The sequence below is a fragment of the Emys orbicularis genome, chromosome 10 (assembly GCF_028017835.1).
Source record: "Emys orbicularis isolate rEmyOrb1 chromosome 10, rEmyOrb1.hap1, whole genome shotgun sequence".
In the NCBI taxonomy this organism is placed as follows: Eukaryota; Metazoa; Chordata; order Testudines; family Emydidae; genus Emys; species Emys orbicularis.
Genome location: NC_088692.1, coordinates 47,085,789 through 47,157,877, shown reverse-complemented (window position 1 = coordinate 47,157,877; position 72,089 = coordinate 47,085,789). Strand labels below are relative to the sequence as shown.

Here is a 72,089-nt window from a genome sequence, read left to right as displayed (position 1 = left end):
CTGGAGGAGCGGAGAGAGGCCCTGGACTCTCTGGTCCATCTGGGTAAGAAACCCATTCACCTTTCCCAGAGAAGGAGATTTCCCAGAGCCTGCAGAATTTCAGAGCCCAGGCATAGAATTATATTCCCTTCCCCTTTATGATTCACCCACCCCATTCTGATTCACTCCTCTTCCTGCAGCTCGCTTGTTCCTGGTGGAGCTGCTTGTGTCCCTGTTCAGGAGGCTGAACAAGGACGAGGAAGAGGAGACCTGTGCCAGTCTCTTCATTCTGGACCGGATAGTCCGATCCAATAGTAAGTGACCCCACAGTGAGGCCTCATCTTTTGATGTGTTATGGCCTTTTGTGCAATTAGCAGTGCTTAGCACTGGGCCTCATTGGGGTCATTTATACCTGTCTGCAGTAGATAATCCAAGTTCTGCAGCCCCTCAGCCGATGCTGCGGCAATGAGAGAGGACAGTCACTGCTGGAACTGCAAGCGTGGGCAGATGCAGCTGGTTACCCATGGGGGTAACCTGCCAGGAGGGTCATGTAGGGACATTGAGGTTGCTCTAAGGTTCCTGAGATCTCAGGTCCCTGCACACCCCGGTTTAACATCAGCCCTGCCGAGCCGTGTGTCTGTGTCTCTTACAGTTTCCGAAATGACACACCACACAGAGAAGCTGTTCATAGCCCTGGGGCCAATCCTGCAGAGCACAAGCATACAGGTGAGTCTGGAACCATGGCCAACGCGGCCAAAGCTAGTGAATGTCTGCCTGCCAGTGCAGAGCCTGCTGGGACCCTGTGCATCGAAACACATGACCCATCAGTGCTCCATAGTGTAGGGCAGAAGGTGGGGGAGAGAATCCCTGCAGGGCTCCGGCTGCATTGTCATCTCTGGGCTGCCTAGCAGTATTTCACCAAACCCCCCGCTGAGAAAGGATCCCAGCCTGGACTGGGAGGGGACAAGGTCCCTCCACACTGTGTGCAAATCATTTCTGTTTCTGTCTGGGTCTGGCAGGTCAGAGAAGCCCTTGCTTATTTTATAAGGACAATGGGGGCGCATGGGCTCTTGGAGAAATCTGCCTCAAGATCCTTAATTGACTTCTTGGTGCGTCAGTGCACCCTGACCCTCGACAGCACGGTAAGAACCCGCAGAGACCTTAGTGATGGGAGTCCGTGAACGGGGCATAACATGGGGTCAAGGGATAGGGAATGGGGGCAGCTGCACATGGGGAGGGGCAGGCAATGGGCAGCAAATAGGACTTGGGAAGCAGATGGAACTGGGGACGGCACCCTCCGTCTACTGATGGAAGATGATGACAAATAGAAGACAGTGTTTTTTCCTCCCAGCCCATTCTCTCTGCTCCCTCTCCCAGCTGCCGTCCGGGCTCTGTCTCTCGTGCTGGGAGGGCAGGACCCCTGGCTTCCTCCTTCTCTCGCCTCACTGTGATCATCCACCCTCCAGGAAACTAAGCCATGATGGATCTGGTTTTCACTAGGCAGAGGGGTGGAGCCTAGAACTGGCTCCACACAGACCCTGGGCTGGTTATGGCACAGTCACAGCCAGGGTTGCGCCTTTTCTCTTCAAGCCCCATTTTCACCCCCTGCCATGCCCACTAGAGTTACCGTGCCACGGAGGTCTCCACCGAATCTAAATCTCCCTGGTGTCTCCCTTACTTCTCACCATCAGGAGGAAGCAGACGGGAGGCGCACCATGGAGCTCGAGGTCCACCAGCTCTGCTCCAGCATCCTGCAGTCCCTGGCTGACTCCCCCAGAATGGCCAATGTAAGTGACCCTGCCCCTCTCCATTGGACACAGGCCTCTCTGGGTCTGAGCTTTTCGATGAGACAGGCCCCAACCAGACTTATTTATCTGAGCCTCCCCGCTCCAGAACATCATGGGGTTGGGTAAAATGGACCCCAGATCTGAGCCAGACCTGGGTCTTTGGAACAGGGAACACTCACCGGCTGAGTGCCCCTACACGCCAGCGTTTGGTGTCACAGGGGCTCTTCCGCTCGAGTATCCCCTGCGGTCAGTCATGCTGGTTCTGCAGCTTCCATAGCTCAGTCCCTCTTCATTGGTCCTTCTGTTAACTTTTCCCTGGCTGTTACAGGGTGGGGTCTATACAGCCCATCACATTCTTGTTTTGCAAAAGCCAACCCTAGCCCAGGAGTTCCTGCCTCTCACCCACACTACCCTGGTGCCTACGGGAGAGTCCACTGAGCTGGGAGACACTACATCCAAATCTCATCTCTGCTGACCATTGCTTAGGTTTCCACACACTGCACAGACCTGATTACTGACCCAGGCGTCAGAACGCAAGCCTAAGCAGTCAAGTATTAGCCAGCCCCCTTCCCACACTGAACAAATTAACAGCGAGGTTGCGCACGGTCACTTCAGGCAGAGCTGAGACTAGAAGCCACATTTCTAATAAGGCAGACCCAAGTATTGTGCACTCAGCTACACTGTCTTTCAGATTGAGCATGCCCAATATACGTGCTTTAGTTACTACAGGTGGGGATAGACCCCCGGGGATTCCTGATCTCCACTGTTCTATACTGTCTAGCAAAGAATTGTGTAACCCTCTGGCACAGTGTGTGTTAAGTCCCCCTCTTGTCCACACAGCAGACAGCAATTGCGTCTGTGGTTCAAGTGGCGCAGGTCTGTGTGGGGATGTGAAGGTCAGAGCTCAAACCTCCCTGAGCGCCTGTCATGGTTTCACTTGATAGTATTGGGTTTCCTAGTCTCCTCTTTATTTATCAAGCTGGTGTATTGCGTTCCTGCCGTGAGAACACAGCCTTTCCCAGTGGGACTGGAGTTAGGAAATACTGTGCTGTCAATGATGATGCTACACTCAACAAAAGGCGGGGGGTCAGTCATGTGTCACTTGATTTGGTGCGGGAGGCAGACACTGATAGGTGTGAAGGGGGAGGGGGTGGGGATCGCTGCATGGTTCAGGCTGGGTAGAGAGGTCTGGCTGGCGGTGGTGAGGCCAGGGGTCCTGTCTAGTGTAGGAAAGAGAGAGCTGGTGCAGGAAGAGGCTATTTCCGTACTGAGATGGCTTTTCTCTGCTCTGCAGGTTTTATGGCCTGGGCTGCTCCTTCAACTGAGCCCAGCAGCCCATGGGCCAGCCCTGCCTCTCCTCCTGCAGACCTCGGTCGAGGTGGTAAAGAGGATGCAGGAGGAAGGCAGGCTGCCCTTGGCCAGGAGGTGTGGCAAGGCGAACAGAGGTGAGTCCCAGTATTTTATCCACCCGCTCTTAGTCCTTCTGTAGCGAGAGGCGTCTGCCCCCAGGTGAGGGTGGGGATCAGCTCTTGGCTCTGGTTCCGGCTCACTGCAAGGACACAGCCAGCCGTCAAGGGCACAGGTAGAGCTCAGAGATGAATGCAAAAGATCCCTCCAGAGCCTGATGGGATGCCCCCCCTTTCTGTTCACAGGGTGTCGGTCAAGCCCCAAGTCCACTCTACCCCAGGAGCTGCTGGCTCGGCTGCTGGTGAGTAACCCGCCGCCAGGAGGTTCCTTATGCTCAGTGGGAAGGGGCCACTCCTGGAGCTGGCATGCAGTGTGTGGTGGCTCTTCGCCCCGCAGCCCCCAGAGGAGCTGGCTCGTCACATTCCTCGCGTTCATTGCACATCGACCCAGCGCCTCTCGGCATTTAACAGAACCAGCGAGCTCTCTGAGCCAGCCACCTTCCTGGCTCCCCGATCCTGGGGCTGGACCAGGTCCCCCAGCACCAGTTAGTGCAGCCCTCGGACGGCTCCAATAGAAGGCAGCTGGAATGAGCCCTTAGGGACTGTTGTGCAGGCCCCCTTCTGCCCCCTGGCCTCCAGCATCCTCCCTTACCAAGGGGCAGCTGGGGATTCCCTTTATGGCCCAGCTGCCTCTTTCGGGCTGCTTCAAGCTCCCCTTGTGCTGCTCTAACCTAGGCCAAGGATCTGACCCAGCAGCTGCCTGACGGCCTCTGGATAATCCTGTCTCCCTTCATCTGAGCTAGAGCCAGCCCAGGAGTGAGAGGATGGAAGGAGCCAATAGCTGGTCCATGGAGTGTCCCTGATCAACTGAAATATCCATCTCAATCCTGTCCTGGTTGTCAGCTCCACCTCCCTGCTGTCTCCTTCCCTCCATCACTGAGCTCTCCCCCTGCACCTGTAGGGAGCTCCCTTCTCACACTGCCTCGCAAGGGAGGGGTACAGCCACCTCTGCCTCTTTGTCCGCCAGGTGCTCGGTGCGTCTTCGTTTATGACGGTGCAGGTCAGAAGGGCAGCCATGTTCCTCCTCTTCCAGCTCATGAGCATGTTCCAGGCCGGGTCGGGCTGGTTCTGGAATAGCTACATGACGGAAATGCTCCTCTATGTGGAAGGTGAGGAGGGAGTGTCTCCCCTTGCAGGAGCAAAGGGAGGGGACACCGTGATGCTGGGCTCAGAGAGGGAGAGGCCAGGGCCTCCCTCTGAATCCAGTATAATATGATGCTGTGACCTTGGAATCAGAGAGGATCACGTCAGGATCATATCCCTTGGTTCATCTAGCCCAGCCCCCCATGCCTAGACAGGAAGGATCCTTTCCAGGACCGTATCTAACCTTCATTTGACATCTCACACCCTGGGGAAGGATCTTGAAAAGCAGAACTCCTGGGTATTTCACATCAAGGGGTCTGGGTCTGAGGAGCATTGTTGTCCAGCAGCGATTTGCAAAGAGCCATGGGTCCCCTCGGGGCCCCTGAGTTGGCAGCTCCTCCCCACCCCCCGCCAAACAAGAGCCGGGTTGCAGACTGCTCCCCAGTAGAAGGGTCTAAACACAAAGAAAACTGACCTGCCCATCTCTTCCAGATCACAAGACCTGCTTCTGCCAGAGGGAGTGGGAGCAGCAGCTGCTGCAGATAAGGGTCAGAGAAATGGAGGGCTGGAAAGGAACTCAAGAGGTCATCTAGACCAGCACCCCCACGCTGAGGCAGGATTAAGAGGCCCCTCAGCAGCACTGCATTGTGGGACAGAGGAAGCGGCTGAGCCCAGCAGATAAAATTGGAGAAGCACCAGGGGCAGCTCACAAGGATTCACAAGCATTAGGAGAGACGTAGGGGGTGACAGTGCATGCTCCCTCTTCCCCTCCCCTCCCAGCTGTGGTGGGTTCCTGGCTGGAGCTATTGAGAGGACCAGTTTCTTGGCCCCTCTCGGTTCTAACTGGCTCTTCTTTCCCTGGCAGTTCCTGGAAGACCTTCTCTTCTTCATCTCGGACCACACCTGGCTGGCTGGACTTGGAGAGCCCATACTGGCCCCTTGGCTTGTTGCTCAGCATTCCCAACCTCCATCTTTCTGTCTCTCAGGGATTCGCCCGAGCGCTTGGGCTGTGTGCCAGGCAACAGCTATACGAGATTTTCACCATCCTGGAGCACTGGGAAGAGTTTGTCAGCAGGGTGCAGCTCCCCAGCCTTCTGCCAGTGGCTCTCTGGAGGTACGGTCCCAGCTAGCATCTCTGCTCTTTCATCCATCCCTTCACCAGCCTTTGCAGGTAAAGGGACCTGCCAGGGAGGACCCTGCTTCCCAGAAGCCTGTTCAGCGAAGAGCTGAATTTCCAAGCAGTGGCTCAGCCTCCGTGGAGGGAGCCCTTTCCTTACTCCTCCGTGGAGTTGCAATCACAGCACAATGGGGTGGATCCAGGGGGGAAGGTGGGTCCTGTTGTCTAAGCTAGGGTTACCATTCGTCCGGATTCCCCTGGACATGTCCGGCTTCCCCCGGACATGTCCGGCTTTTAGAGTTAAAAATAGCGTCGGGGGGAATTTGTAAATGTCCGGACTTCCCCCCCCTCATGCAGAGCACGCGCTGCTGACAGGGCAGCCGGCCGGATGGTGCCACTTACATGGGGCTCCGACAGCCAGAGAGAGCCCCTCCTCCACTTCCCCTTCCTCTCCCCTGCAGCTCAGAGCACTCCCTCCCTCCCTGCATTCACAGATCACCAGCCGGCCGTTCACACCGGCAGTCTGGAGCTCCTCCCCCTGCTCCTCCTCCCTGGCACGCTGGTCTGAGCGGCAGAGTAAGGGGGCCAGGGGGTCAGAGAAGGGGCAGGGAGGTTCTGGAGGGAGCAGTCAAGAGACGGGGGGGGGGGTCGGGCATTCAGGGGGGGCTTTCTGGGGGTTGGGGTGTGGATAAGGTTTTGGGCAGTCAGGGTACAGGTAGGGGGTAGGATCCTAGGGGGGGCAGTTAGGGTGGGGGGGTCTCAGGAGGGGGCAGTTAGGGGACAAGGAACAGGGAGGCTTAGGTAGGGGGTGGGGTTCTGGAGGGCAGTTAGGAGCAGGGGTCCCAGGAGGGGTAGTCAGGGGACAAGGAGCGGGGGGGGGGGGCTGTCAGGGGGCAGGGGTGGGAAGAGGGATCGGAGCAGTCAGGAGACAGGGAGCAGAGGGGTTTAGATGGGTCGGGAGTTCTGGGGGGGCTGTCAGGGGGTGGGGAGTGGTTGGATGGGGCGTGGGAGTCCCGGGGGTCTGTCTAGGGGTGGGGGTGTGGATAAGGGTTGGGGCAGTCAGGGGGCAGTTAGGGGGTAGGGTCCTAGGGGGCCAGTTAGGATGGGGGGAGGGTCTCAGGAGGGGGCAGTCAGGGAACAAGGAGCAGGGAGGCTTAGGTAGGGGGTGGAGTCCTGGGGGGCAGTTAGGGGCAGGGGTCCCAGAAGGGGGCAGTCAGGGGACAAGGAGCAGGGGGAGGGTTGGGGGTCCTGAGGGGGGCGGGAAGTGGGAGGGAGTGGAAGGGGCAGGGGCGGGGCTAGGGCAGGACTGGGGCGGGGCTCCTCCCGTCCTCTTTTTTGCTTGCTGAAATATGGTAACCCTAGTCTAAGCTCTCCAGGGTATCTCCTGGGGAGCTCAGACATGCTCCACGCAGCCCCATAAACAAGGCTCAGAGAGGACCCAAAAGACACTGCCATGCCATCAGCTCCAGCTGACACATTTCTCAGCAGAACAGGCCCTTGGTCTTCCCCTGAACTGGGCTATTTCACAGACATTCCAGGCAGACTCACCATGGCTGGCATGTCTGACATTAACCTGCGTCGCCCCTCCCCCCGCACCACCACCTTCCCAGTAACTCTCTGGGCCAGTGCAATCCACTGTAGTCCTAGTGACATCTCTGGAGCTAGGCTGAATTAAAGCAGCTGTTAGTGCGTCCCCTTCGGCTGCCGGGTCACCTCAACCACCCAATCCTGGGGAGCTGGGAAGGGCCTCGGAGTCCAGGCAATTCAGCTCAGCAGAGTAGCTTTTGGTTGCTAAGCTGGCTGGGTGAAAAATCCTCCCCTGGCCCCATTTGTAAGTTAGGAGCAGCTGGAGGCCATCCCTTCTCCTCACTCTTTCCTTTGCAATTCTCAGGAGCCAGCTTCCATCGAGCAGCTGAGAAGCCTCCTGCTCCTCACCTATGGGCACATGGTCCACTCAGGCCCCACGGATCTCATCCTAGAGACCATAGGCTTCAATATCCTGGCTCCCATGCGACAACACTATTTTCTGAGCCCACACGTAAGTCAGAGCCCTCCCCTGACCGCCCACACAGCACCTACCCGGGCTGTGCACAGCAGCACAGAGCTATGTCTTTGCATAAACTCAGCTCAGAGGGCTGGCCCTTTGCCCCAGGAGGGACAGGAGACATGGGAATAGCACCATTCTCTGTGACTCCCCCATCTCGATTAGCTTCTTCTCTGATTCCAGGCCCATGGAAGCTAATGGAAGGACTCCCATCTGGGCCTTGTTATAATGTAACTGAGCATCACTTGGTTCTATTGTCCCAGAGACGACTGTACCCTGTTTGGTACCTCTAGGCTTGTGCTGCACTCAGGGATCAGAAGATAAAGTTTTAGGGCCTGTTTCCCCACACACTGCAGTCGATGGTGTAGCTGGGCACAAAAGGCGCACGGAGGGATTCAGGCCCCTAGCCCGGTTGACAGGCTCTGGTGCTGAAGGGGGATTTTTGAGATAACTCTAGGTTGTTTTCTTGCCATCGGAGGTTTGAGGCCGACGTTCAGTCCTACCCTGGTTACGATGCCCATATGCGCGTCCCAGCGAAAAGGAGAGGGGATGCTACTTTGGTTTAACTGAATGTTCTCCTTGGAGAACGGATGCCTTGGTAGGGAGAGCCCAGCCAACTGCAGAGAGCAGCAGATTCCTGTCCCAGATCAGACAATTACGACCTGATTGTCAGGGGAGCTGAGCAGCCCCAGGGCCCACTGACAGCTCTGGGAACTGCAAGTGCTCAGCACCTCTGGGAATCAGCCCGTTCCTTGCATTCATCTCCAGAGATATTCCCCTAGGCCAGGGGTTCTCAAACTGGGGGTCGGGACCCCTCCGGGGGTCACGAGGTCATTACATGGGGTGTCGCGAGTTGCCAACCTCCACCCCAAACCCCGCTTGCCTCCAGCACTTATAATGGTGTTAAATACATTAGAGAGGGTGTTTAATTTATTAGGGGGGTCACACCCAGAGGCTTGCTGTGTGAAAGGGGTCATCAGTAAAAATAGTTGGAGACCCACAGCCCTAGGGAATGCAAAGATGTTCCACTCGGCAAAACAGGTCCTTTCCCTTAGGGCGTGAGGGCAATCCCGCCTAGGACAGCAGCTCCCTTGTAGAGACTCGCCCTGTAGCCTTGTGTCTCAGCTCTCTATTGCCTGTGGCTGTTTCCTCATTGTTCTCTCCCCCTCCTGCCTGTGAGCCCAGGACCCACTGGTGAGATCTGCTTTTCTGAGAAGCCTCGCGCGGGTGGGTGAAGCTGTCACGCAAGTGAGCAGGATTCCCTTGGTGAGCCAGGACACATACACCGTGCTGTCCCCCCTGCTGGTGAGTGAGCACGCTGGGGTCCTGGGGGGGTCCCGAGGGCAGATGCACATGCCACAGTCTCTGGCGTTTAAAGGCCATGTGCTGGGTTTGCGACCCGGTGCCCAGGGCTCTACATTGTGCACTGCAAACCCAGTGCTGATGCCGGATTCTTCTGGTGCGATTGCAGCCCAAGGAATGAAATGACACTATTTCCCATTAGCGGATTCATGCTGCTTACACCTGGGACCATTCCCCATCCCACTTCTGAGGGATCTGCCCGGCACCCAGCAAGCGCCCTGGGGATTAACTCCAAGGGTTTTCACTCCGGGACATGATCCTGAGGCGTTAACAGGCGCAGCCCTCCCTTGGTTTGCAGGAAAATATTTGACCTCAGCTGTTCAGGACTCTAATGCTCCCCGTCACAAAATCGCCTCTGCCCAGATCCCCCTTCCCTGCTCCGTGGCAGATGCTGAAGTTTCCAGATGTGCCGTCAGGAATGGCGAAATAGGGGCTCTGGTGAATGTCTCCTGCATTCTGGCCACATGGCCGCTCCCAGGCCATCTTCCCAGCTCCGTGCCCCAGTGCACTGCACGCTGGGGCTGAGGGTCGGTGGGGGCGTCAAACAGCGTTTGGAGATTCCACGTCTTGCTGAGGAACCGGGCTCCCCCAAATTCTTTTGCCTTTGACTCTCTGCTTTGTGCTGCAGGAGATGCTCAGAGTCAAGGACCGGGCCCGGCTGCAGAGCCCCGATCACCAGCATGCCCTGCTGGCCATCTCATACATAGGGTACGTCCATGGGGCCTGACTCAGCTGTGGAGCCCAGCAGCCGGGGAGGGGCAGATGGAGGGAGAGGAAGTGGGGGAGGGACGAGCTTCAATAAGAACCGGAGGATGTTTCTTCCTGGTGGCTCACTAACGGGCCATACCCTCCTCGGCCTCCGGGTCACTTTATCCAGCCCCCATCTCTGCGTATTGCCTGGTAAGAGGGAGCCCCTCCCGTCAGCATGAAGTGCTATGAATGGGTGCAGTCACAGATCAGGGCCCAGGATCAGCCCCGGAGAGCAGCTTCCCCAGCAGAGCCCCTGCTGGGCCCCGGGGGCATAGGCATCTCCAGACAGGACCATTCCCTAGGTGGTGGCTCTGCTGGAGATGCCCCCTGGAGCTCTGCTGCTTAGGGAGGGAGCTGTTCCTCGTGCCACCAAACTCAACCTGACTCATGCCAGGACCTGTCTCCATTCTAATGGCCCCGTCTGCTCCTTTCCTTCCAATCAGGAAATTTGAGCCTCGCCTGTCTAAGGAACAGGAGGCTGAGACCATCAGCACTTGTATCACCAGTGCCATGATTCAGCGCCCAGCCCTGGCGAAGCTGAGAGGGACTGAGGTGGCAAAAAGCTCCGCTATCCGGGCAGAGGTTAGTGAGGCATGGACAAAGCTGCAGCTTCCACCTGCCTCCTTGGCTGGGAAACTCAGCCACCCCCCTGCTGAGTAGCTGGACTCTGGCCCGATGCAGAGAGCTGCGTGTCCAGCCGAATCCAGCCCCTCGGTTTATTTTCCAAAGGGCTGGTGACAAGTGGCTACGCAGTTAACTCTGCAGTGGGGTTGGCAGGGAGAACCACTGTAGAGGTGTGTGTCTGTGAGACTGTACAGAATTACCCTGGATTCTTGGCACCACGCTACTGCATCTCTTTCTGGTATGATAGGGAGGGGGAGGGACCCATTCGCACTGGCCATCTGGGGATGGGCCGGCTGGTCAGGTTCTAGCCAAACCACAAGAGGGAAGGCTCCAGTTGATCCCGAGGGGGCTGAGCAGGCCTCCCAGCTGCCGTGAACTAGCCAGTCCCCACGGAGCATACACCCGACCCTGGGATCCAGCAACACAATCCCAGTCCTGCTCCAGGGGTGTCACTTTGGCCTCCTACATTTGGGCTGGAGCCCCTGTTCCCCTGAAGGAAACAGCCCCGAGACCCTACAGGATCAATGGGAAGAATCCTCAAAGCGCTGAGCCCAAGACCCTCAGACCTGTGCCAACGCCCCCCAGACAGGAGAGGAGCGCTGAGTTCCAGTGTCCGGAAGCGGAGGAGAAGGGGTTAAATGCTCCATGTCCTCTCCCTGCTGGGGCGGGAAGCAGGTTCTGGGGGTCGCCCCGGCATTGCTGCCGCTCACACGACTTTCTCCCTGCTCCCCAGCACTTGCAGCCGTGGATATGCCCACCCTTCACCCTGATGTAGAAGGTGTGTTGGGGCTGGGGTGGGATCAGGGGAGGTCCCAGATGGTCCCAGGAACCTACTGAAGGGTAGATGCCAGGTCAGCCCTGTAGGTACCAACCCACTTCTGCTCTGTGTCCCTCTGGTCAGGGCTGCGATGAAGGCGCCATGTTCACTCTGCAGCCCTGCTCGCTAGGTAACAGCCGGGGCTGTGAAGGCTGAGAAGTGGCAGGTACTGCACATCCTGCTGTACGACAGCCTGGAGAAGGGCCGGGCTAACCCTGGACAGACCCAGGACAGGAGCTGCCCCCAGCCAGCCCGGCTGCCCCCGGCGGTAAGTTCCCATCGCTGGCATTCAGCCCTCTTTCCTGGCTGCATTCTGCGCACGGCCACGGTCTTCTGACTGTATCTTTTCCCTTCCAGACCACATGCGGCCTGTGGGAGCTGATCGGGGCCTTGGGGCAAGCAGACACGCTGGAGGGACGCGAGGACGACCTGTTCGCCTCTTGCTTCCTCGCCATCGCCTGCCCCCTGGCACGGCACCTCTCGGGAGCCCAGCAGGACCTGCCCAGTGACACCAGTCCACGCAGGTAATGTGTGGGGCCGATGGATCCCAGCACCCACGCAGTGTCTGGGCTAGCCCCTAGGAGGGGGAAGCTTCCTGCTTGGACCCTCGTTGTCCAGGGACCCCCGATGCCTTCGGGGGACCGAGGGTTCAGATCAGCCAGGCTTCTCGTGCTTAGGAGCGGGCAGAACTGCCCACGGATGCTCAGGGAGCCAGAGAGCTCCTCAGAGTGGGCAGCTCAGCAGGGTGATGAGGGAGCTGAGCCGGGGGCGGGGGGAGGGGGAGCAGAGCTGGGGAGCAGGGCAGAGCTGGCTGCTGTCTCTATTTACTGTCTACTTTGAAGGCTTTGGGACAGGCCCAGCCTGTCACTGAGCCACTTCACCCCTTTTCTACAGTGGGCCCTGGGGGGCAGGGCTCAGGGCAGCAGGGTATTCAGGGGGGCACTGCATGTCTCCCCAGGGTCAGTTTCCTGGGCGGGGTTGGGGGGGCAATTTTCACATCTTTGGAGGAGAGCGAAGGTCACATCTGCAGACACTCCCCCCTGCCCCCACAGTTGCGGGGGGAGAACCAAAGGCAGAAGTGGGGCAGCTTCTAAGCTCACCCTGATCCCTTCAGTGCTGCAGCAAGGGAGTCCTGCCCCCCCCACCCCGCCCAGAGAGCAGGAATCCCCGCATCACCATCTCCTGCCTCCTTCTCTTCCCAGCATGGCCGTGCAGGCCCTGGCGCGGGTGCTGCGCCTCAGGGGCAGTCAGCCAGCTGTGGAGCTAATGGACCAGGAGCGAGGCTGGCAGCTGCTGGAGGAGGCCCAGCCCGAGGGGTTCACTCTCCTTAGCAGGTGAGGACAGAGGCTGGAGGAGTCACGTTCTCGCTAAGGAGCCCAGTGGGGCAGAGATGGGAGGGGGTGGCTGGGACCGGGCCGGATTCCGGCATGTGCAGGGTTGTCATGCACACGTCAACACGAGCTCTTGTTCTCTCCCAGGGCCATAGTGACCCACCCAAACCTGGCCCTGAAGAGCATCCCACAGCTTCTCCTTCCCAGCCTCCAGGCCAGCCAGGAGGGCGAACGCATGGCCTGCACCGCCCTGTTCGCAGAGGTGAGCCTGGAAGACCGGGGGGAGGGTTAGCCAAGCCCAGAAGCTGATGGAACAGGGGGCCAATAGCTGGTCAGCCAATGAGAGATGATGCTGGTGGTGTATTGCTTGTAAATTAATCCCTCTGCTGGGGCCTCTGTGGTGGGGTTTGCGAGCACCCTACTGGAAGCAGCCTGTCCCCCCTAACCACCCAGCACCCCATGTCTGCAGGAGAACAGCGGCCTGAGGTGGGCCTCCATGGAGCTCTTTGGCCACCTCAGCAAATTTGTTTCCAAGAAGTTATCCCTCTTTGGCGCTGAGGTGGAGAAGAGCATGGGGACGCTGCTCATCCACCTACAGGACGGGGACCCCCAGGTGGCCCAGGTGAGTGCAGCTGAGGGCTCATAGGGGCAGGGGTGGCTGGGGGCATTCTAACAACATGGGAAGGGTGGTGCAAACTCCCCCCTCCAAGCCCCAGATCTCCTCAGTGCTGCCCTGTGGCACCCAGGACCCCCCACTAATCCAGCCTTCCCCCACCCCACACAGAGCTCTGCCAGCCCTCAGAGTGTAGCTGTGGGGTAGATCTGTGGGGTTTCCTTCTCCTCCTCCATTCCCCACAGGCACCTCCAGCCTCCCTGCCCAGCCAGCCTCTCCGTGGCTGTGGTTCCATTTTACAGCCTGCCCTGTTTAGTGGCGAGGTCCAGGTCTATCTCTGGCCCCTAGCAAGTGACCTAACCCAAGCAGGGCCTCAGGGAAGGGCAGGTACTGGAGGCAGCAGTTGGGGCAGATGGCGCAGTGGCGTGTGGAGGGGTGGCAGCCACCTGGGCGTACGCTCTTGGGGGCAGAGATGGAATGCCCCCAGAGCTGCCAGGGCCCTGGGCTAGGACACAGTGGAGTAGGGTGGGCCTGTATCCCCCACCCCACCCCAGGGTTGCCGACTCCCTACACTGTGCAGGGATGCTCCTGCTCTGAAGAAGGAGCCTCCCTTACCAGCTCCCTTATAGACTGTTGCTTTGCTGGCTGCCTGAGCCCTGCCCAGGCAAAAGCCAGCCTTAAGACTGTTTCCTTGCTGGCACCCTAAGCATAGGCCGACTGGGTCTCCATTGCTGCTGCCCTGTGTGCTAGCTCCTGTCTGGGAATGACCAGCCTCCTGCAGCAATCCCACCACCACCCCCGCCCCAGTGGAGTAGCAGCCCCCAATAGTGCCTGGGATTGAGGGGAGGCCAAGTACATTGGTCACCGGGCAGTGCTGTTAACCGCCCAACAGGGATCCACAGGGAATGGCCCCTTCCCTGTTCCAGGAGTGTCCCTCCCCGGCCCCAGCACTCGGGCCTGGCTCCCCTCAACTCAGCCAGGCTGGAGATGGGGGATGTGGGGGCCTGTGGAACAACCGTCAGGCCAGAGGAGGTTCTGCAAAGAGGTGGCTCCTTGCTGCTCCGGCACAGCAGAGTCTCCCCAAGCCACGCAGAGCCTGCGAGTTGGCAGCCCGTTGCGCTCAGGGACTCACCCAGCTCCCTTCTCGCCCTCTCCGGCAGGCGTGCAGGGTGGCATTGCTGCACTGCGCACCCTTCCTCAGCTACCAGCCCCTGCGCACGCTCGTGCGGAGCCAGCTAGCAGAGGGGGCGGCCCCCGCCATCCCCGCCTTCCTCAGCGAAGCCTGCAGGACCCTGGTGAGTAAGCTCTGGGGCGTGGGCCCTGCAGGACAGGGGGGTGGGAGGACCTAGGCACACAGGGTTTCCCTGCTCCAGGGAGCCCCCTCACTGACTCAGCCCTATCCCCTGCCCTTGAGGATGGCTCCCCTACAAGTCAGCTCTGTCCCATGGGAGGAGTCAAGTGGGAGAGGGCTCTGACAGCCAGGGGTTCCTCACCTCCCTAGCAGGCAGCTCCCCTCAGCCTGGGGAGGATGTGTGGCTTGGGACTAACTGGGTTCTTGGCTTCCCAGCTCCAGGACTGCCCAGGGAGGCTGAGCAAGAAGGCTGCCCTGAGAGCAGCAGCTGCCCAGCAGCTGATAGGTAAGAAAAGAGCTGGAGCTCTACTTCCTATTATCCCTCCCTGCCCCATGAGTCCGGGGCCCAGTGCCACATGCACACTGCCAACGGGGGGGAGGGGCTGGCCTCCTCTGCCCACACACAAACACACCCAACTCCCCCCCCCCTTCCCATCTCCCTGGGACAAAGGGGGAACCAAGACTCCCTGCAGCCAGATGAGGGAGGGCTCTGCGGCCAGAGGGTCTCCTCTGTCCTGGCCCTGGGCAAGCCCGGCACCTGCAGCAGGAGCAGGCCCGAGGGAGAGATCCTGCCTCCCAAAGGTCTCACCCTGGTTCCCCGCCCCCCCCCGGACCCACGCAAGGCAGAGATTGACAGGAAGCCCCAGCCCTGCCCACCCCAGCTACCACCAGCCATGCAGGCAAAGAGCCAGGGCAGCAGCTCTTCCACACTGTGCTTCACGCCAACTCCCAGTGGGGCTTGTGTGCACAACACCTCTCCTGGCCTTTGTGGGGCACGAGGCCAAAGGCAAAATGATCCCAATAATCTTGGGGACTGACTCTCCACCCAGCTCCTTCCCCTCCTCTGCCCGGATGGATTGGGGGTGGGGGGCACCTTGAAAGACAGAAATACAAGCGGTGGCTGGTGCCCTGCATGCTGTTAAATAACCAGGCCCGCCTGCCTCCCCTAGGATACATGATGGGCAATTGAAGCCAGAGAAGAGCAGGAGGCTTGGACCACCCACCCTGCTGTGAGTCACGGCTGAGGGGTATTGCTGTGCTGGGAGGAGGGGCGGGGGGAAATCGGGGCAGGGTTCTAGGGGCAGGGGGCAGCAGCCACATCACACGGTGGCTGGGAGCCAGAACCCAGTTGGAGTGACCTGCAGAGCGTAGGAGCAGGGAGAAAACCCTCGGGGCTGGTTCTGGGGTATCTTCTCCCCGGCTATAGTTTGAAACTCCCTGCCCTGTGGGGTGTTCCCATCCTGGCCCAGGCAGGAGCCATGGCTGGTCAGCAGGATCTGGGAGTCAGAAGTGAGTCGTTCCTGGCAGGCAGGGGGCAGTGGCAAGCAGAGAGGGGGTGGACTCCACAAGAGGGAGGGAAACCACCTCCTATGGGAGACCGGGCTGCTGGAGGAAACTTTTCCCCCTAATCCCTCACCAGCTGCGGTGCCGCGGGCAGGGACTCTGAGCAGCCCCAGCCAAGGGCGAGGCCGGGGGTTGCTCCGAGCCTCATTTGGTGCTAACTCTGCAGAACCCAGCCTGGATTGCTGCCTGCCCCCTGCAAGTGGCAGCTCCAAGAGCCCCTGCATGCACGGAGCAGCTGACACCACCCCAACCCCCCACCCAGCCCCAGCTATGCTTATGGCCTTTGTGGCATTTAAACACCAAATTTTTCCAGATTAAAGACCTGAGATGTCACGTGCCATGCTTTGGTTCTCTTGCGTGCTGTGAATAGGGAGTTGGATGGAGGGAATCTAGGGTTTGTGAGGGGTGCAAAGCTGACGGCCCAGAACAGAACGGTAGAGCTGCTGGGTCATCTACACCGCGACCTGTTTTGTCAAGAAAAACTTTTGTTGAATGGAGTGGATATGAAAATTAAATTGACGCGCAGTAAAGACGCTTTCAGTTTAATGGGCAGTGCGGCTGAATGCTTTAAACTGCGCATTGTATCAGCGTCTCTTTTTGTGAAGAAAGTACAGGTGGCCCTGAGTATCCGTCTGGGACACACGGAGGCGCTGCTTATCGCTAATGCTAAATACCCTGTGGACCGTGTGGGAATGAAAGTGTTTAGCATCCCCGCAGGCAGCAGGGTCAGTAACCAGGAGAACCTGTTCTTGGGACAGTTACCCAAAATGCTTGTCCTAGGGTTTGTGGGTAATGATGCCTTTAGCAGAAGTTACGCTAAAGATCCCTTTCATTTTAAACATTACGATATTAATTTTGTGGCTTTGCATGTGGATGGTGAACAGATACCAACCAAGCCTCTGGAACCAGACTTCGAGGCAGGACGCTGCGTAAGAGAATACATGAATCTGGTACAGATGGCTGGTAAACACATGAAAGATCGTTCTCTGTTAATCGACCGTGAGGAGTTTGCACAGAGTTACACCTTGTTTGCCTTTGACCTGTCTCCCGACCAGGAATGCACCAATCACTATTCCCTGATTAAAACCGAGAACCTGAGAGCAGAAATACGTTTTGGGAAGGCTTAACGGCCACCGTCAATATGATCGTGTTTGGGGTTTTTGACAATGACATAGAGATCAATCAGAGGAGAAACGTTCTGTTTGACTACATGTGAACATGGACACCGTGCAGCTCTCACATGTCTTATCAACGGACCCTTACACGAAAAAGAATTTCTTAGATGTGTTCCCTTGCGATTGGCTCCCTGGAGGCAAGCTGTCTCAGAGACCCCTAGGTTTGGTGGTCAACACACATCCACACAACCAACCGGGTGAACACTGGCTCGCCTTGTATCTGGAGCGTTTTTTGACTCATATGGGCACCCCCAGAACAGTGTGTTGTTTCCTAAAAGCATTATGAAATTTTTAAACAAAAATGCCACAGACATTGTGTTTCACAATAGACAATTACAAGGCCCCGCTCCGTCGCCTGCGGCGATCACTGTGTGTTTTTCTTACATCATCGTAGCAAGGGTTTATCTTTAGACCGGATTTTAAAATTGTATTCTAACGACTTAGTGCAAAACGACCGGATGGTGATGAATTTTGTAAAAAATAAATTTAAATTCTTGGGCATGCCTAGCCTTGCTCAAAATATGTTTCAACAAGCCCAGATATGTGTATCTTGCAATGATTTTCATAGCCACGTTACCCAATAAAGCACCCCAGGTGAGGGGTTTAAAGACAACTGACATTTGGTGGGGTTTTTGTTTTTTTTGTTTGGTTGGTTGGTTTTTAAAAGATGACCAATTCAGAAAAAGTACACAGATTTTTTTTTTAAAGCATAGAAATGTTTTATTTAAAGCAAAACATTACCAGTTTAAAAAATTTTAGAACATGAAAAAACATTACACACTGAGCCATTTGGATCTTTAAGCCAATTTTCGTTTTTTAGAGGGCAAACAAGGGGTCACGGTTTCTCGATCCACCCCAGTGTCAGCGGTCGAGGCATTCAGGCGTTCCAAAAGATCTCTGTTGGCTGCGTTGCCCATGACAGAAGATGGTACGTTCAGTTCTGTCATGGCATTCATAAACACATCCCATCCTTTAGGTACATGTCTGCTAGGAACAGAGCACGTCTGGGTGACAGCCCTGACTAAGTCGAGCATTAACCATTAACCACTGTAACCCTTCTGCCCCTCTGAGTTGGCAGCAACAAGGGCCGGGTTCAGTATCTAGGGGTTCCGTTTCAATAACCCAATGCAAAACCGGCTCGAGCCCCCACCCAGTGACCTGGGACAATTACATACCGCCCCCCGGGCACCTCTAGGAGGCAATACTTCCCCTCTCGCAAGCACGGAGTCTGAGTGTAGCAAAAGCCTTTTAATAAAGGAGGGAAACAATGCGGCATTATGTTGGGGAAACACCACAAACAGGATTCATAACACAAACCATGAGCAAAAGACCCACCTCCAAATAAGTTTGGCAGTTTCCTTTTCCCCTCAGGGTCTTAAGTCCAATCACCCCAAAGTCCAACAACCCCAAAGTCTCTGTCCCTGGTCAGTGCCGCCCCAGAGTTCAAAAATTTATCTGCAGAGTTTTACCCCCCCAGCCTGGGCGGAAATGGGGGGGGCACACGGGGTGTTAAGGGGCACCTTACGTGGTCCGAGGCCGACTGCCCCACCTCTCCGTGGAGTTCTGCTGCAGCCTTTATCACGAATGGCTCCGCTGTACCAGCCGCGTCGCTCCGCTCTGCTCCACTCCTCTCCTCCAGCTGCCCCCGCAAACTGCTCCGCTCTGCTCCCCCTTCCATGGGCCGCTCCAACCGTCCCACAAACTGCTCGGCTCTGCCAGCCGCTCCACTCCACCAGCCGTCCCATGAACCGCTCCAGCTGCCCCGCAAATGGCTCAGCTCCACACCACTCCGCTCGCTGTTCCATGGGCCGCTCCAACCGTCCCACAAACTGCTCAGCTCTGCCAGCTGCTTAGCAATATATCTTCAGGCTCCCCCACTGGTTAACACAGCACTCAGTGATCTCAGCTCAGCAATTTTAGCTCTTTTAGTGATTTCAGCTTGTAGCAGGGGAGCCCCACTGCTGGGGCACCATTGGCCCAAAGTGAACTCAGTTCAGCAGCTTCTAGCTAGACTCCTAATAGAAGCAAACTTAGCTCTGCTATTCAACCGAGGGAGGGAGGAGAGAGAGAAGGGAGGGAGAGAGTGTAATTGGTGTTCCAGGCCCTCAAAAGAGGCCCATACCTGTCCCCAACCTCTCTCAAATCACTGGGTTTTGTAACCCATGCCCCTTGTCTAGCGAGTGCTACTTAGTTACTGGTGAGTCTCTCTGTCATACAACAGTTCCACTGGCCTTGATTCACAGAATCAGGGTAACAATACTTTATTCTTCCTGCCCCAATAACAGAGAAACTGGGGATCCCACACCAGCCAAAGTAACCACTTTCAGTTGTTGTTGTCCCAGGCTAGGCGGGTGGGTGTGCCTATGCAAACAAGATTAGCCCCTGAAGTTCTTTTCCACCCTCGCCATAACTCACCACCAGATGTCAGGGCAGAGCTTATCCTGACTCTGCTTACACCACCATAGAACCATTAACCACAGAGCCTTTGTACACAAAAGCCCCTTTATCATTCCATGAAGAGACATTTTTATCCTGGCCCAGCTTATTTAGCAATACTAATGCATTTTTCTTATAACGCTTATTCACATTATCCATCACCTCCTGAGCAACAGAATCTGAGGTCTTTGGTGTTTCTGGGGGTTTGGCAGTCACACTCTGTTCCTGTTCCGGTAGAAACAGACATTTTCCCTTTATCCGCATTGCTCTGCTTCATGTACATTAGGTACCTTTGAAGCACAGCGCTGTAAAGTTTAGCCTTTTCGTATTCAGCTAAGTCGGTTCTTTGAAGAACAGACTTCATTTCAGCATTCAGTAAGGGAGTTGCGGTCGTTCTGATATTTTCCTCTGCCGGAAGGGGAGCCCTTAATTGTTCCAATTGGCGGCTGGGCACCAGGTATATTTTTTTCTGCATACTCCATTATCGATTAGTCAAAAGCCCCATTATCAGAGGGATAGCAAAACTTAACAGAGGTCCGATAAATCCCCCAGACTGCTTCACCAGATATTTCTTTCTTTTAAGTGAAACCCTTTTATTACACAAAGTTTTTATAACTTTTTCAGCACGCGCACTTGATTTTGTGTCAGAAGAACTAGGGATGAGCTGTCTGCTGAGGATTTCTAAAATCAGACCTCAAAGCTGAGGTCTTTGGGGACGCTCAGCTTTGGGGACGCTCGTAGAGTTTTAAATTCTATCCTCAGTAGTCAAATCATCCATAAAAAGACGATGTTTAGTAGACCTGACTTACACCGGTACCAATCTGTGTTTTGCGGGTGGGCTCTTGGCCGTTATGTCCGACTGTAAACCTACGGACGCTGAATTGTTAGCGGGGACGAGAAAGTTGCATGAGAAACTGGGGTGGTCAGGTCAAAAAAAGTAGCAGCGTCTGCTCAGTGACGTAGCAAAGTTTGAACAGCATTATATGGATTTAAAGAACACGCTGCTATACCTGTGTTTCAAGATTGTAAAAGGAGACGGAACTGAACTCACTGAGGACGCCGCGGTGGGCCTGGTGAATTACCCCGTGACCTCTATTTTCAGTCAGTTGGATGTCACGCTGGGAGACCGCCTCGTAAGCCAAAGCAACAACTGTTACCCTTACAGGGCCTTTATAGAATCGGTGCTCAATTACAGCGACGACACCCTCGCCACGCAATTTTCCGCTGACCCGTTTTACAAAGACACAGCCGGACAACACGAAGAAATGGAGTTCGATGGAGGGAATCTAGGGCTTCATGAAGCAGCACTTTCAAGCTGCCTCTCCTTATATGCCCCTGGGCTCCATGGACTGGGTCAAGCAGCACTTTCAAACTGTTACCCTTATGTGTCCCAGATTCAGCACATCCCTATCCCCACTCTCACATCACAATTGTACTGGCAGTAATCTACTTGATGAGCAAACCCCACAGTATTTTGGGCGCTGCAGGGATCTTTAGCTTAGGTAAAAGAAGCATTGCTGTAGAATAGATGGGGGAAGCTAAGAACACAAAAGAGTAAAGTTCAGCAAGAGAGAGAAGCAACCAGCTTAACCATACAAGTTATTTATTGAATAATAGTGATCACTACACAAGGAGAGCTAAACCAACATAACATACACAATTAAAGGTTAATGCCTAAGGTAGAGAGGAAAACAGAGAGAGAGAGAGAGAGAGAAAGAGAAAGAAGGGGATCTCACCGCTCCCTGAAGCTTGAACTGGTCAGGGTTCCCAGGGGATGGTGGTAGTTCAGGGTCCTGAGGGCAGGAGACAGGCAGAGCCCCCAGCATGATCAGTCAGGAGATGGAGTCCCAATGGAACTGATGCAGAGCTTGGGTCTATGCATCAGAACCCTTACTGGAGGGTGAGTAGGGATTTTTGTAGAGAAAATACAATGGTTCAAGGGAGAACACTAGATTTGTTTCTAGGTAAACTGATGACTCAAGGGTTTTTTTTAGGCTAGACCAGGGGTAGGCAACCTATGGCATGCATGCCAAAGGCGGCACATGAGCTGATTTTCAGTGGCACTCACAGTGCCCGGGTCCTGGCCACCGGTCCGGGGGGCTCTGCATTTTCATTTAATTTTAAATGAAGCTTCTTAAATGTTTTTAAAACCTTCTTTACTTTACATACAACAATAGTTCAGTTCTATATCATAGACTTATAGAAAGAGACCTTCTAAAAACGTTAAAATGTATGACTGGCACGCGAAACCTTAAATTAGAGTGAATAAATGCAACAAGGAGTCTGGTGGCACCTTAAAGACTAACAGACTCGGCACACCACTTCTGAAAGGTTGACGACCCCTGGGCTAGACAATAGGAGCTGATCACTCTTGGCTATGGGTGATGTTCTCTTCCAGGGAGCTCACAATGCAACTAGGCTGCTTCAGTATTTTGGAGATCAATCAAGGATTCCTTACTAGAATTGGTCTGATAACTGCTGAGCTGGGTGTGAGCAGGCATAGGTTCATTAACATCTGGAGCAGAGATTCCCATGATGCAATGCTTCCCTGCTTTTTCTGGTCCCAGAGTTCAGTGTGGTTCTCTGTTCTCCATTTTGTATGCAAATTGAGATGTCTCCCTGTCCCATCTTTCATGCAGATGAAACTAGGTGAGTTCTCTCTGTTCTTCATTCTGTATGCTAATGGAGAGGTCTTAATCTCCTCACCCTTGTCAGGAGGGGTCTAGGTGTGTCTCCCATCCGCCCTTCACTGCTCTCTGCAAGTTTTTTCCTCTGATGGGTTTTGGTTTAAGCAGAGGCTGGTGGAGGGGGTGTGTGTGTCTTTTATGAGTCAGAGTGGATACTGCACCCTGGTTCCCCAAGAACACAGAGCTGACTGGTATCAAGTCCCCCCGTTGATGGGGTGCTTGCGCTGAGCGAGTATCCCCATCACATCCTTACGCCGTGGTACCGGGTCTGATCTTCCATCCATTGCAGCTGCCACATCAGTCGTTGTATCCAATAAACCAGCAGAACCAGACCAATTGCGAGTATAATTTGGAAACCAATGATCACCACAATGGGGTGAAGCATGAGATTCAAAAGACTTGTTGCACTGGGGCTCCACCCAAGAAAGTCTCCCACCAGGCGTGATGGCCTGTGTTTTTACTTTAATGGCAATGAGACCCATTCCCAGTGAAATGGGGGAAACCTCCTTGTAGAGCTCAGGATAGGCTTTTAAATGTTGTACAGTCCATATAGGCACCGTAAACTTAATATCACAACTAACAATGGTGGTTACATTACAGAAACAGCAATTAACGTAAGGCACCATGGGTTGGATCCAATGTCCATTAATCAATACAATATTACATCTTGTCCTTACACACACACATGCTTTACCAACATAGACAATACCAGACCCTCTTCCTGGATAACATCGAAGGAACAGTGAGACTTATCCCCAGGTTACCCATTCATCCCAACCCTTATGGCTAGTTCCAATCAAGGGAGCGCTTAGAGGTGCAATGTGAGAGATATTCATGCCCTCTAGGTGGATTTGAACCTCCTTCTGGGAAGTCTGAGGTTTAAGAACCAAATGTTCTTGTTGATCGAATTTCAACACATGGGGACCTGAAATTGGGGCTCTTAAACGTCGGAGGGGAGCAAGGTTTGTAATCAGAGGGTCGAAATTTAAAACTGTTTTTTTGTTGTTGGCCCAATTCCACTCTGTACAAACTGGGCTCATGAAATCCCCCGAAACGGCAATATGCCCATAGAATTTAAACCAAATTGCTGGCATGAGCTTGTCACAATGTGTGCCCTTTAATGGAACTACCCAGTGTGGGGAACCTTGCTGAATCAGGTCATGTCCAGCTAAAGTCCAGTTCAGCGGTTCCCAGTTTATGAGGAACCGTGTGATATTGTTGCCTGTTGGCGTGATCAGAGACAGCTGCAGTTCATCTCCGGGTAACGGAGGTGTCTAAGTTCCAATGACAATGATGACACATAGGGGCATGGTTGTTCCCCAAACAGCGGAGGAAACCAGGGCTACCCTGCAACTTCCGCCACCCAGGAGGCTGTCACTGGGTGTGTTTGATGGTGTACATCCCGTTGGAGACCACAATGGCTTACAGAAGAATGGGACGGAGTCTGGGGTGGTCTTAGTTTCATAACAAAACTTGAGTGACTCTCTGGTGGCACTCTGTGTGCAATTGGCAATGCTTTCCCAGGGGCAACCTGAAGAGTTGCCAACAGCGTAGAACTGGTAGTGACGCTGCAGCGCCAGGGGGTTGCTCCCATTCCCGTAGAATCCATGGATGTGGCACAGCAATTTTGCTTCCTGGGCTCCAGCTGGCAAGCACCTCCAGAGGCTCAGAGGGATCACAGGTTCAGCATAGAGCTTGGACAGCATCAGACTCCAGACACTTATGCACAGCAGGGTGCTGGTGCACCGGTGGGATGTCAAGGCTCGTGTACAGGACCTGTGAGGGGGCAGAGAAGAGAGAAAACCTTCCCACACTCCCCCCGTATATACTGGGAGAATCTGGGACCAATATTACAGGGTGAGCATGAAGCAGTGACCTATGTGAGGGTGGCCATAATAAGTCAAGGACTTTTCTGGCCTTTTCCTGTCTTAACATCGGGGTAGGCACTGACCAGCCCACTCGATGCGTATTTTCCAATGGCTCAAAGCCGTTCCTTCTTGCTGGCCAAGAAGGGTGGCCGACAGGATGGAGAAGACAGTCTTGAGGGTCAGGTGGTTTAATCCTTCCATTCTTTGAGCTTTGAAGAATGAAACCATTTCCGCCAGGGTTTTCCATTTTTCCCATTTAGGATTTCTACCTGACAAACACTGGGGCTGATCCGATTCACAAGAGAGCAGCGGCCATCCCAGGTGTGTGTAAAGAGCTGCTTAGCAGTGACAGAGGCAGTGTCGGTTTTAGAAGGGATGGCTTCCACCCTGGATCTTTCTAAAACAAAGTCAGTGGATTTATACACAGTTGAGAAACTTTGGCAGCTAGAAACAACCAAATTTCTCAGCACCTGCACTGTTGCTTGCTACAGGCAATGATTCATTCTGAGCTAACTCAATTAACTCACTTCCACACCCTTCAGTTGTAGCAAACTGCTTGCAAAAGCTAGCATGAGGTTTTATTCCTTCAGGAGCACTTCTAGGCAACAATTCATTTTCCCCAGAAATGTTGTCCTTTCCCTTTTTAGTTAGGGGTTGCTCTACAGAAACATCTTTCTGGGTTTCAGTTGAGTCCAGAACGACTTCTGAGACAACTGACATATTCTTAATCAGCATAAGCTGAGAAGCACATTCTGTCTGCTCCTCAGACAGAAGATTGGAGACAAACTGTCCCCCAACAGATAAACTGCCATTCTTAACAGTCACAACGTTTGGAATTTCCTCCCCTTTGTTCCCAGACAAACCTTTGGAGACTGGGGTAGCTCCCTCCATAGGCAAGTCATTACCCCCAACAGACACAGGCTTAGGAACACTTCCTTCCTGGGTTTTAGTTGAGTCCAGAACCACATCTGACACGACTGACAAATCCTCCATCAGCATAAACAGAGAGGTACTTTCTGCCTGCTCCACAGACAGAAGATTGGAGACATTTTCTCTCCCAGCAGTTAAACTGCTTTTCTGACAAGACAAACAGTTTGAACTTCCCTCCCCCTTGTCACAGACCACATGACTGTTCACAAACAAACACTGGGAGATTGGGATGGCTTTTCTAACAGGCAAATCGCCACTCCCAAGAGACAAACCATGGGAGACAGTTTCTCCCTCCTACCTGTTGAGCTGAACCTGTTTAGTGGGGGGGTCTCCCTTCGGAGATCCTATCCAGTAGCAATTGGGCTAACATCCCTGGGTTCCCCACTGTAGCCCTCAAAGTGGGTCTCCTCCATACGTCACACTGATGTCTTGCGATCAGCTGGGGAGGTCTGTGGGGAACCAGGCACCCCTACTGATCGTCAGTCTCCCAGAGCCTCCACTCAGAAGAGGGGACAGGGATCTGGCTTTGACAGAGAGTGGGTGTGGGGGATGCACTCCATACCGGGGCAGTGGGTTGTGGGGGAGCTCCCTGCATTAACTCCGTTTTCCACATGACCTGAGACAAAGCATTAAGGATGCTGAGGGGCTGGCGATCATATTTTCCCATATCCTCCCCTAAATTCACCAGCTCCTTCCAAATCATGTTCCTAAGGGTCTCCTTGGGTCGGCACTGCCCAGGGTTGTCGGAGATAGGGGAATTAAGATTGGGAGGGTGCCTGGCGGAGTGAGGCCCATTATTTGTAAATGTGATAGCCTGCATGGGCTCTGAGGTAGTCTTTTTGCTGACTTGTCTTTTTAAGACACCAGTTTCTTGCAGCAAGTCTCCTGCCTGTTTGATTTTTGCCACTAGTTCACTCCAGGTTAGGTGTTCTAAATCCACAGTCCCCATGGTCAATTTTGTCTGAGAATTTAGTCCTGCATAAATGCTCTGTACTAATTCATGTCCCTGATACTGGAAAGTGATAATCCCATTCTCTTCTGTCTGGGGTAATGAATCAGAGAGAGCTGCCAGCATTTTCTTTCGAATTAGGTAAGCTTCTGGGGCCTCTCCTGGTTTCTGATCTTCCATTATATACAGTTTCTTAAGGGAAGATGCAGGCAGTAATATTTTAAGAGCGCTTATCGTCCAGTGGCAGACCGCTCCCAAGAACCTATGCCTATGTCTAGAGCATGTGCATCACAAGGAGAGGCACATAACTGAGCCAATTGGGTTAAGTCCATGCCATCAGCAGAGGGGTACATTTGCCAAACATGGGCCAGCCATGCAACGGCTGTGTCACGGTTCAGTGGCCCCAGTCTCTCAGCAATAGCCTTGGCTTGACTAGGAGACCACCTTACTATGTCCAGGACCAGCTCTGTTGTGGGCAGATCGACTCCTGCAACTATGTGTTTAACCTCCCTTGTGGACACGGGCAACATTATGCATGTGTGGCCAATCGGGGTTAAATGGGTTTTTGGGGACATCATCAGGGGGGATCTTTATTTTCCCAGGGGGCTCCAAATCACAATCCTCCCTCAACCTCACAGCTGCTACCACCCCCTTTTGGGCACTAAGTTGGGCACGCACTTTACTAATCTTTGCCTCACGCTCCTGATGGTCTGCTGCTGCCTTTGCTGCCCCGTTCTCTTCTGCCAAGAAGCGAGTTGCAGCTCTTGCTTCATCTAACAGAACTTTTGTGTGTGTTAACTCTTTTCTATACTGTTCTGCATTCCTGCTTGCCTTGTCTCTCTCCTCTTGTATATCTCTGAGAACAGTCACCATTCTGAGCTTTTCTGCTATCAATTCACACCCGTCTGTCTCACATTTATTCAAACACTGTTGTAACTACTTTTTCTCAAGCTCTAGTTCCTGCCCTCTCTTTACCATTTCAACCATGTCCAGACATGCATAAACTAATGCCCATGCAGCAGCTGCATCCTTTGCACTACCACATGGCTTAAAGGTTGTGCAATATTGTTCAAAGCTCAGACTAGCTTCAGTCAGGGGATTGTCACCCTTAAAACACCCCCTTTCCCAGGGACATTTCCCCTTCTTCATTACCCATCTCTCTAACCTGTTGGTTTTCTCCTGTCTCAACCGAGCAATAAAAAGGTCTTTCCCAGACATCTCTGTTTCCTTATTTCACTAATGATCCCCACCAACTGCTCTTTCTAAAACCTTTATTTTTAAGGTACTACTCTTAACTCTTTATTTCACAGTTCTACAGGTATTCTGAGCACGATTCTTAGCAGAAGGTTACCAAATAATCTATGAGAGAAAAACCTTGCTAAAGGAGCTTGGTCTGAAAAAGGAAAAGAAAGCAAGCTTACTCAGGTTTGTGCCTCAGTTTCTCTGCTCCACAGCAACTATTCAACAATTACCATGTGATTAGGGTCACCTGCTGCTCGCATTCTCCATCCATTTGTTACCAGTGAAAATACAATGGTTCAAGGGAGAACACTAGATTTGTTTCTAGGTAAACTGATGACTCAAGGGTTTTCTTTAGGCTAGACAATAGGAGCTGATCACTCTTGGCTATGGGTGATGTTTTCTTTCAAAGAGCTCACAATGCAACTAGGCTGCTTCAGTATTTTGGAGATCAATCAAGGATTCCTTACTAGAATTGGTCTGATAACTGCTGAGCTGGGTGTGGGCAGGCATAGGTTCATTAACATCTGGAGCAGAGATTCCCATGATGCAATGCTTCCCTGCTTTTTCTTGTCTCAGAGTTCAGTGCGGTTCTCTGTTCTCCATTCTGTATGCAAATTGAGATGTCTCCCAGTCCCATCTTTCATGCAGATGAGGCTAGGGGAATTGTCTCTGTTCTTCATTCTGTATGCTAATGGAGATGTCTTAATCTCCTCACCCTTGTCAGGAAGGGTCTAGGTGTGTCTCCCATCTGCCCTTCACTGCTCTCTGCAAGTTTTTTCCTCTGATGGGTTTTGGTTTAAGCAGAGGCTGGTGGTGGTGTGTCTTTCATGAGTGAGGCTGGATACTGCACCCTGGTTCCCCAAGAACACAGAACTGACTGGTATCACTATGGGGGGGGGGGGGACATTTTACAAAACTGAACTTTACCATCTCTCTCACCCACACCTATGTATTTTACTTAAAATACAAAACCTCATAAAACAACCAAACCAATAAGCAAAATATATTTTACTGGGCTTCATCCATCCATCCGTCACTGATGCTGGTGAATTTTCCTTTTCAGCTGTCTCTTTCCTTTTTCTATTGAGCTTGTTTACCCTCTGGTCTAAGGATCTCTGATGTTTTGACCATACTGTGGAGCAAACAACATTATTATAAAACACATGAAACCGTCTTATAAACTTAAAAAAATAGAATATTCATTAGGGTGTTTTTCTATTTAAAAAGTCATAGCTTTAAAACAAAATAATCCATTTCAGGCTGTACAGCAAACGCAGGTTTTGAGTTTATTTCTACCACTTAAAAAACAACAACCCACCAACATTTTTAAAAAATACATCTCATTTTGCAGAATAAAAACCAAACTGCTTTAAAAATCCATTTTAAAACACATTTTGCACAGAAACCCTTGTTAGTTTGAAACACACATACCACCAGTTTAAAGCACCCACAGTTTGCAACCAAATACTTTTCAATAAACCCACATGCATTTAAAAGGCACATGGATGTTCTGTCCCTGTTCCCCCCCCCCCCCCCCCAATGTGTGTTGGGGCCAAAAATGTTAGTTAGTATTATCCCCAAATGCATCAAACCCCTATAAACAAACAACCCATTTTAAAAACACAGCACATTTGCACAGTAAAAAAATCCTGTTAGTTTAAAACAAACAGTTTGCAACCAAATACTTTTAAAAAACCCACACCTATTGTGATGGTACCTCCCATAAGGCTTTATGGAAATATGCTTAGAATGTGTTTTATGCTACATATGCCATGTAACATATCTCCATAAAGGTTATGATCTACTGAATGTATTAATCCTATTTGTATGCATGTATCATTTTTGTATTCAAAGTTATTAATGTTATGAATGTTGGCTGTGTACTGGCTTGATTTCTAGATAACCTTAGTAGAGCATTTGGTCAGTTCCTGGAGAAAGGAATGTTGAAATTAAGTACCTAATCAAGAAACACTTAAAGGACAATGGATCTTGGAATGCTCCAAGCCACATAAGAAGTCTACTTGAGGACGTTCAAGGTAGCATGTAAACAATGGATGCTACCTGTAAAAACTGCATGGACATGTGACTTGCCTAGGTAACTCCAAATCTCCTCTTGGAGCTGGACTTTGCATAGGAATGAGGAGGGGCTCTCCACCCACAAGAGAAAGTCTATTTAAACCCTTGGGAGACCCCTCCATTTTGTCTTCAGCTGGCTAAAGAGAGAGCCTCTCCACCCCCCAGGATACTTGAAAGAAACTGGAACAAAGGACAATGTGCAAGGGGCGTGAGTGATTGCTGGACCCAGGCTAAAAGGAGATTAGTCTGTAAAAGGGAGCATTCTGGAACTGGTGAGGATCTTATCAGTATTCAGTTCCTTTAGACATAGATTTGCGCATTTTATTTTATTTTGCTTGGGGACTTACTTTGTTCTGTCTGTTGCTACTTGGAACCACTTAAATCCTACTTTCTGTATTTAATAAAATCACTTTTTACTTATTAATTAACTCAGAGTATATATTAATACCTGGGGAAGCAAACAACTGTGCATCTCTCTCTATCAGTGTTATAGAGGGCAAACAATTTATGAGTTTACCCTGTATAAGCTTTATACAGGGTAAAACGGATTTATTTGGGTTTAGATCCCATTGGGAGTTGGGCGTTAAAGACAGGAACACTTCTCTTAGCTGCTTTCACATAAACCTGCAGCTTTGGGGCAAGTAATTCAGACCCTGGATCTTTGTTGGAGCAGACGGGAGCATCTGGCTCAGCAAGACAGGGTGCTGGAGTCCTGAGCTGGCAGGGAAAGCAGGGCTAGAAGTAGTCTGGGCACATCAGGTGGCAGCTCCCAGGGGGTTTCTGTGATCCAACCTGTCACACCTATGTCTTGCACAGACCCCTATCTCACACACATACACATACAAACACAAACACACACAAAAAAACCCAGCAGCTTTATAAACACACCAAACCAAGTTTGCAACCAAATACTTTTAATAAACCCACATGCATTTAAAAGGCACATGGTTGTTCTGTTTCCCCCCATGTTTGTTTGGGCCCTCAGGCTAAAGAACAAGCAAAAATGTTAGTTAGTATTACCCCCTAATCCCTGTACAACCTGTGTAATACCTGAAGTAGTTTTTTTTTTTTTTTAATTTAACAGTATTAAGCACAACTATAGTGAAAAATGGTTTTTACCTTGGCCTAGCTGTGAAATGCTGCTTAAAGTTACTGGTTCCATGCTAAACAGATCACACTGCAATAAAGACAGGCACCATTATTTACTAAGACAGCATGGCCAAAGAGTGGCATTATAGAATGTCTGCACAACTGGGCTTTTTTTTTTTTTCTTTCTTTCTTTCTTTTAGTTACAATAGATTTTTCTGTATGGCCTTCTTACAGTATTAAACATTTCCAAGTGGGGGCCCTTTGCAGAGATCAATGAATGTCTTGGGGCTTGTTTTTTTTTAAACATGTTTCTTTCATGCTTCAAGTTTGGGGTGGGGGTGTTTTCTAGAAAGAATTACCCATAACATTCAACCAACTCCTGGGGTCATATTTAAACTTTCCAATAGCATCTGCAAATTCCTGAGGTTTTATTTAATTTCATATTAATCAGAACTCACCATCCTCACCCCCCCCCCCTTACTGTGGGTGCACACCCATCAAATTTAACCCTATGACAACAAGGGTGAGTAATCACAGTCACCCTGGTTATTCAGTGGGGGTGTGGCTAAAACCATTCAGTTCAACAGGGTAAGTCAGCTCTATTGTACTCAAACACATGTCTGAACCACCCCTGGTGGTTTGTTTGTTTGTTTGTTTGGTTGGTTGGTTGGTTTTTTGTTTTATTGTAAACACATTTTTAGGATTTTTTCCCTCCCACGACATACATTTCAGCTTTTTGCTGTAAATGGTTCTCTTTTACACAAAAACACAAGAGCTATGTTCTCACAAACAATTTATTTTTTATTTAAAAGACATACAGCTCCTTGAAAACAAACTAAGATGCTTCATTAAAACTTTTAGCTCACTTAAGGGCCAGAGACCTTCTAACAGAAACACAGATAGTCACAAAGCACTTCTCAATGTTTTTTTTTTTTTAAATTTACAGCTACCAAGTTTTATATCGCATGTTTGCCCCCTCACCATTCATGGTGCCGTTGGGCTGGCGCATCTATGACACAGCCCTCACAATCTTCTAAAAGCTTTTCCCTAAGGCAGTGTTTAAGGACAGCATAAACAGTAAAGCGTACAATAGTCCGCATGACTTTTTTACGCTCACGACGTGGCACTGGCTCAGTTAGTTCCATGCCAAGCCTCCTCCTAAACTTCTCATAGCCGTCATACTCGGAGTCCTCTTCAACAATTTGTATCAGCGTTTGGGTTCCAGCGTGTCCATCAATGGCTGGGCCAAAGGGCTCCCCTCGGTCGCTCCCGCCTCCTCCTCGGAACTGTCACTGATGTAGCGCTTTCTCCATGGATGGTCGAAGATCCTCAGGGCTAAAACAAAGTCCGAAGTTCTCATCGGGGTGGTGAAGGTGTCCATATTTCCACGATTTCTAAAACATGCGTTCTTGGTAAAAGATGGACTCTTCTGCCCGGGGCTGGGACTTATGGGGTGATGGTGCTGCACTCTGATTGGCAGAGGGTGCTGGGAGGAGTTCGTAGAGGGGTCACACGACCCTCTTCTGGGCGGTTCACCCCGTCCCAGAACCTGCCCTGTTTTGGTCAAATCTGCTCTCGGGGCGGTCCTATGCAGCCGAAACCCATCGCAATTGATAGAGGGCGATGGGAGGAGTTCTTAGAGGGGTCACACGAAACACTTCCGGACGCGTCACCCCACCCCAGAATTCCTCACCATTGGTCAAATCTCCTCTCAGGGGTGGTCCTCAACAGCTGAAACCCGTCCTGATTGGTAGAGGGAGGTGGAAGGAATTGTTAGAAGGGTCACATGACCCACTTCTGGATGGGTCACCCTGCCCTGGTACTCCCCCTGATGGGTCAAATCTCCTCTCCGGGCGGCCCTATGGGAGCGAAGCCCATCCTGATTGGTAGAGGGCAGTGGGAGGAGCTCTTAGAGGGGTCACATGACACACCTTGCTTCCGGTCATGTGGCCACCTTGATCCCAGAAGTAATACCCCCATGGGGCGGGACTTCCGGTGACAGGTGAGCAGGGTTTAAGGGGTCAAGGGGTGGGGTTGGGGTTTGTTTGACGGTAGGGCCCTTATACTACAAAGAGCAGGATGAAGTCCAGCTCCAAGAAGTGTGTGGGGGAGTTACTTTGTAAATTATCAGCTTGGTCCGGGACCGCCTCTGCTGCTATCCCAAGCCCCGATGGTACCTCTATTACTAGAAGAGAACCGGTCTGGGACAGATCTCTCTCCAACAACCTGTGTGATAAAGGAAGAAGACACACACACACAAATATTAGCTTCTCAGCAATGTCCTTGTCATATTTAATTGCTCTCTTGAAGCCACCTGTTCTTTCACAGGCTTCTGATCGCCTTAAAGTGTTTTTTAGTGTTTGTCTATATCCCTTCAGTTATTTGCTCTTCACAAACCATCTTAGCACTTCTGCTTTCCCGCTTACATGCTACCTGCTGTAATTTAGGCTTCTGCCTCTTTTAAAGAATTTGTTCAGCTCAAATAACCTCTTGGCTATTGCTATTATTAGTGGTCTTGCTGGTTAGGAGCTCGCTTCACTACAAAGAAATGTAAAGAGCTCAAACTCCTCCGCCCTAAGCAAGAGCTGGCCCCCCGCAGTTTGTCCTCGGTAGTGACTGTGGGTGGGGGGCGGGGGAGAGTCGCTTGTTAAAAGGATCAGGAGAGTTTTCTGACATCCAGGGTCACATGTTGGGCGAACTCAGGCCCTGCAGCCGGACCGTAGGATGACCAGACAGCAAGTGTGAAAAATCGGGACGGGGGTGGGGGGTAATAGGAGCCTATATAAGAAAAAGACCCAAAAATCGAGACTGTCCCTATAAAATCGGGACATCTGGTCACCCTAAGCCGGAGTGAAGGAAATTCTGGCTGCTGCAGCCTTATTCTTCTCTTGCTCTGGATTGGGGCTGTGAGAAGTGACGCTGGGTCTGCTTGCGGCCTGCAGTTTAGCCTGCGACTCTACGCCACCCCCTGCCCACCCTTCTTGGGCTGACTGCAGCCTCTCCAGGTATTTAAGCACCAGGCCTAGGATAGCCTGCTCAGCACCTGGCTGGGTTCTGCCTAGTGAGCAGCTGGCAGGGTCAGCCTCTGACAGAACTAATGCCCGTGATGCGGGGGAGGGGTTGGACTGCACACTCCAGCCCTGGGATGTGTTTCCTCAGCACCTGGCTCTGTTTCCTCAGCTCTGGTGCAGCCCTTTGGGGCATGATCAGCTGTTGAAGGCAGGGAGGCTCAGAGCTAGAATTTCATATCCCCATAAGCATAGCTGGGGCGGGGTGGGGGGTTGGGGTGGTGTCAGCTGCTCCGTGCGTGCAGGGGCTCTTGGAGCTGCCACTTGCAGGGGGCAGGCAGCAATCCAGGCTGGGTTCTGCAGAGTTAGCACCAAATGAGGCTCGGAGCAACCCCCAGCCTCGCCCTTGGCTGGGGCTGCTCAGAGTCCCTGCCCGTGGCACCGCAGCTGGTGAGGGAGTAGGGGGAAAAGTCTCCTCCAGCAGCCGGGTCTTCCATGGGAGGTTGTTTCCCTCCCTCTTGTGGAGTCCACCCCCTCTCTGCTTGCCACTGCCCCCTGCCTGCCAGGAATAACTCACTTCTGACTCCCAGATCCTGCTGGCCAGCCATGGCTCCTGCCTGGGCCAGGATGGGAACACCCCACGGGGCAGGGAGTTTCAAACTATGGCCGGGGAGAAGATAGCCCTTGGTTCTGGGGTTTCTCCCTACTCCTACGCTCTGTAGGTCACTCCAACTGGGTTCTGGTTCCCAGCCACCGTGCGATGTGGCTGCTGCCCCCTGCCCCTAGAACTCTGCCCCGATTTCCCTCCACCCCTCCTCCCAGCACAGCAATACCCCTCAGCCGTGACTTACAGCAGGGTGGGTGGTCCGAGCCTCCTGCTCTTCTCTGGCTTCAATTGTCCATCACGTATCCTAGGGGAGGCAGGCGGGCCTGGTTATTTAACAGCATACAGGGCACCAGCCACCGCTTGTATTTCTGTCCTTCAGGGTGCCTCTCACCCCCAATCCATCCGGGCAGAGGAGGGGAAGGAGCTGGGTGGACAGTCAGTCCCCAAGATTATTGGGACCAGCAGCTGCGGGATGGGGGTTGGGTTCTCAGGGCCTCGCTGCAGGGTCTATCCTCACAGCAATTGCTGCTCCATACTCGAGCCTAGCGAAGGGGAAGGAAACATCGTACAGAATTAGGCTTATATAGTTTGTTGCACCGTCATTACAGGTCAGCTGTATAAAGCAACACACAAGGGCATAACTGCCTTTCATAAGTGAGGGTAGCTGCTAAGTCTGGGGGTAGCTGCATGCTCATGACTGCATAGGGGTGTTACCCAAGATCTCATGTTCACTCCCCATACAGAGACTTGCACACCCACAGTAAACTCCTCTCACCACATTTCCTGACGCCCTCCCTATTTACAACCAATGCAGTTGGCTGCTTTTTAAAGACAAGTGCATGTTGCAAACTCATGTTTTGTTATCCATTTCCTTCTTTGCAAACAAAGATTCAGGCGGAGAGAAATTCAGGCATAGCTCGAATACTGCGTACAGATGTGGTCTCCTCATCTCAAAAAAGATATACTGGCACTAGAAAAGGTTCAGAAAAGGGCAACTAAAATGATTAGGGGTTTGGAGAGGGTCCCATATGAGGAGAGATTAAAGAGGGTAGGACTTTTCAGCTTGGAAAAGAGGAGACTAAGGGGGGATATGATAGAGGTATATAAAATCATGAGTGATGTGGAGAAAGTGGATAAGGAAAAGTTATTTACTTATTCCCATAATACAAGAACTAGGGGTCACCAAATAAAATTAATAGGCAGCAGGTTTAAAACAAATACAAGGAAGTTCTTCTTCACGCAGCGCACAGTCAACTTGTGGAACTCCTTACCTGAGGAGGTTGTGAAGGCTAGGACTATAACAGCATTTAAAAGAGAACTGGATAAATTCATGGTGGTTAAGTCCATTAATGGCTATTAGCCAGGATGGGTAAGGAATGGTGTCCCTAGTCTCTGTTTGTCAGAGGATGGAGATGGATGGCAGGAGAGAGATCACTTGATCATTGCCTGTTAGGTCCACTCCCTCTGGGGCACCTGGCATTGGCTATTGTCGGTAGACAGGATACTGGGCTAGATGGACCTTTGGTCTGACCCGGTACGGCTGTTCTTACGTTCTTAGCTTTTCCCGCAGGTCTAGCTACTTAGATGCTCTGCTCACACAGGCAGGCTGATCATATGGGCTGGACCACGCTGCTGTGTGGATGAGGGAAGCCTATGGAAGGTGGGGTGTAAAACAGCAGCTGACGTAGCCTAGATGGGCGCATACTCACTGAAGATGCTCAGACCAAACTTGGGTCAGGATGCAATGCTGAAACAGTCCAGCAGAGGGAGCCACTGCAGGAGTAATGGGCAGGCTGCCAGTAGATGTCCCCATATAGGCAAGAGAGCACTTGCAGAGACCTGTGAGAAAGCAGGAGGATACCCAGGTTACTGCCTTGCAGAGTTCCAGAAGGGAGGGGTCTCTTTCTCACCAAGATCTACCCGAGCTCTGATCTCTAGGGCAGGAGCCTTTTATTTGGCTCCACAGGCCTCACTCATACACCTGCCAACCAAGCAAGGCTTTCGAGCTCAGTTTGCACCATACAGAATGAACGGGTGGTCAGACTCACTCACCTCTAGGGCGCCCTTTTTGTATGTCTAGGACTTTTCCATCTTCTCCTCCTCCACCGAGGGGAAGAGGATGGAAGCTCCAGCTCCTGAATTGGGCTATTAGGGACACACACTGATCACCAGTGACTTATTGGGGAACTAAATAGGGAACCCTGGAGACAAGGGTATTTCCCCGACCTGCCTATGGTGGAGAAACATTAAGATTCAGGTCCCAGGAGTCCAGAACCTCTCTTGAGTTTGCCCTCTGCAATCCGTTATCTCTGGATGGAGCCTAACAGAAAAACAAGAGATTAGTGGCCAAGGGCAGAGAGGGCTGCCATGTATACCCTCCGGGAACCAAGGCTCAGGAGAAAAGGCTAGTGGCCTGCCAAGCAGCAGCAGTCAGGCTTGGCCTTCTCTGGCCCCTCAACAAATCTTCCCCAGAACCTCTGAGTTACATGCAGGCTGCCCGGAGGGTATCGCTCAGTGAGAATTCACTTCTGGCAGGCAGCCCTATCAAGAGGGGGCAGGATCAAAATTACATGAGCCCAGGATGAGCTTCCTCTCTTGGACAGTAGAGCTGGGCAACCTGCTGCAGAGGCGAACGCTGCAAATCCAAAAAACATCATCATCATGTTCAGCCTCACCTCCACGAGCAGACGCCTGGCATGTAATCAAGTCTCCATTTTGTCCTCATCCAAAACCTGAAATCAAACACTTACCTTCTCAACATTAAAGACAGTGATAGATGTCCTTGTTGTGTAAACAGGCAGAGAGGTTATGCAACTTGGGCGGAAACAGGCACTCAAATACTGCACTGATGGGGGCCTTATAAAGATGTAGACAGATGATAAGTAGCATCTTTATATAGGAGATCCTTGAACAATGCACCAAGCTACTGGACTCAAAGCAAGAACAAACTTCTCTTGTTCACCTCTCAGTAGGAGAGCTCAGGGAAGAGAAGAGTGAAGCCACAGCTCGTATGGAATCTGCTCTTCAGCAGACTACACGCTGCACATCAGACGTACAGCAGCAGGGTTGATGAATTAATCTAGTACAGTGGTTCCCAAACTGGGGTTCGCGAAATGTTACAGGTTGTCCGCGGGGAAAAAATTCCCTAATGGCGGACAGAGCTGTCCCTAGGGACCCCGGGCAGCACAGGGCCAGCAGCCCGGAGCCCCTGGACTTCCAAGAGCTAAGCAGATCAAAGCAAGCATATCTATCAAATTGAGAAGATTTAAACTTCAAAACTCCTTATAAGAAATGCAAAGGGAGGTGGATATTTTTTCCTGTTTTTAAAATTAAATAGGCAGCTAATATTGTTTTTAAAATTATTAGGAAGAACAAGTTTAAGCTTTGTTGTAACGTGCGTTGTTTGTCTGGACTGCTCAAGACCTGAATGCTTGTGTAGGAGGAACTCTAAGTTGACTTCTTAAATACCTTCATCAAGGAGTATCAGAGGTGAAACAGCATGAAACATAGGAGCCTTGTCTTATAACAGGCTTATTCAAAGTGATACAAGCTACGAAAGTAAGATCTTGGAAGAGTGTTGCCGTTTTCATAATGTAATAAAAATACTGTAATGATAAATAATAATTAATAATGAAGTGTGTAATAAGCTTGTCATCAAAACAAATTTTATATTTCCAAGATTACTGTTTTTATAATTTATACTCAGGTAAAGGAGAAAATCCCTGGAAATATTCATTTTGAGGAGGGGGTTCGCGAGACTTGACATTTTAGTGAAAGGGGTTCTGTCATAACTATAAAAGGAAGGGTAACAGCCCTCCTGTGTACAATACTATAAAATCCCTCCTGGCCAGAGACTCCAAAATTCTTTTACCTGTAAAGGGTTAAGCTGCTCAGGTAACCTGGCTGACACCTGACCCAAAAGATCAATAAGGGGACAAGATACTTTCAAATCTTGGTGGGGGGAAGGCTTTTGTTTGTGCTCTTTGTTTTGGGGGGGAGTTCGCTCTTGGGACTAAGAGGGACCAGACATCAATCCATGCTCTCCAAATCTTTCTGAACAAGTCTCTCATATTTCAAACTTGTAAGTACAGCCAGGCAAGGCGTGTTAGTTTTATCTTTGTTTTCTCAACTAGTAAATGTACCTTTTGCTAAGGTGTTTACCTCTGTTTGCTGTAACTTTGAACCTAAGGCTAGAGGGGGTTCCTCTGGGCTCTTTAAGTTTGATTACCCTGTAAAGTTATTTTCCATCCTGATTTTACAGAGATGATTTAGACCTTTATCTTTAATTAAAAGCCTTTTTTAATAACCGGATTGGTTTTTCCTTGTTTTTAGATCCAAGGGGATTGGATCTGGATCCACCAGGAGTTGGTGGGAGAAAGGAGGGGGGATGGTTAATTTCTCCTTGTTTTAAGATCCAAGGGGTTGGATCTGTGTTCACCAGGGAGTTGGTGGAAGAGTCTCTCAAGGCTACCCAGGGAAGGGAGTTAGCCCATTGGGAGTGGTGGCAGCGGACCAGATCTAAACTGGTAGTTAAGCTTAGAAGTTTTCATGCAGACCCCCACATCTGTACCCTAAAGTTCAGAGTGGGGAAGGAGCCTTGACAGGTTCACAGGTTGTTAAAGTTTGGGAACCACTGATCTAGAATGAGAATACAGTATCTGCACCATCCGGGTCCAAAATAGGGTAAATGCACACAAGGCAGACTTTTAATAATGCTTGGACAATACAAAGCCAACTCCCTCCTCCATGCAAGTTCTGCTGGTTGGATGTGAAGATACGAGGGTGGGGTTGCAGTCGTGGAGGTGATGTTTTATAAACATGCTCCTGGAAGACCAATAGACTGCTTCTACTACACAGCCACTTCCTAGGGGAATCCAAAGAGACTAGGTTTCCTTTGGGACACCTTCCAGAAAGCAGCTTAGGAGAGAGGTGCTACAGCTGCCTTGGGAACATGTACTTCCAACAGATTCTCTACCACCCAACTGGGAAAAGTCTCCATGTGTGTCAAAGACGGGACCGCTTACGGGCTGAAACGCCAAATTCCTGGAAGCTGAGAGTGAGAAGTTTTAAAGCACCCCTTGGTGAAACTCCTCTCATTACCAGACAATGCCAGGATTAATTGCCTCAAGTACCATGTCACTAATCCAGCATGCCAGGGACATCACAGAGTGCAAAGGCAAACACGGTGGTTTACGAGCAGCTGTTTTGCTTGACCTAGATACAGAAATCTGGTTTTGCCTGGGAGGGGAAGGAACAACAGATTCTTTAGAACCTTTGACAGCGCTGCAGCTTTAAGCACCAGAGAGGCAAATGCTTCCTCAGATTTTCAGCCTTCAGTAAGACGTGGCAGCCCTTACAGAGACAAGCAAGAAACTGCCTGGAGACACAGAATGGCTACCCTGAAGTCACAAACCTTTGCTGACCTGTCACCAACTGCTGGCGAAGGAAGCTGCACACGCTGCAGTGCTCCTGGTCTGGCCACACAAACACGCTTGGCAGCATCACTGAGTCAAGACAGCACTCACCAGATCTTCTGGCTCCCTTGAAAGTACTCCAACGGCCCAGCTTTACAGACATGCATGTGGGGCAGTGGGCTGCACTTCCACACGCATCTTTTGGGGATTTTTTTTTTTTTTAAAGCTGCAGTTCCAAAGGAATGTTTTGGGGGAAGTTCTGGGTTATACAGGCAGTCAGACAAGATTCTAAGGCCAGAAGGGATCATTGTGCTCTATGACCCTTGCTTGCTGGCATCCCTAAATTCAGAGTCCAAAAGGGATGACTTCAAAGGGAGGCTCAAAGCACTGTTGAAAACCAGACAGGCTATCCAGTAACTTAGAGCACCTTCAGACATTGCCATTATTTGCATCTCTCGGGTCCCCCTATTCGTTATTAATAGACTTACAGTCTGTATTCAGTGCTCCTTAGCTTATGGCTTTGGATACCCAATGACAGCTGGTTGAGCTTTTCTGGTAGTTCTACCTGTGTACAGTATTTATACAACACAATTACCCCATGGGGCTTCCTCACCCAACGGGAAGAGACAGAAAGCAGGGAGGAAAAACTATTAAACTCTTCCACAAAATACTGAGCCATATAAAGTGCAATGTTACCATTTAGGCTAAAAAAATGCAACGTTCACGTCAAGGGGGCTAGGTGTTTAGTGGCCCTAAACACCATGACTGTGTATGTGATAGACCTCAATCTCGAAGCACTGGATGTAGGCAAAGAGAGTGCTGAAGACAGCTCTAAATCAAAAAAGAATCAGGCTAAAGAGAACTGTTAATTTGTTAAGGAACCAAAAAGGATTGATTTGTTATTTAACAGCCCTGCTGCTAACAAGACGGAGGGATAGATTTTTTTTTGACATTTCCACTGGCTGGTAAATTGTATTACCCCATTTCCCAGAATGACTCAAGGGATTTGGGGGGAGGGGGGCAACCCCTTCCCCCAGCAGCTTTAGCGGAACTGAAATTTACAGGGCTGATAACTTCCTTATTTGTTCTGATCTATAGCAGCTGGGATGACCTCCCAACTCCAGCGGAAGAGGTGGCTAATTATTAGCTCTCGACCACCACAAAATGTTGCAACTGCTACAAAATAAAAAGAGTTTATAACCTCTGAACAGGAACTGGGAATTGCTTACAAATTAGTATCTGGAATCCAGAGGCGATACCCTTACATTTATCTGCTAGGGTAAGTCAAACATTGGTCATTTGTGAGTGTCCTAAACAGAGATCAAACTTTCAGGTCTACTACTATCTTCTCCCACCACCTCTACTTCTGTTTTTATTAAAGGAGTGATTCCATCAGATGCATCTTCCTCCCTTCCCTCAGGAGAGTGTGTGTCAAAATCTCATTGTGTATGATCAAGAAGGAAGAAAAATCTGTACACAATGATTAGCCCTGATATTTTAATGGAAATACTGCACTACAGTCAAGTTTACAACATTTGTATAGAAATCATCACATGGATAGGTGGCCAAGGATCACATTACAGAATACAAAAAGCAATTTAAAATAAAAAGAAATCTTGCTATTGTACAGGCTGGGATCAGAGCTTGGAGCTCAGAAGTCAGACATCGGGAGGGATGAAAGCTGTAGGTGAAAACCCTGCTGCAGGAGGAGATCTCCTTGTGTTTTATTAGGGTTTTTTCCCGGGTACCTTGAACAGCAGGAATCCCTCCATGTTAACCCCATTCCGCTCAAATAACATGCAGGCACAGACTCTTGGACAAAACACCCACAAAGCAGCAGCAGCTGTTACTTCCAAGCTAGTAAAGTCTAAATCATCCTGACTTCCACTTCCAGATCAGCTTTAACATACATTAAAAAGAAACACCTGAGGGTGGGGTGAGGCACAGGGGAGCGTGTGTAAAACCTTTGAAATGGAAGAGGACACAATAAAACCCCCTTCCTGTCTGAACACAGCAAAAGGAGGAGAAACGGGACAGGTAACTTATTGCTGGCAAACTCTGAAAACTCCCCTGTGGGCTCTTTACTCTCTTTTCCTCTCTCCATAGGAGGCTCCCATTCATCACAATGGCTGGAATTACTCTCTGTACATTGGCTGCCAATGACTAGTGACCCTTATAGGCCATGCATTTTCACCACTCTGCTCTCCCAGGCTGCACAAAGTCTGGAGCGATTGCCCTCCCCCGACCCTCTCTCCCCAATTTCTCCATCTCTCTGCCGGGGAAGGTAAGAGAACTCAGTTCTGAGGGGACAACCAGTTGTCTTGAAATCTCTGGGACAGATTTCAGAAGTGGACTTTGAAAAGCAGCAAAGCTGCATTCACAGCTCTCCAGCTGGGACAACGGAAGCTGTTCGGGCACAACTGGCAGCATTGTTTTGTGCAAGGAAAGGCTGCCTCCTTTGAGGAGGAGAGACATTGCAGTTGGGTCTGTCGTGGCTTACGAAGTCCATGCCAACTTGTCTGAAAACCAAAATCTTCCAATGCTTAAATATCTGCCAGCACTAAACTTCTATGCTTAAAAAATATATATATCCCATTTGTGGATTTCACTAGTGAAATGCATCACACAGCCTACCCGCCTTGCCGTTCTCTCTCTCACACAGACACAGACCTAGACATAGATACATACACAAAGCAGCTCTAATGAAATACTGGTTTGGTACTTAGGATGTTTTCTCCAATACTGAGAGGGAAAATACATAAGCACAATCAACCCCAGCTAGGTAGCTCAGCAACACTTCAGATTATGAAGCCAATAATAAAATGGTCAAATGTCCCCTCTCCGCACTGCAAACTGCATGCTGCATGGTGCCTTTCAGAACAGGAGCAGGGCCGTGGGTGAGCGAGTGTCTTCCTCAGTAAGAACCAAGATGTATTTTTATTTACAAAAGAAAGGAGAGAACAGTTTCCACACAAAAGCACTACAATGATAACTCCCTTTGGTAAAAAGTGTAATAAATGTCTCCATAGGTCTGTTTGTTGGTACTAACTCTCAAGCCACCTGGTACTATGGTACACAAAAAGCTGGTACAGTTATGCTAGCACATCAAGCATACTTCCTTTAATAAAAAAAGGAAAAAAATTGACAATATGTACATTTATTTACAAAAAAGGAAGGGGAACATGTTAAAATTGTGTTGTTTCTGCTGTGTGTGCGTATGTGTGTGAAAAGCTGGTGCATGGCACTAGGAGAGACTAGTAAAGAAGCAGGTACAAAACAATCCCGCTGGCACTAGAAAGGACAGACCAATCTGAGCTGGTTGAATCAGGAGTCCAGCAGGGTGAAGGAGGGAGGAGTCGAGGGTCAGATCCAGGAGATGCTGTTCTCGACAGCCGGACTGCAGAGCTGGGTGACCCCGGGTGAGATCCTGGCAAACCTGCAGCAGTCTAACAGAGGAGAATCCAGTTGTGATAGGCACCTCTGGGTTTCACGACATAGCTGAGCATATAACTTTAAATGCACCACTCCGGTCAAGATGTATGCAACATCCAGTTCTCTTCCCTTGAAGTTCAGGCCATTGAGGAGTTAGTCTCAAAAGTGCTGGTGCATATGAGCTAGCTGCATTTCTCTAGGATCACTCAGTTCTGAAAAGGGTCCTTCCCTCCACAGTGCATGCTGAAGTCAGAGGCCTGTTGGCAACAGTTCCAGCTTAGGTTTGTAGAGATCCGTTTTCCTAAACCGAATCCCGCTGGTGACAGGCTGTACCAGCTGTGCACTAGTCAACTGGCCATGTTACGGAGATACACAGTGAGGGGAGAAAGGCATCTTCCTCGTTTCCTTGATACGCACACACATACACACACCACGTGATCTTCCCTCACTCAGGGACTTTACGGTGTCTTGAATATTGTGCCGTATTTGACATGGCACTTGTTAATGCTCACAAAGTGCAGGGTCTCTGTATCACAGGTAGTGGTACAGGGCACCAAACCCTCCAACCCTTCTCCCATTGGCAGCTGAGACAAACAAGTGGCTATTTCACGGGTCACATGCTCCTTGGTCCATTTGTCCACCCAGGCTTGGAACTGCTGGTGCAGCCGCTTGCTCACTCTTTCATGGGACTACAGAAATGGGAGAGACAAAAGATCACGAAACACTTAAAAAGCAAAAACAAATCCACTTCCCTAGGCCAACAGATTTGAGATGTTTAGCTCTGCTGGGGAACTGGCAATACAAACACTGACCCTTGCCGACTGATCAAGGGAAAGCGTCAGTAAATTGGAGGCAGTGTATGAACAAGCAGGCACAGCCATCCTTATTCCCCAACTGGAAATCCCCCAAAGCCTAGTGTTAATGAAAATTAAGTCCGTGAAATCAAGTGCTCAGAAGTCATCAAATTCAAAATTCATCAAATGTTTGTTGAACTCTGAACTAGAATGTTAACTCTGCCACAGTGTATATCCTGTATATTGTATGAAATGGATTCAACACTCTGCTAATGATCAAAACAGGAACACACAAAACATACATGTGCACCAGAGCAGAATTAAACACTCAACAGAAGTAATTTCCAGAAGTTCCTGACTTGACTGCTTGATTAGAACCCTAACGCTGCAATAATGCTAAGCTTCTCATATCTTTTCCCTGATTAATGGCAGTGTCAGGTGATGCAAGACTGTGTTCAGCCTTCAATGCAGGGGTTTATAAAAAACAATACAGAAACAGTCTCACGTGCGTGCAAGAATTCCAGCTGGAATAGAAGAGGGGAGTGCTGAGACGGATATATTTGTTCCCAACCTCTCACAGCACATGCGCGCATGCACACGGCACCCCCACTAAAATAAAGTTATTTTTGGACCGAAACAGAGCCTAAGAAATTTCAAACCAAAAAGGAATCTGAGTAAAGTTATGAGTAATTTAATAAAGGGTTAGTTAAGTTTAACACTGACTTAATTACAGTAGTCAGTCCCAGTAACTACTACACATATTCCCATAGCTGTGCTATTCTGTTAGAACCTGAACTTCTGAGTCCTGGGAAAATATGCATTGTGACATTTCCAGGGTGGACTGATTTAAATCAGCATTTGTATTTCAGCTGTTTTCTAAAGAAAGATGCACTCATTAGTTGATATACCCATTAAAACACCTTGACTTACAACTAAATAGACACTTTACAGTAGATTTGGTACATCTGTTTGCTACCTAGAAGTGTACACCATAACTATATTTTCAGATTCTTATTAACCAAGCACTTTTAGTATGTTAGAAAATGGTGAACGATATATTGCTTATTTACTAGATAATTAACTTTTTGCTCATGTTTTGTGTCAACCTGCATTAGAATGGTAACTGGAACTTAAACAACCAAAACAGTATATAAAATGTATTTGGATTAGACAAGACAACCTTAAATGTTTTAGACACAAACTTCTCTTATCAAAAGATGCTTCACATTGACAATTAAATAATTTATTAAATAGAGGGATTAACTGTAGTCAGTGAATTAAACTGATTATTTCAGGTTGGTCTGGGAAAATTTTCAAATATGTCTAAGTGAAAGTAACTGGGGCTTAAATTTCTAGTCTCGCTTATGTCTCTTGAAAAGAAGACAATCTCCTAAATTACCTATGCTAACCAACTGTACCATATTTTTGAAACTTGACCTCAAAAGTTAGATGCTTTCCCTGACTCTTTCTTTATATAGAAATGAAGCCTTTAATTCAAAGGGTTTTTTTGTTGTTGTTGTTTTTTAAGAGAGGGTCATGGATTCAGCATATTTATTTGTTATTTAAATGTCTTATTATAATCTTCTAAGTTTAGGCCTCAACATATTTTGTATTAAATTCTGATTTCATTTTAAACTGGCTCATTTTTAAAAAAGAAAAACTTATAAGTAACAAAACATTTTAAAAAGGAATTTTATTTAATTTTTAAAAAAGGTCTTCCAATTTTTATCCACCTTGGACCTTTCTGTAATTATGACATCACTGCGGCTATCCTAGTCCCAGACCCAGCACTTTCAAGCAGCTGGTATATTCGTTTGCAGTGCTCCGCTGCCCGGGAGCAACCCTAGACTCCCACTCTCAGTGACTGCAGGGACGAGGCACAGCTCCTTGATGAGATGAGCTTGGAGGGCAATGTCAGAACACGGGTCAGTTTTTCAGCATTTCAGTTCTTTGCTATCCCCCTTTTTAGGCCCACCCTAACAAGGGGGATTAGCAACCAATGTGAGGTGCCCCTAGGCAAGAAACCTACGAGTAAAAGGATGCTAACAGCTGCCTACTCTAACAGGAGAGTTTGGAAAATGGAGGGGGAGGAAAGGAAGGGTTACATCTCAGGAACATTCAGAGGAAGTTTACAGCGTCCAGTGGACTAAACTATGTCGTGTCCAGTCCTCAAAGCAATATGAAGACTACTAAATGTTACAGGAGAACAACCCCTCCCCCCCACCCCGGACACTTTATCTGACTCTCCCCAGATGCCCTTTGGGAGCAAGAGGTTCAGGGAAACACCAGCTGCTCATCCCATTCCTTTCACTCAACTCCTACCTGCTGAGCACACGGCAGAGCAGTCCTCCTGTACATGTAATCCTCTGATTTGATCATGTACACCAGAGGTCGGCAATCTCTGGCACGCGGCTCGCCAGGGTAAGCACCCTGGTGGCCGGGCCAGTTTGTTTACCTGCTGCGTCGGCCGGTTCGGCCGATCGCGGCTCCCACTGGCCGTGGTTCGCCGTCCCAGGCCAATGGGGGCTGTGGGAAGCAGCATGGGCCGAGGCATATGCTGGCCGCGGCTTCCCGCCGCCCCCATTGGCCTGGAGCGGCGAACCGTGGCCAGTGGGAGCTGCGATCGGCCAAACCTGCCGACGCAGCAGGTAAACAAACTGACCTGGCCGCCAGGGTGCTTACCCTGGCGAGCCGCGTGCCAGAGGTTGCCGACCCCTGACGTGCACCATCTTATAGGAGTTCAGTTTGAATTTACACTCCAGCTTGTCCAAGCTCTCCTCATTCTCCATGGACTTCTTACTGTTTCCCTCCTTCCCTTCCTTCTCCTGCTGCTCCCGACCACGCTGACACTTACGGATCCGCCTCAGGTTCCTGTAAACCAGAGAATCCCTGCTGGGATTAGTGCTCATTCTCTGTCCACTAGGCTGGGCATATCTGGTGGCTCCAGGCCAGCCCTTCAGAACCCAAAGTATTGCTCAGAGTGGAATGGTCACAAATTAAAGTCGGTTAGGCTCATGTGCCTACCATAAGCCAACCCACTGATCTCAGCTGTTTACAGAGAGTGAGGGCCTTTCAAAGCTATTTTGCAACCAACTTCCTGCTAGTGAAAAGCACTGACTCAGCACCTTCCGCACTCAGCTAGAGGGCTATTGTAAGCAAAGGCAGGATTGCCAAAAAAAAACAGGGCTGGTGACTCCCCAAACCCTGACCTCTCTGCTGCCTGTGGACTATGCCCTCTCTTAGGGTATGTCTACACTACGAGAGTAGTTCGATTTTACTTAAATGGAATATGTGGAATCGATATTACAAAGTCAAACGTGTGTATCCACACTAAGGGCAGTAATTCGACTTTGTGAGTCCACACTAACGGGGCAAGCATCGACATTGGAAGCGGTGCACTGTTGGCAGCTATCCCACAGTTCCCGCAGTCCCCGCTGCCCATTGGAATTCTGAGTCAAGCCCCCAATGCCTGCTGGGGAAAAAAATGTGTCGAGGGTGGTTTTGGGTAACAGTCGTCATCCAACCGTCACTCCTGCCCTCCCTCCCTGAAAACGCCGGCGGGCAATCATTTCATTTCGCGCGCTTTTCTGGTGAGTGACAGCGCGGACGCCACAGCACTGCGAGCATGGAGCCCGCTGCGACCATCGCTGCAATTATGGCCGTTGTCAACACCTCGCACCTTATCGTCCACCTTTTCCAGAGGCAGATGCTGAGAAATCGGGCGAGGAGGTTACGGCATCGCGATGAGGACATGAAGTCTGAGAGTGGCACAGACCTCTCGCAAAGCACGGGACCCCGCGCCGTGAACATCATGGTGGCAATGGGTCATGTTGATGCTGTGGAACGGCGATTCTGGGCCCGGGAAACAAGCATGGACTGGTGGGACCGCATAGTGCTGCAGGTCTGGGATGAATCACAGTGGCTGCGAAACTTTCGGATGCGGAAGGGAACTTTCCTGGAACTTTGTGAGCTGCTGTCCCCTGCCCTGAAGCGCAAGGACACCCGGATGCGAGCAGCCCTGACTGTCCAGAAGCGAGTGGCCATAGCCCTCTGGAAGCTTGCAACGCCAGACAGCTACCGGTCAGTCGCGAGCCACTTTGGCGTGGGCAAATCTACCGTGGGGGTTGCTGTGATGCAAGTAGCCAACGCAATCGTTGAGCTACTGCTGTCAAAGGTAGTGACCCTTGGAAACGTGCAGGTCATCATAGATGGCTTCGCCGCGATGGGATTCCCAAACTGCGGTGGGGCTATAGATGGAACTCACATCCCTATCCTGGGACTGGACCACCAGGCCAGCCAGTACATTAACCGAAAGGGCTACTTTTCAATGGTGCTGCAAGCACTGGTGGACCATAGGGGACGTTTTACAAACATCAACGTCGGATGGCCGGGCAAGGTTCATGACGCTCGTGTTTTCAGGAACTCTGGTCTGTTTAGACGGCTGCAGGAAGGTATTTACTTCCTGGACCACAAAATAACTGTTGGGGATGTGGAGATGCCTACCCGCTACTGCCCTGGCTCATGAAGCCCTATACAGGCGCCCTGGACACTGAAAAAGAACTCTTCAACTACCGTCTCAGCAAGTGCAGAATGGTGGTGGAGTGTGCTTTTGGACGTCTCAAGGGGAGATGGAGAAGCTTAGTGACTCGCTCTGATCTCAGCAAAACCAATATCCCCATTGTTATTGCAGCTTGCTGTGTGCTCCACAATCTGTGTGAGAGCAAGGGGTGGGAGGTTGAGGCAAATAGCCTGGCTGCTGATTACGCCCAGCCAGACAGCTGTGCGATTAGAAGAGCCCAGCGGGACGCGCTGTGCATCCAGGAGGCTTTGAAAGCTAGGTTCCTCAGTGAGCAGGGTAACCTGTGACTATTAACTTTGTTTAAAGAGAAGCTGAACCTGCCCCCGTTTCTTTACCCAGTTTATGTTGACTATCCTCTGCAGCTACATAACCCGTTCACCCCCCTTCCAACACACGTTTAAAAATAAAATACATGGAACTTTGTTAATGAACACCGTTGTCTTTATTACGGGTTTCGCGGTAAAGGGTTGAAACTGGGACGCAGACTGTGGTGGGGAGCGGGCGTAGTGATGGAAAGAATGCTTATAAACTCGAGGAATGACAGGCTCCTGCTCCTAGAGCGGTCCGCAGTGCTGGACTGGTTGTTTCAATGGAGCCTGCCACCCCTCCTTTTCGGGACTCTGAGTGTGGGAGCTATGTCACTTTGTGGCGGGGGAGGACGCTGCTGCGTGGCTCTGTGATCCAGGATAAGGACCGCTGCATAAGATCTCTAACCGTCCTCCCCCGCCACAAACTCACATAGCCCCCCCCCACACAGAACATAAAAACCACCTCCCAGACTGACCAGGGTGCCTAGTGACTGCAATGTGTGTGTGACCTGCTGCTGAACATGCCCCCCTGTCTGTATCCTGGTAAAGGTGACTGTCCTGTCCAATTACCAATCCCCTTCCCCCACTTCAAACACACTGTCCTCTAAAAGAACATGATGGAAACAGTAATTAAAAGAAACGTATTTTTTATTAGCAACTAAACAGTTAGGGGATGAAACTGGGCCGGGGGCTTGGGTGAGGTGGGAAGGAAAGGACTTATCAAATTTTGGGGAATTCTGTTCCTTCTGTTACTTGAGCAGGGGTGGAGTGACAGTGTTCACGGCCCCTGCCGCCCCTCCTTCTTGGGACTTTGGGTGAGGGGGGTATGGGACTTTGTGGCGGGGGAGGGCAGTTAGAGATAGACTGCAGCGGGGCTCTGTCCTCCTGCCTCCGGTCCTGCAGAACATCCACAAGGCGCCGGAGCGTGTCCGTTTGCTCCCTCATTAGTCCAAGCAGCGTTTGAGTCGCCTGCTGGTCTTCCTGACGCCACCTCTCCTCCCGTTCAATGTGTGATCGATGGATTTGGGACATGTTCTCCCTCCACTGGGTCTGCTGGGCCGCCTCGGCTCGGGAGCAGCCCATAAGTTCTGAGAACATGTCGTCCCGTGTCCTTTTCTTTCTCCGCCTAATCTGCGCCAGCCTCTGGGAGGGGGATGCCAAGGTAGGTCGGGAGACAGTCGCAGCTGTGGGATGTGAAAAAGGGAGTGAATTCCTCACAAAAATAATTTTTTGTGAACAATGAACATAGTCTTTCTCTGTGAAGAAGACCATGCACAGCACCTATCACATGCGCATTCAGGACAAGGTCGAATTTTCGGCCTTTGCATTCAGTGCCTGGGGTCTTGCACTGGAGATCAGAGAAGCGGGGCAGGACAGCGGAATTCGGGTAGCAGGCTGACATGGTAAGCCGTAGACTTTTGGCTGCTTAAAACTTAAATTATAGCAGTGCCCTCCTTTCACGTTCAAAGCAATGCTCCTAGCGTTGGCCAGTTCCTGCTGCCGGCAATCCGGCAAGCATGAACTCTGCGCCTGTCCCACCCCCTCGCGGCTGTCCCCGGGAAAGATCCCTGTATGCTGCCCCTCTCCCGACTCCACCGCGTGGCTGTAAACCGCCGGTTACAGTTCTGTAAAGGAACAGGCAAGCAGTCCCAACAGTAACATTCCCCTAATTCAAAGCAGGTCACCATGAGCGACATCACTCTGCTGAGGATTTCTGGGACAGAAAAAGACCGCATGCTGCGTGAAAACCAGCAAAAACCAGGGCCGTATGCCGCCATGCTCTGCAAGGCAATGATCCCGGAGTACTTGATGATAGCCTGGCGTGGAAAAGTTTCCTACCACGGAGGACCCAATAAGGCCGCTCTCCCCAGGAACCTCATGCAAAGGCTTTCCAATTACCTCCAGGAGAGCTTCTTGGAGATGTCCCATGAGGATTTTAGCTCTATCCCCGGACATATAGACCTTCTTTTCCAGTAGCTGCACTGGCAAGGACTAAAAAGTAGAGCGCCTAGGGCAAACTAATCATCATAAACCGGACATTGTTTGATTCTTTTGCAGTAGTTGCACTGCCAACGACTAAAACGTTAAGCGCCTAGGGCAAACTAATCATGAAAAACCCATTGTTAATATTGTTAATATTCCTGTTCTGTTCAAAATAAATGTTTACATGTTTTAAACACTTACCGACTGATCCTTCCCCTGATTCTGGCTCCAGGTTAACGCCTGGAGACGGTTGGTAGGGGATCTCTGTGAGGGTGATGAACAGATCCTGGCTGTCGGGGAAATCAGCGTTGTAAGCGCCGTCGACTGCCTCGTCCTCCTCATCTCCTTCCTCATCTTCCCTGTCCGCTAACATCTCCGAGGAAGCGGCCCTCGACAATATCCCATCCTCAGAGTCCACGGTCAGTGGTGGGGTAGTGGTGGCAGCCGCACCTACAATGGAATGCAGTGCCTCGTAGAAACGGCATGTCTGGGGCTGGGATCCGGAGCGTCCGTTTGCCTCTTTGGTCTTCTGGTAGCCTTGTCTCAGCTCCTTGATTTTCACGCGGCACTGCGTTGCATCCCGGCTGTATCCTCTCTCTGTCATGGCTTTTGAGATCTTCTCGTAGATCTTTGCGTTCCGACTTTTCGAGCGCAGCTCCGAAAGCACGGACTCATCGCCCCACACAGCGATCAGATCCAAGACTTCCCGATCAGTCCATGCTGGGGCCCTCTTTCTATTCTGGGATTGCATGGTCACCTCTGCATCGTTGCCAGTGCTGCTGAGCTCGCCACGATGTCCAAACAGGAAATGAGATTCAAACTGCCCAGACAGGAAAAGGAATTCAAATTTTCCCGGCGCTTTTCCTGTGTGGCTGGTCAGAGCATCCGAGCTTGGACTGCTGTCCAGAGCGTCAACAGAGTGGTGCACTGTGGGATAGCTCCCGGAGCTATTAGCGTCGATTTCCATCCACACTTACCCTAATTCGACATGGCCATGTCAAATTTAGCGCTACTCCCCTCGTTGGGGAGGAGTACAGAAATCGAATTTAAGAGACCTCTATGTCGAACTAAATAGCTTTGTTGTGTGGACGGGTGCAGGGTTAATTCGATTTAACGCTGCTAAATTCGACATAACCTCCTAGTGTAGACCAGGCCTTAGTCACTGGAGAGCAGGAGCCCAGGGTGGGCTCTTGGAATAAACAGCAGCACTGTGTCTCTATATGCTACTCCCAGGTTAATGTCTTCTAAAGTGGCAGAGTACTAAAAACAAACAAGAGACTGCAATAGCCAACACTGTGACAGAGTAAGATTTTCTCCCTCTGCTGACATGGGTACTTGTGGTCTGTGGGTCACTTTTCACAGCCACAGCTTGTTCACTCACCTTGGCAGGAAAACCGGCTTCTGGGACAGGTGTTCCCGAAGTTCGGGAGAGGTAGAATCAGAGCTGACGTACCGTTCTACGTAGTCTGACCAACGCTGAAATTGGGCACAGAACACAAGGGGTTAACCAACATCTGCCAAATCAAACAATTCAAACCCAACTCTGAAGGGGTTTGGTTGGAAGTGGATGAAAGAAAAGCAATCTTTGGAGACTCCATATATTTCATACAGGTCCCACTCACTCTCCCCCCATGGATAGATATACCTATACCATAGAACTGGAAGGGACCCTGAAAGGTCATCGAGCTATTTAGTTCGACATAGAGTCCAGCCCCCTGCCTTCACTAGCAGGACCAAGTACTGATTGTTGCCCCAGATCCTTAAGTGGCCCCCTCAAGGATTGAACTCACAACCCTGGGTTTAGCAGGCCAATGCTCAAACCACTGAGCTATCCCTCCCCCTATATGCACCTGCACTGTCTGGTTTTTGAAATTGTTAAGAAGAGATGCCAACAAGGCTTGTTCAACCCAATTCACTGAGTGCACTGTGTCACATAATCAATGTGTCCTGTAGGACTAGAAGCAGGTCATAAACTATAGCATCTGAAACACTGACAGCGCTGCCATCTTCATCCAGTTATACCCCCATTTAAACTTTACATGCTTAATAGCTGCAGCTGAACTCCAAGGACAATCGGCTCTTACCTCTGCCTCTACGGAGTCATCCGAGTTCTCCTCTTCGGTGTCCAGCAGCTCGATAGTTAATTGGATCTGGCCTCTGCTCTGAATGAACATCAGCTACAAAGCAGAATGCGGAAGGGGACTTAGTAACCAATTATTCAGAAAAATAAATCCAATAAACTTTATGCAACTCTCCAGCATAATACTGTGCCTTCCACTTTGCTGGGAACAACGGGGAGATACTAGCCCCAGTTACACAATCTGAACACAGAAGGAGTTTTGACAATGAGTGGAAAGTTCTAGATCACTAAGGAGCTAATCTAACAGAGGGTAAACGGATAAAGAAATTATTCTACATATATGGGCAGAAGAGAATTCCTGGATAGAGAACCATGACATACTTAAAGAGAGGTGGAAGAAAAAAGCATGAATTGCTGCAGTGAACGGTTGGTATTTTATTAACGATCAGAAAAAATCTCTCTGTTACCCATAGAGTTTGCTCGAAATTGGGATGTTTACAAAGGCAAAGCAAGGAGCTGGACCCCTTTAGCAGCATGCTGTTTTCTGATCAAATTGTGCAGTTTCAATTCTTTGCTTCCCTGATTATTTTGAGACTCTCAGAGGGAACACAGAGACAACCCTATAAATATCAAAGCCATTATCAATGAATTTCACTAGTTCAAGATGGGCCCGGCCACTTCTGATTTCACAGTGACAAGAAGTATGAATTTGATTTGAACTGTGAGTCAGGTTTATTTAACGCATAGGTGACAAATATTAGTAAGAGACCGTTACAGTCTACGATGGATGAGATGGAGAAAAAGGTGGAAAGCGTCAGTGACCCACCCCACGGGAGGGAGGGAGAGACAGAGATTAAAAGCCTAGTGACAGCAATCACTCAATACAGTATTACTCTGGCTTTGGGACACTGGGAAATACAGGGACAAATCCCAGCTTTACTTCAGGATACGTATTTTTCCATCTTCCTTGCAAATGTCCCATTTCCGAGGAACTCTTTATAGAAATATTTATCTGTTTTTTCTGTTCGTTCTACAGTTCCTGTCTGGATTGATGCAAGCCCCGCCAAGGGCTATATTAAGACCGACAGTCACAGAGCAGGTACTCGGCAGCTCCACCAGGCTAGAATGCACAATCAGGTCGCCCTGTCAAGCTCTAGGACAGCTGCGGAGCACACAGGTGTCCAGAGGTCCTTGGGATATTTGGATAGTTACGTAAAATGAAAAGCTGAGCCCATTCTCCTTTCTCAGCGAGCCTTCGTACTTCCCCTCCTCTCTCAGCAAGCTCCTCCAGGAGTCCTCCTCCAAGCGTCACTGCAGGCAGATATGGTTTTTACCTTGAAACAGTTCTCGTCTGACATGAGCTGCTCGGCTTTGCGCTGGTACGTGGCCTCCACAAGGGCCCGAGATGACTGTGACGACAGCAGGCCTCCAGTAGCTCCGTTGCTATTCTCCGACAGGTAAAGGTCTGTCACCTGCATGCAGATCTCATCGCTCACTGTGTGCTGAAGCTGGGAGCAGGAAGGACACAGAGAAGAGGAGTTAGTGAAGTGGTTTTAAATGCCTCTGGACTTGGTGCACTGTATACTGCAGTAGCCCCCTTTCCCCAACTCAAGTCAGTCAGAGGGCTTTGCACTAGTGTGCACTATGGACAACCTGCCTTCTGCAGTCAGGCCGTAGACAAAATAGAACACTAAGAAAATCTCCAAAATAAACTTCTCCATGTGGCAACAAGCAGAGTTTGACATTAATCAAAACAAGCCAGGCTGAGCCTTCATCGTTTGCCTGCACTTCTAGACTTACATGTTTGCATGCAAACACTTATGTCAAAAGCTATAATTGATGAGAGGAACTATTTTATCTCCCCTGCATACATATACGCTGTGGCAGAATTGGTCAGATTTCCAGTTCTTCTCCACTATGCACCATGCAAGTCTCAGAACCAGCTAAAGAATATGTCCATCAATGCAGATTAGAAATGAACATACCCTTAAAAATTCCTGCTTCAAACCTCTGTCTGGTCAAACCACAACAAAAAAAAATTCTAGCCATCTAAGTATTAAAACTAAAAAACAATTATTTAGGTTATGAACATAGTAGCCTCTTCTACTGTGAATTACTACTACACCCATTGGAAAACATTGTGTCCTTTAAAATAAATAATGATGCTGGCAAAGTACAGTTACACATACAAAGTAACTACGGATTAATAACCTTTAAGTGAGCATTAGGAAGGAAATGCCTGACAGCTGGCAAAGATTTAGACCATCGAGGTACGCGGGAAGGGCTTGTTAGGCAGTTCTCTTGCCATGGAATCGCTACACCAAATCCAAAGGTTGATTAGTTGGAGGGGAAATTTAAAATAATTAAATCAAATTCTAATTATTAATTATATTCTCAAATTGAAATAAAGAGCCGGTTGACTGCCGATTTCCTGTCAAAACTGAAATTAAGAACTTGTTTTTAGCCCTGTCTTTATACTCTAATTTGTGCTTAACAATTCTCCATAGAAATTGGATCATCGAGGTAGCCAGCATGTGAGAGTTGACACTTGGGCTTACAGAGTTCAAGTGACAACAAGCAGCTGAAAGCCACAAATATACCAGCTTCAAGAGCCAGCCAGCATGTGTGAAATCCAGAAGGAAGTTGTTATTCAAAAGAAATACAGAACCTTTTCCAAGAGTCCTTACAGTTTTGGTTCTTGTGTTTACAAATGCTTCAGGTTTTCTAAGAGCAAGAGAACACTTCAAATGTGGTCCCATCTGATACTAGGCATCTCTTGGATAGTGGAGGACAGTCTGCACTTGGTAAGGCAACTCCCATCTTTTCATGTGCTGTATATTTATACCTGCTTACTGTATTTTCCACTCCGTGCATCTGATGAAGTGGGTTATAGCCCACAAAAGCTTATGCCCAAATAAATTTGTTAGTCTCTAAGGTGCCACAAGGACTCCTCGTTGTTTTTACTGATACAGACTAACACGGCTACCCCTCTGAAAGCTGGGTAGTAATCCTCCACATCAATATCCACTAGAGGAAGAGAAGGTGCAACATGAACTACATTGTAACACCCCTCAAAGGCAGTTCCTACAGGCCCACTATGAGTTCTGGGAGCAAAAGGGTCACATGTTGAAGGTCTCAGACAAATTGATGAATTACCAGAATGGTCAATAAAATGAGGAACAACATTGTAAGACTTTAAATGAGAGCTTTTCAAATTAATGCCAGGTCTGTAACCCGTCAGAGGCCTCACGGAGGAGGGCAGAGGTGGTAAAATTCTCAGAACTAAAGAGAACTAAAGAGGTTCTTGCTACCAAAACAACATTATGCACACCATTAAAGCAGAGACCTAACCAAAAAGATATGAACGCAGATATGTCCTAAGGCTCTTATGAAATATACCCATTGCACATTATTATTATTAACTTGTATTTCACTAGCACCCAGAGGTCCGAAACTATATCTGCGACCCCCCTGTGCTTGCCACCATTCAGACACACAACCAACTAGTCCCCGCCTTGAAGAATGTAAAACAGAGACCAAGGGGGTTGGGGGAAGCAACTTGCCCGAGGTCACATAGTAACTAAGTAGCAGAGCTCGGACTAGAACCCCGGTCTCCTGTTTCTCCAGCACCTTATCCAGAGCAAGTTACATGGACAGTTACCGCCTTTCCAAGCTGAATGTGCCAATGTAGCTTCTAAAAGGTTTTGTGGGCTGTAGCAGAAACACAGTAAAAAGGGGAAGAAAATGAAAAAAGCCATTCAGGGTACACCCAGTTTTGAACTAACACTCATCACTGCAATATAGGCATCAAGGGAAGATGAAAATAAAGTTGTTAAAAATACTGGTTAAGGAACAATGCCATTTTAAAGGGAATTTGAAAAGTTCTCTGTGTTTTCTGTTTGTTTTTAATTGTTATAGGTTCAAACACCTCTGCATCCCTCAAGGCCAACAAAGACTGTCCACACTTCCTCCTTTGCTTTAATCCAAATTAGCTACTTTACTCTGGTTTTAGCTGGCAGGAAACAGGCAGCCATAGGCAGTTTAGTACTGTAGCATTATCACCACTATGGAAACCAGCCCTTGGAGAATTCTAAATACATATATTTCCTGAGACCACTCAGATTACACGAATATTGTAACAGAAAATGGAAGATCAAGGAGGCTCTTTACTGGTCTACATAGGACTGCCTGGACTTACTTGGGTTTGGCCTGCCCTGCTTTCTTTAGTCAGTAAATCATTTGAACACCAGTTTAAAAGGAGACACACTTTTTAATACCAGAGCCAAAACTGACTGCTTTGTCAATTCCCAGGGACTGACTCCTCCATTGAGATAGTTTATAACAAGCTTGGGGCAAGAGAAGATTTTTATCCAACTTGTAAATTCATGAGGTAGAAAAATAGCGCAATCCAAAATTAAGAAATTCAGCTGGCAAGGAGTGTTAAAGCAATACAAAATACCAGGCCTCTCGCCCACAGCCCCATGAAGTAGGATGTTCCAAGTCCCAGGGTCAGGTCTAGAGATCTCCTCCTTGATAACACTGGTCTACAATTTTTGAGAAGTCATCTGCTTCAGAGATAAAATGTGCTATTTATTATGTATTTTGATGTGCTGAATTCAAATATGACAATTAAAACAACTGATTGGCTACTGTTTCTAAGATATTTAAGTTTTTACATTTTATGTCTATGTATATTGTGTAGATAGTAGAGTTTTAATCATAAATTGTAAACCTAGGTCTTTTCATGTGTTTATGGTTGCTTTACATGATAATATTTCACCTGTCCTGTTTATGTAACACTTTAAAAATCAGCAAAAGGGTTATATAAATAAAATTTATTATGAAACAAAAGGCAAAAAACTATTATGTACATAGTTTAGTCCTATTCAGTGTCTACTCGGCGCTTCTTGGCTTGTCTCTTGTATTCATTAAATGGAGCATCTCTTGTCACTGTCCAGCAATAGTCTGCAAGCATTGATGGGCTCCATTTGCCCTGATAGCCTTTCTCCATTGTTGCAATGTCCTGGTGAAATCGCTCGCCCTGCTCGTCGCTCACTGCTCCGCAGTTCGGTGGATAAAAATCTAGATGAGAGTGCAAAAAATGTATCTTTAGTGACATGTTGCAACCAAGGCTTTTGTATGCCTTGAGGAGGTTTTCCACCAACAACCTGTAGTTGTCTGCCTTGTTGTTTCCGAGAAAATTTATTGCCACTAACTGGAAGGCTTTCCATGCCGTCTTTTCCTTGCCACGCAGTGCATGGTCAAATGCATCATCTCGAAGAAGTTCACGAATCTGAGGACCAACAAAGACACCTTCCTTTATCTTAGCTTCACTTAACCTTGGAAATTTTCCACAGAGGTACTTGAAAGCTGCTTGTGTTTTGTCAATGGCCTTGACAAAGTTCTTCATCAGACCCAGCTTGATGTGTAAGGGTGGTAACAAAATCTTCCTTGATTCAACAAGTGGTGGATGCTGAACACTTTTCCTCCCAGGCTCCAATGACTGTCGGAGTGGCCAATCTTTCTTGATGTAGTGGGAATCTCTTGCACGACTATCCCATTTGCAGAGAAAACAGCAGTACTTTGTGTATCCAGTCTGCAGACCAAGCAAGAGAGCAACAACCTTCAAATCGCCACAAAGCTGCCACTGATGTTGGTCATAGTTTATGCACCTCCAAAGTTGTTTCATGTTGTCATAGGTTTCCTTCATATGGACTGCATGACCAACTGGAATTGATGGCAAAACATTGCCATTATGCAGTAAAACAGCTTTAAGACTCGTCTTCGATGAATCAATGAACAGTCTCCACTCATCTGGATCGTGAACGATGTTGAGGGCTGCCATCACACCATCGATGTTGTTGCAGGCTACAAGATCACCTTCCATGAAGAAGAATGGGACAAGATCCTTTGGACGGTCACGGAACATGGAAACCCTAACATCACCTGCCAGGAGATTCCTTCCACTACTGTAGTCTGGAGCCCAACAGCTCTGCCTTACTCTTGGGTAGTTCCAAATCCCTGACAAGGTCATTCAGTTCACCTTGTGTTATGAGGTGTGGTTCAGAGGAGGAGGATGGGAGAAAATGTGGGTCCTGTGACATTGATGGTTCAGGACCAGAAGTTTCATCCTCTTCCTCTTCCTCGTCTGACTCAAGTGAGAATGATTCTGGTGCATCAGGAACCGGCAGTCCTTCTCCGTGGGGTACTGGGCGTATAGCTGATGGAATGTTTGGATAATGCACAATCCACTTTTTCTTCTTTGACACACCTTTCCCAACTGGAGGCACCATGCAGAAGTAACAATTGCTGGTATGATCTGTTGGCTCTCTCCAAATCATTGGCACTGCAAAAGGCATAGATTTCCTTTTCCTGTTCAACCACTGGCGAAGATTTGTTGCACAAGTGTTGCAGCATATGTGTGGGGCCCACCTTTTGTCCTGATCTCCAATTTTGCAGCCAAAATAAAGGTGATAGGCTTTCTTAACCATAGTAGTTATACTGCGCTTTTGTGATGCAAAAGTCACTTCACCACAAACATAGCAGAAGTTATCTGCACTGTTCACACAAGTACGAGGCATCTCTGCTCACTTTGGCTAAACAGAAATGTGTCCCTTTGCAAAATCAAACACTGACAAATAAGAGAGCACGACACTGTATGATTTCTAGAGCTGATCTAGGGCAATTTGTTCAGCAGAGTGATGTAAGCTTCGTTATGATTGCATCGTCCATGACGTCTAGGAATAACATGATGCAATTCATATCATGTATGACGCAATACCAGCTTCAGATTGCATCATTCATTGTTTTGCCTAAAAAGCAAGTACTGTCCAAACCCAGTCATAGATTTATTCATAGATCCAGTCAAAGATGTATTTTAGTCATTTCTGGTTTAAATTGAGATTCCTTCCCTTTATAACTCACTTATCCTCCGCCATTCCCAAGTCAAGGGTCGTATATACTGACCCAATAGCATATCTTGAAAACTAGAGCCAATCAACAATTTTAAGCATCATTTTCGTTCTCAGTGACCCAGAATTAGTAAAGTTTGACTACATTTATTTCAGAAGCATTTTGGCTGTAGAGCAGTGTAACATGCTGTGCTACATTCAGTGCCCACCAGCATCCTTATATTTCACATTTTGGAAACTACCAAAATGCAGGTACCGGATTTTACAGAGACAAGACCTAAAGGCAGGTGAGAGGGAGGAACACAGATTCCTCAAGACACCAGGAAACAGATCAAGTACCAGATCCACACACTGGGCTGTCATTCTTGTCTCATTTTATGCCTAGCACTTCCCGCTCCCATTCCCTTTCCTGGTTCTCCTCTTGGATTTGCCGCTCAGCCTGGGTGCAAATCCTCAGCAGCAGCAAGCATAGGATTTGGTGAAGCCGCATGAAGATGTACCAGTTGTTGTTGACATAGAAGAGGTTGTACACCTCGTCCCCCCTCCGCCCCTCCCCCCGGTAGCTTCTGGGCCGCTGTGTTGCTGAACAGCAGCTTGGCTTTAGGGAGGCTGCCCCCAACTCCGTTGTGCTTTTTCGCAGCCCCACACCCATTTCCTCCTCCACGTCTGAGAGCTCGCACCGCCCAGCAAACAGCAAGTCCGGAATGAAGTGGTACATGATCTGCTTGATTTTGTACTTGTCCTCTTTCTGAATTCCTGTCTGCTGTTTCACGTGGTGGATGATAAAGAGAAGCAGCATCCTCCAGGATTTGCCTGTCCTCATAGGCTAGTGACAGGTGTGGGCCTATGGGTACTCCAGCATTATCTTCTGATGCCTGCTCTTGCCTCTGAGGGAGGAAGAGCAAATACACAGAGCATGGGTGAGTCTCACATATGCAACTTACCACGTCTTTAAGACCCTTGTACAAAGCACTGGCAGTGAACTGGATTTCCTCTTTCATTACAACCCCAAACCCTATGGGGGAAGGGACAGAGTTCACATTATCCATCACAACAACCCACGTTCTGGTGTCAAGGGCCTACACATATTGCATACAGGGCCTTGGTGTCATTCTGTTTGAAGCTGATGCCCTGGTGATCCAGGGATTTCAGGTAATGTTTCTCATTCTGCTCCCTCCAGACCTTGTTGAATCCTCTCTGGGCTTCTCGCCACTCTTCTTCTTTCATCTTTAACCTTAGCAGCAACAAAAAACAAAACAGAAGCTAAGAGATGCTAAGATACCACATTGATGGGTGTAGGATAAAAACCTAGACCAGACAAGCTGGAGGCAGTAAGGCTTCTGCTCAGTGCCCATCGCCCACTGAAACAGCAGAAAGTTTCAGAAGGACTTCAAATGAGGTACAACGTGCATAGCAAAATTCTCCAGGAATGGCCATGAATCTTTAGATTGGTTTTGTGGCTATGTTATTTTACAGAAGGTTAAATAGGCCACAAATGCATGGCTATACCCCACTAACCAGGGTGATAATAAGGGCATTCAACAGAACATAAACCAAACTTTTTTTTTTTCCTGTATACCTCCTACAGCGTCCCAGGACTGGGTCTGGGTTCATTGTCAATATCCCAGAATTCTGCTTTGTGAGAAGTTACATATAACAGAAATCTCAACTGTTGTAACCAGCTGCCCCAAAGAGTCCCTGGTATCTGTGACATCCCATCATTTATTTAATACATGGATTTAACCACTTGCCAGACATTTCAGAGCTCTCAAACGTCTCTGATACTTGTTATGGTCCTGTAACTAGATATTCTTTTCACCCCATGCAACACAGGCATACACAAAACTCTGAACCTCTCAGCCAGCTTATACCTAGCCTAGAAGAAAGAAGTCCATTCTGTCACTTCACAAAGAGTGCACTGTAACCAACTTGATCATGTTTAAAGGAAAAACACCACAAGTTGGCAATCAGACAACCCTTGACCTCTCACATCTTGACATAATGGAAAAACCAGCTCTCTCTCTTCACTGAGGATTAAGGAATCACAATTTACATCTAGGCAGCCTACATACTTTTGATGAGACATAGGAACTTTGCAGAGATATAATTGCTGAACATTCCAGGAGTCTAGAAGCACACAGATCCCAGAAGTACCTCTTATTTGGCAGTCCCTTCGCAAACCTATATCCCTCCTCTAATCTAGTTTTCATACCATGTCCATACCCTGGTGTCTAAGAGCACCTCCTCACAGTCTTACCCCTCTCCTTTAATCTCTTGTTTCTTTACGTCTAGTTCTCACATTATGCCCGGCCTCAGTAGAGAACCTGCTGGAGACTGCAGACGTCCTCAGCATGATGCAACATAAAAGCAAGTCCTTCCGGACATGAGTTCTCTTTCTGCATTTGTATAACGGGGCCCCAATTCTGACGGGGACATTAGGGAGCCACCATAATAAAGATCTGACAATCCGCAACTACAATGCTAAAGGGAATTACTTTCATTTCTAATTATCCTTTGTTCTACATTGTTAGAGATGTATCGGGAAAGTGGAAAAGTATGATGACACGGTTCCATCAAAATGCTGTTGTAGCCTCTTGCTGTGTAAATCCAGAACCAGCCAGGAGGACAGAGAAGCTATAAAGAACACAAAGGTTAGTTTCCATTCATTTATGGACTATCCCCTTCAGCCAGTTTAGTAGGGGCACATTCCGCACATTCTTTGAATACTGTAGTTCAATTTCCACCTTCTCTTTACAGCTCACTGACCATGCTCAACAAGGAACTGGGTGGAAGACAGCACTTAAACTCAAGAGTGACACGTGGTGACCACTAGGGGGCTTGGCTCTTACTCCACTCTACCATGGCTGCCCTCAAGGGTAAAAAAAGGAAGAGCTAGGGAAGTTCGGAAAGTCTTGTGCTAAGGTTCTAAGACACAAGAGAAAAAGTCCTACACAGATGGTACTAGAGAAGAGTACTTCCTTTCATCAATTTTACATTTCCTGCCTTTCATTTTCACATTTTCATATCCCCTTGTCCGTATATGAAAAGGTAAATAGCAGCAGCAATCAGATTTTGTATACCTCTGTAAAAACGCCTCTGATACCACTATCTCTCAAACCTAAACAGTCTCATTACCATCAATCACTTCTCACAGTCTTCCCATGCCTCATCTTCCCCCCCATGCTCATTTCTGAGTCCTTTATTACTGAGATGTCCTTCTTGAGATAGGGTGACCACAACACAGAATTCCAGCTAGGTGGGGGATTTGTTAGTTTTTTCAATATACAGTAATGGCATATTTGCTTCAATTCATAGCAGAGATTGAGGCTGTATAAGAAGATTCTGTCAACCACCTCTCTTTCTATTCAAGACCACACTGACGACCTGTAGTCTATAGATCAGGAACCTATGCTTTAAAGATTGTAAAATTGTCCAACTTTTGACTTAGCTTCCACTTTCCTACGTCTCATATCACAGTACTAATTTTTGGTATAATCCCTTCCACCAAGGATGCTGGACTATTATATATTGTGATCGCTACCACTCAATGGTTTGACCACAGTTATTTCTTGATTCAGCATCTAAGTGTTATTCAGGGCTAAATCAATAACCTCTCCTCTTGTGTAGCTACAGACTAGCTATTACAAGAAGCAATCATTTAAAATATTGAAAAACTCCTTCTCCTCACCTTCTCCAGAGGTTGACATTTTATATGTGGGGAGTTGAAATTGCCCGTTATAACTATTATTCAAGAGAGCGGTCTCTGGCCCCCCCTCAATATTGTGCACTCACTTCCTTTTTCTGATCAGGAGGCTGGCAGTAGAACATCGTAATTTTTGAGTTGGAACCTGAATCCAATACAGACTCTACACGTCAAAGCCTTGTTCACTTTCACAGATGGGATTTATAATGGGATCAAACTCAGTTGTGTCCAAAACTGACAATACAGAACCCCACCCCAGCTTGATTTTTGAACTCAAGACTGCCCTATCTTGGGTAGGAAAAATAAAAAATCCATACCCTGCCAGCAGGGCCAGTGATGTTTTGGCTTTACTAGACACAATAGTAGCTGGGTACTATGAAACGCAACAACTTATTAGAACATAAAAAGCATCCGCATTTCTCAGACTGTATGCTTTCCTCAACTGGAGCCTCTGTGTGTATTATACGTTTGAATAGTGCCTAGCGTACGATGAGTTTTACCCAAACACAAGTAATAATGCCGAAACCTGGGAAGTACCTTTTCAGCACAATAGGAACTGCAACAGATGGGTTTTTCCTCAGCCCGTCTATGATGTCGGCCGCTTTGTCAGCATATATCCTCTGCAGCGCCTTGCGGTGGATCACCTCCGACGTGCCACCCAGAGTGTTGTCCAGCCGGAATTTGGCTTGCTCCTCAGCAGACAAGCGGGAGAGTTTCTTTGGATTGCCTCTAAGACTCTGATTGTTGCCAGGTTGGTCTCCAAGACAACATCCAGCTGAAAGGGAAGATGTGTTAGCCATAGTACAATATTACTTTCTGGAAATAAAGGTCAGGTCTACACTACAGACCTATATTGGTGTAACTATGTTGCTCAGGGGTGTGAAAAATCCACAGTGAGCAATGCAGTTACATCGACCTAATCCCCCGTGTAGACAGCGTCATGTCAACGGGAGAGCTTCTCCCATCGACACAGCTATCACGTCTTGGGGAGGTGGATTAACTAAGCTGATGGGAGAAGCTCTCCCGTTGGCATAGGAGTTTCTTCACTTAAGTACTGCATCAGCACAGCTGCAGCGTTTTAAGTGTCGACTTACCCTAACATTTAAGTGAACCAAAACAAGAACTTAATACTTCTGTAATGCTGTGCACGTAAAACAGGAGGCACTTGAGAAATGGTTTAATATTTCCACATTTGGTTGTTCTAATCTACCTATATTTCATCTGCTTCCTATACAGTACTGCCTCTTTTCACAAGAAGTTACAGGCTACTAAAATGCTTCCTTCAGGAAATAAGATTTTCCATGGGTGGGAGGTACACAATTGACAGCATTACTACAAAAGGAAGCGGTAAATCTTAGCATAGGCAAATAATTGCTGTGCTGAGTTCCATTTGGAGTGTCAATCATTTAACACTCTGTGAATGTTTTTTTTCAGATTTTTAACACAGAAATATATTTCAGCCTCTATGTACTAATAAAAGGAAGCATCAATTATGCATCTGCCATTGAACAGTTTCATTTGGAATGACCTAAAGAGAAGAGAAAGAAAGCTGTGCCAAAGCTACCGACCACGATAAAGTCAATGGATTGGAGGGGAAGGAGTTGGTGATCAGAAGCAGTTACTTGGATTTTGATTCTTGTATTCACAGAGATTGAACAGTCCTTAGGTAGAAGCATAACCATGTCCACCAAAGGTAGGACAAGTAGTAATGGGCTTAATCTGCAGCAAGGGAGATTTAGGTTAGATATTAGGAAAACTTTCTAACTATAAGGGTAGTTAAGCACTGGAATAGGCTTCCAAGGAAGACTGTGAACTCCCCATCATTGGAGGTTTTTAAGAACAGGTTGAACAAACTTTTGTCAGGGATGGTCTAGGTTTACTTGGTCCAACTCAGTGCAGGGGGCTAGACTTGATGACTTCTTGAGGTCATTTCCAGCCCTACATTTTTATGACTCTATGATCCTATAACCAAGAAAAAAAGTCCGGGCATCAGTATTTAAGCAGTATTATACCATATAGCTGTTCATAGAATCCCAGGCTTTCCAAGAAATGATTTTGGAAGAATTCTACCTCAAAACGCTCGTCCTCACATCTGTAGATGTGTTCTTCGTATTGTGTCTTCTTGGAGCTAACGAAGGTAGAATCCTCAGACCGGGAAGGGAAGGAGACCCAAGTATCATTCAAAACCTTAGGTGAAGGAAAGAAGCAGAAGACTGATGGATCTTTTCTCTGAGCCATCAGAGCAGACACCCAAATTTATATTATCACATGTTTCTCTGACAAGGAATCTCCGATTCCCTACATCCATTGTCTCTTTTCCTTGGTGAACATTCTCTCCTGTACATACCACAGGATCCATTATAGCCAAAACTCGACCTTCTGGGCATGCTGCAAAAGCCATTGATTTGACACTGTCTGGGGGAAAGCTAGTGGCTTTTCTCCTAGAGAAGTCAAAGAGAACGGTGAAAGTAATTTTTCTGCTGCTTTGGATTTATTGGCTGGCTGACTTAAATCTGTTCTGTGAATATGATTGTTTAATGATGCTGGGTGGTCTCACTGGGTTATTGTAAGCATAATTAATTGTTACGGTGCCTATGGCTTTATGTAGGGACTTTCTATTCAAATATAGATACAGTAACTCCTCACTTAAAGTCAGCCCGGTAAACGTTGTTTCGTTGTTACCTTGCTGATCAATTACGGATCAAATGCTGCTCATTTAAAGTTGTGCAATGCTCCCTTCTAACGTCCTTTGGCAGCCGCCTGCTTTGTCCACTGCTTGCAGGAAGAGCAGCCCGTTGCAGCTAGCTTGTGGGGGCTTGGAACCAGGGTGGACCGGCAGCCCCGCTATCAGCTCCCCGCTCCCCTAAGTTCCCTGTGCTGCAGCCACCCAGCAGAGTATCAATTCCTGGCAGTTCAGCTGTCCTTCCCCCCACTGCCATGTGCTGCTCCTGCCCTCTGCCTTGGAGCTGCTCCCAGAGACTCCTGCTTGCTGTGCAGGGGAGGAAGGGGGGCTAATATCAGGGTGTTCCCCTCCCCCCTGCTCCTGCACCCCGCTTACCCCTTCTCCATATAGAGCAGGGAGGCAGAGAGAGCTTGGGGCAGCAGCTGCTGTCTCAACTTCCTGATCCACTTAAAAAGACAATGCACTTAAGAGGAGGTCAGCTTACTTAAAGGGGCAGTGTGCATCTCTCTCTCTCTCCCCCCCCCCCACACACAAGGTGTGTGTCTGTCTCTGTCTGCTATGCTGTCTCCCCTCCCTCGTGTGAGAGGTTACATTAACAACGTGTTAACCCTTGAAGGCTCAGCCGAGTGCTAGTTCATCATTTAGCAGCAAGGCATTCCCTGGGAAATATCCCTCCCTCTTCCACCCTCTAACTTCACCACCTCAACCAAGCTTCACAATCATCATAGCTGTGAACAGTATTAAATTGTTTGTTTAAAACGTATACTGTGTGTATAGCTATATAATACAGCCTATAGTTTTTTGTCTGGTGAAAAACATTTCCCTGGAACCTCACCCCCTCTATTTACATTAATTCTTATGGGGAAATTGGATTCGCTTAACATCATTTCGCTTAAAGTCGCATTTTTCAGGAACATAACTACAACATTAAGCGAGGGGTTACTGTATCGCTCTGAGGCTGGTTGGTTCCCACTTTCTCCCACCCAACGCAGACTGACTCCTTTGAGCCCCATGGCAGGATTGGAGGGGGACACACACATGTGGCAATCCTGTTGATCTCACATCTAGCTTCCTGTGCATGCATAGATTCAGGCCCCAATCCTGCAATTTATTTTAAGTGGACGGGCTGTGCGTCTACGCAGAAGCCCCATTAATTTCAATGAGGTTCAGCCTCGACGCTGGGGTCCTCCTGAGCAGAGCCAGTTATAGGCTACGTCTTCACTGGGGAAGGGGGGAGGAATCGATTTAAGATACGCAAATTCAGCTACGCGAACACCGTAGCTGAATTCGACGTATCCAAGCCCACTTACCCCACTGTGAGGACGGCGGCAAATTGACCGCCGCGGCTCCCCCGTCGACGGCGCTTACTTCTACCTGCGCTGGTGGAGTACAAGCGTCGATTCGGGGATCGAGTGTCGCGTCCCGACGAGACGCGATAATTCGATCCCCAAGAGATCAATTTCTACCCGCCGATTCAGGCAGGTAGTGAAGACGAAGCCTTAGGAGCAAGGATTTACGTGACAGCTGCCAGGAACAGATGCAGTCATGGTAGGGTCTATGAAAAAAGTCTTTTTGTTTAAATATTTGAGAGCTAAATAACAGGAAGATTGTGGTGCTGGTAAGGCAGATGGGTCTGTGAGAGGATCTCTGTTATGGGCTGCTCCACAGGGTGAAAAGAAGAACCTCCGTCCTACACTGTGAGAAACCCAAAAGGCTGGTCAGAACTGGAGAGAAGGAAGCAGCAAAACTGAAACTGACCAGCCTAACTGGAGAGTGAAACAGCAAAGGGGAAAGAAAAAGCAGCAGAGCCTTTGATTTTTAAAGCCTTTAAACGCACAAAATGGATTTTGCAAGTGTCCTTTCTCCCCCGCCTGCTCCAAGTTTTCAGAGCAGCGACACCCGGGCTGTAGCAGGTGGGAACACCCCACCCGATCGCCCCCCTCCCCGGGGCACGGCTGGAGTCACTGCGAGTCTCAGGCAGACCCACAGCCCGAGCAGCGGGTTTCCCGGGGGAGAAGCCACGTCGCTTTCCACATCCAGATCCGTCCGATCCCGGCCCGTGCTCATAGCTGGGCCAGCAGGAACCAGGGGCCGGTGGCGGCTCGGGTCCCCCGCCGGCCAGCAGGGCTCGCTCCGCAGCTAGCGCCCCCCCCCGCCCAGCGTCCCGAGCCAGCCCCGCGCCCACCTCGGTCCTGGCACGCCGGGCCGGGCCGCTCCAGGCACCGGGGGGAGGGGCGCTGGAAGTGAGGGCGCTGAGTGGGGGAGGGGGGCAAGCCCCGCCGCAGGGGCTGGGGGCGGCTGGACCCCGCCCCGAGCGGGAGCGCAGGCCCGGCCCGGGGGACGCCCGCGGGCCGCTGTTTCCCGGCCGGAGGGGGCGGAACTCGGGGCGGACCGGTCCGGCTCCCACCTGCCCCGGAGGTTGCAGTCGGGGAAGCGGGGCTCGGAGAGGAACTTCTCGGCCCGCTCCAGCGCGGTGCACCGCCGCTTCAGCACCTGGGACCCGGCCATGGCCCTGCGAAGCAGCGCAGACACGGGCCGAGCCACAGCTCCGGAGTCCGGCAACAGGGGAGGCCTGTACCTGTGGGCTACTGCGCATGTGCGGGGCCGGGGGGTACGGTGGGGTGTGAGGGCCCCGGGGGCGGGGCCTGGGTCCCGCCTCGCCCTGTTGCCTAGCAACGGGCAATCCCAGATTCCTGGCCCGGACTCCCCCCTGCTGCCCCCATGCGGCCGCTGCGGGGAGAGAGCGGGGCGCGCACCCCGGCGGGGTCCCTCGCACCGCTCTGGGGAAGGGCCCCGGGCCCGGCTGTGAACAGCCATTGGATCAGCCCCGGGATTGCCGTGGGAACCAGACCCTGCTGTGCCGCAGGCTCCCAGTGCCAGGGTGGGCCAGTCACTTGGGCCCAGATCCTCACGGGTTTAGGCACCTAAATCCCACCAAAGTCCTACCTTCTCTGTGCCTCAGTTCCCCACCCCTGCAGTGGGGGTTACAGCCCTGCCCTGCCCCCCAGTGGTGGTGTGAGGATAAAGACCTTAAAGATTGGGAGGTGCTCAGCTCCTACACTAATGGGGGCACAGGAATACCTAAGACAGACTACAAACAGGCAGAGATATGAGAAAACACACACACACACACACACACACACACACACTCCCAAACAGAACCACGTAGGGTAATATATGTTATAAAACACACACACACATACAGATGAGAAACACACATACACCAGTCCCAAACAGAACCATGGAGGGTAATGTATGTTATAAAAAACACCCACAAACCAACCACACACAACTAGCCCATGGACCAGGCTGAACTTGTTCCTGTCACTCTCATTTCACAGGTCCTTTCCTCCTAGTGTTTGTCACACTCACTTGTTGCATCTTGTTTTAAATCAGGCCCTGTCCCTGCAAACACTGGCCAGGATTTCACAAGCTGCCCTGCGCACTCGAGTCCTTACACCTGCAAGGAGCTCCATGGAAGCCAAGGAGAGTCTGCCACACGCATGCAGGGATCCACCAAAGTGGACCCGTTTGCGGGATTGTGTCACTTCCGCATGAGTTTGCTCATGTGAATAGTCTAATTGACTTCACTGGGGCTCTGCACATGCACAAAAAGTCCTTCCATGTGGATCAGTGGCTTTGGCCCCCAAACTTGTTTGTGCTCCGTACAGCCGCAGGGGTCCACCCACACTCATCTCATTGTAAAACTGGGACCTTTGAAAGAATACGGCTTTTTCATCTCAGCATTTACAAACATCTCCCTTTAATGTGCTACTTTATAGTCATCACTGCACGCAAGAGAGATGATTAATCCATTTTAATTAGTGATAGCACTGGGACTTCTACTGAGTTTGACCCCATTGCATGGCAATTTTACACCTTCAAATATTTTTACTCACACCACTATGTTGTCACTGTTACATCAGCTGCATTGTAAATGAATCCTAGGTAGAAAGGGGACCCCATTTCACACACTCTCAGGCTCAAACCCTGCTAGCAGCTCCGTGTAGGTGGACGCCCGCAGAGTCTTCGGTGAGCTTCATCCTAGGTGCAGTGAGCCACCCACAATGATCAGCTTGTAACATCGGGGCCTTCGTTGTGACAACTTGTTTGATGATCAGAACAGTTGCTGAAATCATTCCCAGAAGTGTGAGCAGCCAGAGAAGCTTGAACTCAATAATGCATTAAAATATACACTCTCTATCTCCACTTCTGCAAATGTGCTCAATAGGCATTCACGTTGTTCCCTAAGAGTTTAATAAGCATGGGCTATTATGGGGCTAGAAATCAGACAAGGGCAGTCATTTAAAGATACATCTCTGTAAGAGAAGAATTTGGGCCCTGTGAATTTCCCATGTTGCAGAATTTGGCTTCCAGAAAGTAGCAAAGTACAGAAAGTTCCACACCGCCGTTGCTTGTTCTCTCCATTTACTCATACTGCACCGTGATCCTTTGTCCAATGAGGGTTTTGATCTGACCCGAATTGTTTTCAGGATGCAGTTTCTTGGGATTCTGCGGCTAAGTCATCCCACCCCCATGGTCAAAGCCATGGTAGAAGGCTCTGGGGGAGGAAATCTCCATGAGGAGACCCTAGCTGAGATACCTCCACATCATCCTGGTAGGGGGCGAAGAGGGAACAAAGCCACAAGGCCCACCCTCAAGCCCTGCACATCCCCAGAGCACCGCAGAAGGCCAGGGCTCTCCATGCAGAGGTCTTTTACCTCCAGACCAGCTCTATCCCCAAATTCAGTTGAAGGCAATGGGAACACTGGCTTCACAGCCCCACTGAAAATCAGCCCCCAGGTGTCCCCAGTTGGGCACAAGAAATGAAGGCACCCCAAAATCAGTAGCTGTTTTTGAGAACATTGACCTCCCCCTCTCAGTGCCTCAGTTTCCCCATCTGTAAAATGGAGATAATATTCCTCACCCACCTTGCTAAAGCACTTTGAATGACGAACACTTGGTAATGCTTGTTGGAGAGACTGTAGAGAAAGAGGAACTTTCCTCACACACGGATCAGAGACCTAGCAGCAGCCATATTGCTTCCCACCCCTTTGACTGAGTCCCTGGAATGCCCAGTGAAAATATGCGTCCACTGAACAATTCTAGACTGCCTTTGCATCTCTCATGGCCACTAAACTGCTCCTCAGTGGTACATTGGAAGAGCAGATGCCCCTGACAATACTGCCTGGGATTGGGGGGACAAGATATTCTTGTTACAAAGGAACATTGAGATGATCAGAAAGCCGGAGCCAGGGACCATCCTATAGTTTGGCAGCTTTTCCTTAAGAGAGTCAAGAGCTTTGATTCATTCTAAATTAGACTCTTCCTCAGTCACTCTGTGTGAGTGTGTGGATACAGAGAGAGAAAGTACATGGGTGTGTATCTATATGGGTAGGAAAAAGCAGGGAGAGGAGGCAGGGAGCAGAGACAGGCACTAGGGAAAGACACCCATGGGGAATGGGGAGCAAGTGGGTTGGGGGAGGAAGAGCCAAAAAGGGACAGAAGGAAAGAAAGAGGCGGGGGGTGGGGGGGAAGAGCCCACAGGCCCTAGGGAAAGGGGTTGGAGGAGGTGCAGAGGAAGAGAATAGAAAAGAATGAGAGAGAGAGAGGGAGAAGATGAAGGGGGAATAAAAATCATAGGGAGAAGAAGGGATAAAGAAATGGCTCAAGGGGAGGAGAGAGCAAGACAAGCCACCACGTTATGATCCAGCCGGGTTAGTGGAGCCTGTTGTACTAATTTGGGCCTCGTACGCCTAACCCGATTGTAAGCTTAACTTTGGGTAAGTGGATAAAAAGTTGATCAAATGTTCCAATAACTCATAACAGGGAATGTTGAGGAAAGGGAGACAGACTGAATGAGCCCAAAGGGAAAGGCCAACTAGTAACTCAAGGACAGTGTTAAGATCATGCCTGGTCAACAAGAGAACTGTGGGGCTGGAAATCAAGGGACCAAAACTGGTGTGTCGGAAATGAGGTCTAATTGGTAGACAAAATAATAAGGGGAAGGATTATTCCACCCATCGCTCCCTTTGGGGTCCGTTAGAAAAAAGACCTTCGGGGAGAATGAAGTGCTCTGACTGGGAGATGGGTGGACAGGAAGAAGTGAACTTCACCGCATGGCTGCCACATCCACCATCTCCTCGGGACCTCAGGATCCACCGTAACGCTGTTGGGCCTTCTTGATCCTGATCCTGATGCTGAGAAATGTCCTGTCCAGACCAGGCCTGAGAGAGAGGGATTCAGATGACACGGCCACCTCCACTGGCTCCAGCCAAATCCCAAACACCACCTGGGATGTAAGACTTTGGTTCCTGCTGTCACCACCTCCCCCTCCTTTGTGTGTCATTTTCCTTCCCTCCTATTTCTCCTCTTTCCTTTCCCTCTCCTTTTGCCTTCTGTTTAGTAAGAGTCTGGCTGAGCTGGGCAAGACTGCATATTTTGCAACACTGCTGTGATCCTGTGAT

At 49.5% G+C, this 72,089-nt stretch overlaps 1 pseudogene; it reads right to left on the bottom strand.

Annotated features, from left to right (window-relative positions):
- Positions 1-43,039: 43,039 nt before the first annotated feature.
- Positions 43,040-60,470, bottom strand: LOC135885059 (paired amphipathic helix protein Sin3a-like; annotated as a pseudogene).
- Positions 60,471-72,089: the final 11,619 nt, after the last annotated feature.